This window comes from Chelmon rostratus, chromosome 10, assembly GCF_017976325.1.
Source record: "Chelmon rostratus isolate fCheRos1 chromosome 10, fCheRos1.pri, whole genome shotgun sequence".
NCBI classification, from domain to species: domain Eukaryota; kingdom Metazoa; phylum Chordata; class Actinopteri; order Chaetodontiformes; family Chaetodontidae; genus Chelmon; species Chelmon rostratus.
In genome coordinates, this window is record NC_055667.1 from 13536614 (window position 1) to 13608702 (window position 72089).

The 72089-nt window shown below is 43.3% G+C and overlaps 1 protein-coding gene across 4 annotated transcripts; it reads left to right on the forward strand.

Annotated features, from left to right (window-relative positions):
• Positions 1 to 205: 205 nt before the first annotated feature.
• On the forward strand, positions 206 to 35818 carry scn8aa (sodium channel, voltage gated, type VIII, alpha subunit a). 4 transcript variants are annotated; one of them, XM_041945049.1, is made up of 26 exons: positions 206 to 481; positions 5456 to 5574; positions 7414 to 7503; positions 8030 to 8158; positions 8745 to 8836; positions 11899 to 12120; positions 12396 to 12459; positions 12629 to 12770; positions 14240 to 14446; positions 14537 to 14818; positions 16157 to 16438; positions 18037 to 18172; positions 18410 to 18648; positions 19889 to 20062; positions 20311 to 20667; positions 20820 to 21293; positions 22040 to 22157; positions 22753 to 22907; positions 23508 to 23681; positions 28122 to 28244; positions 32721 to 33005; positions 33361 to 33414; positions 33823 to 33960; positions 34062 to 34166; positions 34285 to 34555; positions 34659 to 35818. In XM_041945049.1, exons 1-26 carry the CDS (start codon positions 206 to 208, stop codon positions 35816 to 35818), a joined length of 5868 nt encoding a protein of 1955 aa, XP_041800983.1. The 4 variants fall into 4 exon arrangements, with proteins under 4 accessions (XP_041800983.1, XP_041800982.1, XP_041800985.1 ...); XM_041945048.1 differs by lacking the exon at positions 8745 to 8836 and adding an exon at positions 9041 to 9132; XM_041945051.1 differs by lacking the exon at positions 28122 to 28244.
• The last annotated feature ends 36271 nt before the right edge of the window (positions 35819 to 72089 follow it).

Genomic DNA, 72089 nt, shown 5'->3' on the forward strand with positions numbered 1-72089 from the left:
GAAAAGTTACATTTTACAGCAGAAAATGATATTTTTTTTAACAAAGAACAGATGGCGTTCACTTGCTCAACATGCCAGATGGAAGGTCTTTAGAAAAAAAGTACTGTTGAAGTTTTGTTGACCATTCTTCCTTGCTTGCTCCTCCTGCAGAGCTACTACTGTGGATGGTACAAACCTAAAGACCAAGTAGCTGCAGGATGAAAACATGGCTGCACCCCTTCTACCGCCAGGACCTGATAGCTTCAAGAAGTTTACTTTGGAATCTTTGGCGACCCTTGAGCAGCGCATCAATGAGGAGAAGAACAAGAAGCCACCCAAGCAGGACAGCAGCTACCGCGACGATGATGACGAGAACAAGCCCAAGCCCAACAGCGACCTGGAGGCTGGGAAGAGTCTGCCCTACATCTACGGGGACATCCCTAAGGGAATGGTGGCGGTACCACTGGAGGACCTGGACCCATACTACCTGAATTCTCAGAAAGTGAGTACAAAGATGCCCGCGCACACACACATACATAATAATGTTATCATCTCTAATTTAATAGAGTTGTTTGAGCCAAAGGATGTTTCTGACTAGAGCTGGGTATCAAACCTCAGTACCTTTTGGTACCATCCAAAATGTGTCTAGTATCAGCAGCTGGCATCAAGTCTCTGGTCAGATTCAAAGTCTTGTTTGCTTATTCTTTAATCAGACAGCGCCTGATTTCATTAAAAAATGTTGCCAGTTCTTGTACGGCAGCTTGTGTTTGGACAACATTAAATTTTGGCTTTTTTTGTTCTCTGAAAAAATGTGTTTATACCAATGTAAGCATTGGGTATATGTCACGAAACGTACTTTACTGGCACTGGTGGGACTAAACTTCAAACGATACCCAGTCCTATTTATGAATGGTATTTGTCCCTCTACCTCAGGTGTCCTAAGTCTCAGATAATGACTGTACTCTGAAGCAGTCACAATATGATTACCTTGCATCACATCACAACTCAGCTGCCTGTTCTGCGATTGTAACCTGTTTCAAACCCTTTGATTTTGATTGCCATGTTAGTTGTGGTGCATTTTTTGAGATTCGGATTTCTGTAGCATTACTGGTACTTATTTGTTTCAAGCAGAAAGATTCTATGGCATCTTCATGAGTAACGAGCACATTATGTAGAACATTTTAAGCTCAAGGTGATTGTGATTTAAATATGACTGCAACAGCCCTGACAAGTGGGTTTGGTGATTTTTCCCCCCTGAATTGATCATCATATACACCACCTTTACTGCCTAGACAGACAGGTGTTCCGGTATGTCAGCCAAACCCAAACATGCATATTAATATTGCACATAATGTTCAGTGGATGAGTTGCCTCATGATGTCAAGATGAGTCACACATTACGGCTGGAATGTGCGCAGACAAAGCAGAGACGCTGTGTGGTTCGTGATGGTTGGCTTCCAGGTGTGCCGTGTTTACAGTTATTTTAATTCCATGATTAGGTTGCAGAATGTAATTATGTTTTCCTCCTCGAAGACCTTTGGGGAGTGTGAGAGTTGAGCTCTCGAGCTGTTGAGTGGGCCGTTGCCATATCTCCGATGTGCTCGCAGGGCTTTGGGGAAAAGGTCAGAAGCAGTAACTGTTGAAAGACTGTTGTTCCACATGACAGACTTTTCTAATTGTTCAAAAATTAATCTGTGGCAGGAGAGAAAGGCAGCAGCAGCAGGCTGGAGAGGACTCTGGATGTCTTAGAAGAGACACGTGTCTCTCTGGGGTTTCTGTCATGTCTGATGCTCAGCGTGAGGACGGCAGGGTGACCTTGAGAGTCTTTAAATGTCCCCATCATGTGTACCTGTCAACCAAAACTCTTAAAGCAGACTATCTATTTCAGATGACTGTGTCCTGCTCTTGTTGGACTAGTTAGCCTCTGAATAAAAGTAATAAAAGACATAAAAGCTGTTAGTCCCAGATATTGAGAGAGAGTGAAATGAAGACTCAGGAAAGTTAAAAACTTCTTTGAAATTTGATGCCATTTTGGAAAACCCTGAGCCATCTGTGCGCTGTGGAGCTCCTGTGGTCTGAGACAAGTGTTTTATTGTGTCAACCTGTTTGTTACTTTAAAAAGAAGCAGGAATAGTTTATCATAAAATGGCCGTCTTTACTTAAGCATTGATAGAGATGCAGAGTGTACTGAGGTCAGCTGAATGCTGCTGTGTTTATTAACAGGACTGAGCAGCACTGAGGCTAAAATCTTCTACCATGGTAACGCCGTTTGTTGTCTATTTTTAACAAAGAATTATGTAACAAAATTGGCATTTTTATTCAAAATGGTCTCCTCCAATCACAAATTCTTTTAAACGCTTCTGCACTTTTATACCTTCAAATATAGCAAGTCCTACCTGAAAAAGACAAGCTGATGACAACCTGTGTAGTCATCATCATTATCTGAACAGATTTTCTAGGATATTATGTGTGCGTTTAGGTGCACAGTATCTCTCTCCACGTTCCTGTCTCTCCGTCTGTCTCGTACCTCGCTGTCTTTACACAGTGCACGCTGACTGTTATGTAACACACCAGTCCGGTGCACAAGGAGGAGACACGATTCGGATGACACGTGGCAAACATGTCCAACGATACGTGGGACTGTTGATGGATTCACTCACTTTGTGTCCACACACAGTCCATGCATTACTGTCACAAACGTTTACAAGTTGGGCAAGGTTCTTTGTGCTTCTTGTGTTCTGCTTCCCGTCTCTGTGCCTGCCTCTACCGGCACCCCTGTCAGCTCTCAGCTTCAGGCAAATCTAATTATGGCCCTCGATCTAGTCTCCTTCTAATGCCAAAGGGAGCCGATGCTGCTTTGGATCCGGCAGCTCTAGCAGGAGTGACGTCAGATCAGGTGGTGACCTTGATGAGAGAACGTTGCTCTGTACGTCTTTGTCACTGCGTGGCAGCAGGCCGGTTCTGGATACATTCCTCACAGGGAGGAGGTGAGGAGGGGGAGGGTTGTGGAGAAATAACCGTAAAGGACAGCAGGTCATCTTCTTAATCACAAATTTTGAGTTGTGGCTCTTTTAGATAGTGTCATAGCTGAGACAGAGTGCTGGCAGGCTGGCTGGGCGATGACGCAGCATCCAGCCCTCCCTGCTTAGCTGACGGCTGGAGCAGGGCTGTGACACGCTGAGCCGAGCCAGGCCACGTCAAGCTCGGTGTCAATGTACAAGGCCAGTGAAACAGATCATTTTCAAGGAGAGGGGAAAGAGAGGTAGAGGGGAGGGAGGGAGAGAGGAAGTGAGGACAGGGACGAAATGGACGACATGTGCAAGGATGCATGAGCATACTTGCTCTCCTTCTGGCTGCAACCGGGCTCACTGAAATGTGCTCTACTGGGGAAGACCTGAAGGTGCAAAAAATGAGCTATTTTTCACAGAAAGGACAGAGCTTCTCACGATGTTCTAATATGTTAGTATATGTAATAAAATCTGCCCTATTAGGAACATAAATGCTTTCCGCCACCACACCTGTGTACGTGTATCAGAGAATAGGCAACATCTGCTCATCTGTCCTCCTTTGTGTGGATTAAAACTTAATATTTGCAGTGATCTCATCTCAAAAATCACAGACGTGACAGAAATTGATGTAATGAAGCATGTCAGCATGTCTCCAGACCATTTGCACATTCATAGAAAATCATCTTCTCTCGCACAAAGGTGACAGATTTTCCTTTTGCAAGTAAAATGGCAGTAACTGGGAAAAGGCATGACGGTTAGCATCTAGCGTGGCAGCTGGGCCCTACACCATCGCTGTATCAATGCGTGCGTGTGATTGTGAGGCTCTCTGGCTAAAGGACCCATAAATCGCAGTCCATTTACCATTTACCACAAGGGTTGACAGAAGGGGGCTCTTTGAATGGCTGCTGCTGCCCCCACGGATGCAGATGCTGCAGCCCTGCCTGATGGCTCGAGCTTCTGTGTTGAAGCCGCTCTCTCTCTCTCTCTCTCCCTCTGTCTCCCGCCCATCCCCCCTCCCCTGCTCCTCTCCTCCGTCTTCTGCCCAGCTCCCTCGCTCTGGCTCCCTCCGCCCTGCTTCTCCTCAGCCTGCTGCTGCCACAGTTGCTGCCTGCCTGCCTGCTTCTCTCGCTCTCCATCTCCCCTGTTCTCTGCCTTTCCTCTCCCCTGCTCTCCTCTTTGCTCAGCTCTGGATTATGAAATTTTCAGTAGCTTTGCAGAAGTTTAGTCATGCGTTACAAAAAAAAGACTCTCTACATATATAGCAGTCATACGTGTGTGTGTGTGTACGCCTGTGGATGACAGCCTTGGTTGTTCATTTTTGAGCTTTGCACATGCTGGATTGTGTGCACATTCAGTTCATGTGTGTGCTTGTGCATTAGTTTATGTGTGTCAGTCATGCATATGCACACAATGTATGTGTGCGATGGTTGCATTTAACAGAAATATCATGCTACCAGCAGCTGGGCTGTTTCCATGTGTGTCATTATGGCTGACCATAGTGCTGACCGGGAATGTTTACAGTATATGTATGAGAGTATTAACACTCAGGAGAGAGGCTGCTGCTCTGACCTATAATAGTAAGTAGAGAGTAAGATTATCTAATCATATTTAACTGTGCTGGCCTCAGTTGTCTGCAGATCTCAGTCAAATTAATATCAGGGAAGTCATGTGACAGAACTGTGTCTCGTCCTCCCGGCAGAAACGCTCCTCGTTTCGGTTCCATGTTCCTCCTCGAGATGTTTATGTTTCGTGTTAACAACATTTTACACATGCATCTCATTTCGGTTGCAAGTGCACACATTACATGCAGTCATGTGACACCATGAGCTCCCTTACTGAACGTCTCCCCTACCATTCTTCCTCCTCCTCGTCTTCCTCCCCTCTGACTCCACTGTCTCCAGGCTTCAGCACTGAGCCAGTGGCTCTGCAGGGCTTAATGTAGTGAGGGGTGCCTTGTTAAAAGCACAAGGGCCCATATCACTTGTGCAAATGCACAGTGTCTCATTAAAGTTTCATGCAAATCGCCATATTTTATTTAAACAATTATGAGGTTATCCACAGGAAGAGGATTGCCCACCCCTCTCAGTTTTTCTCGTTTCCTTCCCTTGAAACGATGTGCAGGACGGCACTCAGTGAGTGGGACAACATGCCAACATCAGAAACATCCTGGCAGCCATTTCCACCGTGTTCCAAATGTGTTGCCATTCACCTTATATGACAGAAAACGCACAACTCACTCCTTTCTGACCAAATGCACATATTATCTTTTATATTTTATCTAAATATATATGATTTATGTATAATGAGATGTACTGTATGTATGCAGTGAATGACAGTTCATTTGCTTTTGGTAAATGCTTTCAATGATCTATAGTGCATGTGCTGAAATAATACGTGTGTTTTAATCTGATTGTAAACTGATTAATTCTCTCTTTCTGTCTGTCTCTCTCTGTTTCTTCTCTCCACAGACATTTATAGTGCTAAATAAAGGGAAGACAATCTTCCGTTTTAGTGCCACACCTGCCTTGTACTTCATAAGTCCTCTTAATCCGGTTAGGCGAGTAGCTATTAAAATTTTGATACATTCATATCCTTTGAAATGGTGTCTTCACAGCAGAGACAAAAGGGTTTCCTGTCCATGTGTATTATTCATGATGATATGTTCTGTCTTTCTGCTCATACTGCTATTGATGTTTCCTGTCACTTTAACCACAGGAGAGGATACAGACAATTGGTATGTTACAGTGGCAACTAATAGCATGTCAGATTTCAGAAAATGATGATTTTTTATAAATGGAATCGCTTGCAGTAGCCATTTTGTCATTGTCAGGGAAGGCTAGCACAAATGATGAGTCATCCTTAACAGTAAGCCAGGCTGGACCTCTTAAATAAGCCTCATATGGTTTAATGCTGCATCATCCATCTCAGCACCCAGACTGAAGGTTGTACCTCTGTTTGTGTAGAGAGACGTCAAATAAAACTCAAGACATCGGATTTAGACAACAAGCTGTGGCAGACCAAAGCAGTATTTCCATAAAGTAGTTCAAATCTCCTTAATGAGTTACCACATGGGGAAAATGACATTGAAACTGATCCCTTTCTGATACTCGAACCCATCCAGCAACTGTCCACTGGCTACAGCTTTATTATATTTTACCAACAACCAGCAAACCCAAGAGAGGCTACAATACACAGACCCGAGTCTAAATGAGTACTTCACTGAGTTTCCTATAGTATTCCTATTATGTCAGACTCAACAATTTCAGCAATTGAAACAACTTCTTCTAAAATTCAACTTTTCCTTGTTGCATGAATGCTGACAGATGAATTGGAGATTTGGATGTGTTATGCTAGTAGCAGCTAATTTAGCCTCAAGCCTCCTCCTGTGATTTTGTTCTGCTGGCAATATGACCTACAAGCTAATGGTCAAGTACGGTTTTATGTGATGTGCAGCTATTTGTCCCAAATGATGCTTGACTGGATAGAGAGACTGGCAGAGGGAAAAGAGAGGGATTTTAATAAAAGGATACTCCAATGATATATTCTTTTAACATTCTGTATATTGGACATAGATCAAGAGATAACAAAACAAGTAAAACAGGGACACAGGAGTAGAACTGGAAAAATATAATATCTTTGAATACGGGTACTTACTTGATAATCATACTTAATTAAATCTGACATCATGGTAATTGATTAAATACTGAAATTATATAAAAATATTTAAAAAAATGTAATCATGCCTTAATTATGAAAAAAAACTCCTTAAAGCAGCCATTTTTGCAGCCAAAGATGTAATAATGTGGTGACAAGTTTGTCAAAAAAAAGTTATATTAACAGCATATTTGCTTTCTCCACCTTCCACCATGATAAATGTATACTTGTTTGCAGTGTGCAGCGTAGGCCTTTTCCCCTTTGTCATACAGCAATACTGGTAACAGCAACTAAAACTACTCTGAACAATGAACACATCAATATTGATTATTGCTCTGTCCCTACATTTACCCAATTTCCTCCCATTCTTAGCCAGAAGCCACAGCTATTACTGAACTCTGGCTGCCTTTAAAGCTAATTCTGTGGTTTTCCTCGCTTCCTTTGTGCAGACCTCGCTGACCTAAAACCTATGCAGCTTTGAAACGCACCATTGTTTTGGCCATGCCATTGTATTTCCACTAAATATATACCATTTAAATATTTCATGGGTAAAATAATGGCCTTTGTGGTAGGGAGCACACATAGCCACCTCCTGTTAAGTGCTATGAGTAGATTTTATGACATGTTGACCAGACCACAGAAATCACATTAGATGCATACTATGGGAACTGTGCATTTTTAACTGCTATGTTGAATATTTTCAATGAGGCTGATGAGGTTTGTGATGTTTGTGAGTGTCTCTGATCCATATTTTCCTTAACCCACTCCTCACTCTTTTCAGCATGATCATTATGTGTACTATTTTGACCAACTGTATATTCATGACCTTTAGTGATCCTCCCGAGTGGTCAAAACAAGTAGAGTAAGTACACATTTAATATATTCACTCAATAGCGTAAATGCATGCTAACTGCTAGCCAAGGGTTGTGCCTTTGTATTGCCATCACAGTAAATAAGTTGTGACAGCAAAACGAAGGACATTTCTATTAGCCTCAACTGCTCAAGTGCTAATAAGCAAATGTTGCTTGCACGCTGAACTAAATGCGAATACGCTAAACTACTTGGTGTTAACATTGTCACTGTGAGAATGTTAGCATTCTGATGTTAGCATTTAGCCCAAAGCAACGCTGTGACTAAATACATCTGGCAGAGTTGCTAGCATGGCTGGAGACTCTAAGGCACAAGCTGGGGCTAGCAAACAGCTGCTAACTCCTAAAACACTTCACAATATATATAACAATTTATCTGACTTTATCATTCCTGTGCCCTACACTCCACTTTGTCACTTCCTGGGTGTTTCAGCGGCTAACAAGGGTGCAGAAATGTAGATATGAGTGAGCTTTGATCCAGCCTTCTGAACTGATTCTGTCAACACATTTTTCTTTCAGGTACACCTTCACGGGAATTTATACATTTGAGTCTCTTGTAAAAATCACAGCGCGAGGATTCTGTATAGACGGGTTTACATTCCTTAGAGATCCATGGAACTGGCTGGATTTCATGGTCATTTCGATGGCGTAAGTATTGTTCTCCTAACTCAGACTGTCAGTGAATGATGAAATGAAATCATGTGCACAAATATTGCCACGTTGGTTTGTTAAAGAGGGTGGTTTTAGAGAGTGAGCTGTTGCTGCTATAGATGATTGTTCATCTTTTTTTCTTAAGTTTTTCTTTCTTTCTGTCTGATAACCCATCTTCTGTGTTTCCTCCATTGAGCTGAGACTTCTCTGCTCTGTCTCTTTGGGAAGTGAAGGTTTCCATCCGACACTCTGCGGCCTCCCTGACAACACCCACACCTCAGTCCCTTTCATCCGATTTATCTTCCTCCTGTCATCTAACTCACCCCCTCATTCACCTTTTCTCTCTCAATCTGCCGGAGTCTTCAGTTTAAGGCCCAGTATTCCTCCATTGACAACGTGCCACCCAGTGCTTTATACTGCCTTTACATGAGCAAATACATACCCAGAAATGACCAGCACCATGCAAAATACATCTTCATTGTTTGTAGAGCTGTCACGTAGCTCGTCTGTGTGTGAATTTAACTTTTCATCTCATATCTCCATGTAAATAACAAGCTGTTGTAACTGTGGTTTGATCCTGCAGGTATATAACAGAGTTTGTAAACCTAGGCAATGTCTCAGCTCTGCGCACGTTCAGGGTGTTGAGGGCATTGAAAACTATTTCTGTAATTCCAGGTAAGACAGGATGGGGCGGGGGACGGTGGGGCGGGGTCGGTGTTAGGTGTGTGTGTCTTTCTTTCCTTTTACCTTCCACCCTTCTCCTCAGTGGACAGGCTCTGTGAGTGGCGTCGTTTCCTCCTGGTTCGGTGGTGTTGTGCTCTTGGCGTGTGTGGTTTTGTCATCGTGTTTGTTCTGTGTGTGATCCTTCCCCTATTTCAGATATATAACAGAGTTTGTGGACCTGGGCAATGTATCTGCGCTGAGAACATTCAGAGTTCTCCGAGCATTGAAAACTATCTCTGTCATTCCAGGTGAGACTCAGTTTAAACACTAAGGCTGATCCTCTCACCCTTTCTTTTCTACTCACTATTATTATGATTACAATTATGATTTAAGCAACAACAAAAGAATTGGAGACAACCATTTTTTGATTTATTTTTCCTCCAAAATTATCAAAAATGGTACTAATACATTTTTGATAGGCTTTGCAGTCTCCTCTAGGGCCCTCTAAAGTGTCTGCACTCTCTTCTGCCCCAGTAGCACTCTCATTATGAGGCTCGTTTCCAAGGCAGCTGTGTTTCTCTTCAGAAATAGCTTTAACCCACTCCTCTCTCACCAGCTTTTGGCATATGTAAATACCCTGTTCTGTAGCAAAGGAAATTGTTGATAGAATATTCTCATTATAGAAAAAAAATCAGATCATTATGCATTGTATTTATCAGTTAAGTACAGATCATAGCTTCTCAAAATTTACCAGAAGTCAATTTATTACTAAAATTAAAGTGCAAGTGAAATTCAAAGATCACTAATTTTGTAGCACTAGTTAGTAACTGAATTGGACAGAGAGAATTCCATATCTTTGGAATCAGAAACAAACCTTTTTCATGTTGAAGTTCATACCAGAAAAGGCATAGCTCTTAGAGAGATCCCACAGAATACACCAATTATTTATGCATGAAGACTGCCAAGCCTAGTTTGTGAACATATCTCTTATGCTGCATGATGCTTTTCAGTCACTTGCTTTTACAATATTAGCCTACCAAGAGCTTGGCTGACAAATGGCATTGAAAGTTTGATTTGCCCTCTTTTGTTTTTTAGTTTGATTGATTTTTTTTCTCTCTCTCTCTTTTTTTTTTACGATCTACTTGAATGATATACCACACAGAAAAAGAAACGGTGTGCTTACATTGTAGAGGCTGGGGATGCAGATGGGATGGTTGAATGACCTCTTGACCTTTTTTGAGTGACACTGACCTCACATCTATCTATCTATTGATAGAGGATGTACAACAGATGTCGTGCTTACTCAAAAGAACCACTGTGGATGGCTTTTTTAAACAACCCATTCGTTTGGAAATATGATCAAGGAAATCCCTTAAGTGCAAATGAAAAGGAATCATGTTTTGATTTAAAAGAACAGTTTGGCATTTTGGGAAATATGCCTGTTTGCTTTCTGGCAGCTGACAGACGGCTCTGTCCTAAGCTAACAAAACCCACCTCCCCACCCAAAATTCTCTAATCAATTTTGTATCTTTGGACAAAGCTAGGCTAGCTGATTCCCCCTGTTTCTAGTCTTTGTGCTAAGCTAACTGGCTGCTTAGTGTAGTTTTATATTTAAGACATGACAGTGGTATCGACCTTCTCATCTTACTCTCTGATAGAAAAAGTGATTTAGCATATTTCCCAAAATATCAAAATGTTCCTTTAATGATAATTCATCAAGGCCGGTAGCACTGGAGTGAAGACAATTTTGCCAGCGTAGTTTTAGCCCAGCTAACAGTATTTCATGTGCATTGGAGGGCATGATTTCAAAAGATTTAAACAGGTTATGATAGTATTCTAATATAATATCCTACTAAAATTGATAAGTTAAAATACTTTGTTAATGTAATTGGCTCCATGAGATCTTGTTGGGTACTTCTTGATAAAAAAAGTTGTTATGATAATATCTGAAGAATGGCTCTTTGTTTTTCTTAATTGACTCTGCCAAGCTAATGGAGCTTTTATTGAGACTGTCTAAATGTGTGAGCCTAAATTTAAAAATGATTTTACCAGAGGATCCAGTGTGTAGAGCTGGTATAGCCCACTGTACTTCTGTGTAGAGAACAAGCAGAAAGGGGGGTGTGGGTCATCCTGCTTCCATTTGAATTCCTCGTGGACCCACGTGAAAGCTGCCGGTGGATGTCCTGAAGGTAAACCGATTGTGTCTTTAGTGAAGGTGTGGATGAGACAGACTGCAGGGTCACGGTGTGGGGAGTCAGTGCTTTCCGAATGATACCTTATACAAGACAGTTCAAGAAAGTGCCCACACTGGCACTGGCATTGAATTGCTCCGTTCAGCCTTGGAGTTTAAATGACCTGCATGCGGTTTCCAGCCCCTTGCCTGTGCCTCTGTCCTTCTCATGGCCCCTCGTTGTGCTGCTGTGCTCTATTCCTTATGGATTTCCTCTCACTTTTCTACAGTCTTCCCCCTCTTTTTCACTTTATCAATAATTGGCAATTAAAAAGAATATTTCTCTGTTAAAAAGCCAGCCATTTTTATTTTTGATTTGATTTGGGTCACAATGTTTTCTGTCTGGATAAATCTGAAGAGTGGGAAGGCTCCTAAATATTTCCTGTTTGTTTTGTTTCTAGAGATGTTATGTATGTAATCTGTCAGTTTTGTCCAAAATGTATTACTACCTATATCTAAAAAATTTTTTTTAATTCAAAAGCTTTAATTCATTCAAATTAAATAAATTCCCCCCTCTGTTGGGATGTTCCGTACAGGAAGTCATCGCAATATCACATATTAGCATTTTGGTGTATTATTACATTCGTATTTCACTGATTTAATGAAAGCATATTTCCTTAAATAACTTAATTAAAGTTAATATGATAGCAGTACACTATAGCCACTAGAACCAGTCAAAGCTGGATTTTTTCCTTTGATAGATCCCTAAAAAGGATTAGCATATTAGCAGTAGTCGTAGTTATAAAGGATAATTTTAATCAGAAATAGACACTTCAAAAATTTGTGCCTGGGGCATCAACATCTCCTGTATCACCTGCGTGGTTTGTGCGTGGCTACCCCCCAGGTCTGAAGACCATTGTGGGCGCCCTGATCCAGTCTGTGAAGAAGCTTTCAGATGTGATGATCCTGACCGTCTTCTGCCTGAGCGTCTTTGCCCTCATCGGCCTCCAGCTCTTCATGGGCAACCTGCGCCACAAGTGCGTGATTTGGCCAATCAACATCACAGAGAGCCACCTGGCCAACGGCAGCAAGGGCTTTGACTGGGATGAGTACATCATGAACGACAGTAAGTAAAGACACGGCGTCACCAACGGTGAGCTGGCAGCGATCTAGGAGTATGAGTCAGCCCATATGCTGGAACGACAAAACAACATGTCACTTTGGCACTGGATAGACAAAAAGAACTGGTTTGAAATTAACTGCGCTAAATTGAAAATGCATGCGCAAACTGAAGTCAGAAATTGGTCTGAACGGATTTACAGACCGTTGCAGAATAAACAACTGTATCTGCGACAGAATGTGAGTGAAATGACTCATTATAGCTGTTTGTTTTATCTTCAGCCAATTTCTACTTCCTGCCTGGCCAGCTGGATGCTCTTCTCTGTGGGAACAGCTCCGACTCTGGGTGAGTTGCCTTCTCTGCCCTCCTCCGAAAGCTGCTGATCCTACCAAGACCTGCTGTAGCTCGTCTATCTGCCTGAAGTCAGATTACATTAAAAGTAAATAGTGCTGAGTCATTTTCGGGCCGGGTGCCCTGCTCTCTCTCTCTGTCTTTCTCTTTCTCCACCCCTCAGCCGCTGCCCGGAGGGCTACACATGCATGAAAGCTGGGAGGAATCCAAACTACGGCTACACCAGCTTTGACAGCTTCGGCTGGGCCTTCCTGGCTCTCTTCCGACTCATGACACAGGACTTCTGGGAGAACCTTTACATGCTGGTAAAGCTGATGTGTCAATGAGTTGAGCTTGTTTCACTGGAGGCATATAACAAATACAACACATACAATTTGTCAAATACCTGCCTATAAACTGTGAAACTGCAGAGTGGCACTGAAATGAATTGATTAGTAGAAAATAAATTAGAATAAGTTATAGTTTTAGCAAAGATGCAAAATATTTGCTAGTTCCACCTCCTCAAATATTAAAATGAGCAGTTTTTCTCTGTTTTGTATCAATGTAAATTCAAAATATTTGAGATTTAGAGTTTGGGTCCATTCAACCTTAATCACACAGCCTAAAAAACACCCACTATTCTTAGACATTCCATTCAAGCTATTTGAAGCTATTTGAAGAAGTAATATTGGGTGCTCAGTAGTTGTGTTGGGTATTTTTCACTATTGACATTTTAGAGACTAAATTTTTAATTGATAAGTCAAAAACATACAGATTAATCAATAATGAAAAATCTGATTGTTGCCTAGTCATCAGCATCGTAGCATAGAGCAACATGTTGAAAAATTATAGATAGGTCATCTGTGTTGATCTGTCATCGTTTAATGCACGCTGTACGTTAAACCCCAAACCAAAAAGGACATTAAAGAGAGTAGCGGCTATCCTGTGAGACTTGGGTTCCCCTGCAGAACAGACTGCTCTGATACAAGCTGAGCTGTTCTCATCTGCTTACTGTAGCCAGGCCGCGTCTGTCTTGTCTGTCAGCCTGTTCCAGCCTGTGGAGACACTCCTGCCTCCACATGAGGAGGCCGAGTGGAAGGAAGGAAGTATGAAATATTAACAGCTCAGGATTACGGTATGGCCAATGAGGGAGATGAGACCTGATGGGAGCATTCCAGCTCATACCTCTATTTTTGTTCCCATCTTTCAAATACACCTCCCAACTGCAGGCGCTCACAGCCATTGTGTGCTGTATCTTTAGAATAAAGATTAGGCCGCCATGCCACTGCAGCTCACCTTACTTCCCATCTCCACTGGAGATAGCGTCCCAATCTGTAGAAATAGTTTGACTGCACACTGGCTGGTATCGTGTGCAAGGTAAAGTAGGTCAAAATGCACATCAATGCCTCTCCGCAATGAATAACACCACCTTGGTCTTAATGAGAACCTTAATGAGCACAGGATGTGAGATTATTCCTGTGCAGACCAAGAAGAGTTGTATATCAGTTCATCATAGTATGAGATGATAGTAGAGCTAATATCTGCATGTTAGTACTCATACCAGAAACAGACATTTTAAATGTAGTTCTGAAAGCTGTCTTTGAATCTGCTGTCCAGAGGAAGTTGAGTTGATTTTTGCACCCAGAAATACACAATCAGGCCAATTTGTGATGAGTCATTGCAGTGAGGTCGACACTTAGCTTGACTCGGGGCTTGAGATTATGTATCAGATGTCTTGAGAGGCTGTTCCCTCACCCCATCCTCTCTTCCCCCCACCTCTGCTGCCTCCCAACAGACTTTGAGGGCTGCAGGGAAGACCTACATGATCTTCTTTGTGTTGGTGATCTTTGTGGGTTCGTTCTACTTGGTGAATCTGATCTTGGCTGTGGTGGCCATGGCCTACGAGGAGCAGAATCAGGCCACCATGGAAGAGGCCCAGCAGAAGGAGGAGGAATTCAAGGCCATGCTGGAGCAGCTCAAGAAACAGCAGGAAGATGCCCAGGTCAGCCCTCTGGAGGACGGAGCAAGAAATTATCCCCGAGTCATGTCACATTATGGTTCTCACTTTATTCATGTGTTTACTTCTGTACAGGCTGCTGCCATGGCAACCTCTGCAGGCACAGTTTCAGAGGACGCAGTGGAGGACGATGGAGGAGGGCGTTTGTCTTGCAGTTCCTCTGAGATGTCAAAGCTCAGCTCCAAGAGCGCCAAAGAGCGGCGTAATCGTAAAAAGAAGTGGCGGCAGAAAGAGCAGGAGAAGGAGAAAGGCGACAGTGAGAAGTTTGTCAAGTCAGAGTCGGACGACGGCAGCAAGAGGAGCCGCTTCCGTTTCCCTGATAATCGCCTGGGTCGAAAGTCTTCCATTATGAACCAGGTGAGGAAATCTGTCTGTATAAACAGCGAGGTTTATGGAGCATCCTGAGTCACCAGAACATTGGAAATACATACATTACTTTGTCATCGTGTGTGTTGAATGCTTTGAGCACCGCATATGAAATTTTGTTTGGCAGAAATCTCACAGAACAAACCTCTGCATATAAAAGTGAAACTATCTGCATGTCCAGATACCACTAGAGGGTATTTTTTTCAATAATTTGAATAAACTGTCCCTTTAAGCTTTTTGAGACTCAGTGATAATTTTTAGTGTCAAACAACAAAGAGTCCAAACAAGACCATAACATCAGAACCACAGAGTGTAGAGAAGGTTTTTATCTCTATTGATAGAGGGGCAGCTGTGGCTTAGTGGTAGAGCAGCCGTCCACTTATCATTGGTGGTTCGATCCCTGGGCCTTGGGCAAGATATTAAACCCCAAACTGTTCCCAATGCTGTGCCATCTGCACTGCATGACTGCGTGTGAGTGTGTTAATGCTCATGATGAGCAGGTGGCATCTTGCCACCAGTGTGCTAATGGGTGAATGCTGGCTCGTGCTGTAAAAGCGCTTTGAGTGGTCAGTAAGACTAGAAAAGCACTATATAAATACAGTCCATTTACAAGTCCAGTATAGATGTCATTGAATAATGTGGCTGTCAGGTGAGTGATATTTCAGATTGAGAGTGCTGCTGTACTGTGTGGTGTTGCATGAGCTCTACAGTGAAGCATATAGTGGGCAAAGATATAGAAACACACATCCAGGTCCTGAATTATTTACAGCGATTACATGAATGTTTCAAAGGGAGCAATCCTGCAGCTTTGTTTAGGCCTCACTTGGGCACCACTGGCTCTCACTGGCAGAGGCTTTTCACTTTACATTCACCATCTGCACAGGCAGATATTTGTTGTCAAAAAGGTGATTTCAGTAGAGCTAGCATACTATGGCTGCAGCTATAATAATATTCGGATCAATACTTGCAGCAGATGGATGTTGTCATGACTCATGTACCTCTCCATGTTGTTTCAGCTGCCTGTGTTGCTGTCCTGTAAGTGTGTGTGTGACCTTGACAGTACTGAATATCACTGACCTAATTATGTATTTCCATCTTGTTTATTAAGTCACATGACTGCTCCAGCAGGATATGCCTCCTCAGGGAAAAGCATCCTGGTTGCATTAAATTTCCCACACCCCACAGATGTTGCCTTTCATCATGACCTCTGGAACTGATGACAAACAGCATATAAGTGATGGTGCAATCAATTGTAATTCGGAAAAACCTTGGACTACATCAGTCACACAAATGTCACCTCTCCTCTCCTCATGCTTCCTCTACCTCCAGTCCCTCCTCAGTATACCCGGCTCGCCTTTCCTGTCCCGGCACAACAGCAAGAGCAGCATCTTCAGTTTCAAGGGCCGTAGCAAGGACGTGGGCTCGGAGAACGAATTTGCAGATGACGAACACAGCACTGTGGAGGAGTGCGAGGAGCGTCGGGGCTCCCTGTTCAGCCCTTATCGGCGGAGCAGCTACAGTGGCTTCCACGGGAAGAGGAACAGCACGGTGGATTGCAATGGCGTGGTGTCGCTCATCGGCCCTGGGCCCGGCGGACGCCTTCTGCCTGAGGTGAAAATAGATAAGGCAGCTACTGACGACAGTGTAAGGAAGTCAATGAGTAGACCTATCTAGGCATGGCCCCCCTATCGTCCGTTCCTTTTCTTTCTCGCTCTCTATCCTCTACTCTGTCATCTTTGCAAGTCCGTATGTATCTCTTGGCTAAGCGCTCGCGCCTCCCCTCCCCCAGCCCCTGCAGTGTATGCTGCCCTCCGACAGTAGGCAAAGGATGGAGAAATAAAAACATTTTATAATGAATATACTATAGCCAAGATAGGTTAGTGGAACTGGGTCTATCAGTGACTTCCAGGCAATTTTGTTGTTTGATTTGAACGATGAATGTCAATGTTTGAATGTTCATATCAAATTTTTTATTCATACTTGCATCATACTCACACTATCATACAGGCACTAATCAAACAGACCTTTCTCTATTATCCCTCTGCATCCCCACTGGCCCATAAAATTATGGCCTATTTATCGAATCCTGATTAATATTTAATACACAACTTCATGTGTGGGATGTCATCAAGTTCCTGTTTAACACACACTAGTAATAAAACACAGTTTCTGTTAACAAACGGCATATAATGATGAGTTAATGTGCTCCAGTGTGTTGATGTGTTCCTCCTCCAGGCATCCAGGTCCTCTGCTAGCCTGTGTGGGTAGATCTACAGTAGGAGGCGGAGGACACAGAGGGGACCAGCACTATAGAGCCACAGACACTTCTATCTGCTTCCCTAATACACTGTTAATATCCCAAAGCAGATATACAAGTAACACACACCATCCTGTCAGGCCTTAATGATATCATTTAAGAATAAAAGGAGGGCTGCTGTCCTTGTCTGTCTTTACCTTTCTCTGTTTTCCAAACTCTCCCTGGTCAACATTAGTGAATTAGTTGTGTCTCATTCTAGTTAGCATGGTAGATTTAAACCCTAGACTAAAACAAGCATGACATAGACAAGTAGAACAATGGCTATGGTGTCTGTAATTTCCTCTCCTTCTCTTTGACTTTGAGCATGCTCATGCATGACAACTGGATGGATCTGAACTACCTGCCTCCATATGATCTCTTTACAATGCTCTTGACTTGGTGGTTGCAATATAAGTTGTATGGTTTCAAAGTAGGAAGATACAATAGCATCAATTTGGAAGTAACATTAAAATGGCCAGATTTGGGAGACATTTTGTAAAGTAACCTAATGATTATATTGCAATGGCAGCAAAGCCTCCATTATTGCATGACAGGACTGAAAATGCATTCATGCAGAAGCAGTTCTCCTTGCACTATATCTCACAATCCATTTATTATTTAATCGGGATGAGCTAATTACATTCAAACACAATTAGGTCAAGTAGCTTTAGACCACTGCTCCCACTTTGGCTGAGACCTGCATGCATTTACAGCATACACACATCTTCCTTGAAACCAGCATTGAGATAGAAAAGAATGAAAGATGCCCTGCCCCCACCCCAAAAATCTGACCCTCAACTACTTTTTCCTACCAATGCTGTTGTGCACTTCCCTCCGCCGGCCACCGGTGGTGATGTGGGATGGTGTTCATGTCCTCTCCATGGGTGCTTGATTCTTCCTCTCCTCCTGACAGCCAACTACTGAGGTTGAGGTGAAGAAGAAGCTGTCGGGCTCCCTGATGGTGTCTGTGGACCAGCTCAATACCTCCTTTGGGCGGAAAGAGCGGGCCAACAGTGTCATGAGCGTCATTACCAACACACTAGTGGAGGGTACTGCCACTTTAACCCAGCTATTTAACCTGCTCTCTCATTATTCTTTAACTAGGGCTGCTCTCATTGGTTGATTAGTTTGACATGAATTTCCTGCTTATCTGCTTTGCATATCCAACAGTACCAGATACATACAATGCATACAATTTTTGTCTATCATTTGATACCATTGCATGCGGTATGCTCAAGCATGCAAGTATGTTTGATTTTGATGTGTGATCCGCGCTATGTCTTCAGAACTGGAGGAGTCTCAGCGCAAGTGTCCACCATGCTGGTATAAGTTTTCTAACACATTCCTGATCTGGGAGTGCTCCCCCATGTGGATTAAGATCAAGGAGATTGTAAACCTGATTGTCATGGATCCCTTCGTGGATTTAGCCATCACCATCTGTATCGTCCTCAACACCCTCTTCATGGCCATGGAGCACTACCCAATGACTCCCGACTTTGAAGACATGCTGTCTGTAGGCAATCTGGTGAGTGGCAACCTTTTTGTTCTTTTATTTTTGTCTGATTAAAAGTCTCCTCTGCCTCTTCTTTGCAGCTCATAGAGAGGTGTTATTTTTGGGACTGTAATTGGCAGCCCTTTCATTACAGATCCAGAGTTGAAAGGGAAAAAAAACAACATTCTCAACCACCCCTCCCCTGCTGCTTTCTTGTATCCATGCTATTCTCATTTGTTCGCACACACACACACACACATGCTCGCTGTCTTCCCCTTCCATCTCTCTGTCTCTCCTCTGGTTAAGTGAAGCTGCTGTTTGCTTCAGTGGGACCAGCGTGCCTCTCTGCTGGTTGGCTGACTGGTGGGAGGCCTGCATTAATATTTCATGGAGCCTGATCGATGAGCTGCTCTAAAATGGTGCCTGAATCATGGCTTGGATAATTCAACCTGGCCAATCTCACTATTAGCATTTTTAAGGAAACCGAGTAAATCCTGCACTCTGATTGTTGTTTTACTTTTCTGCGTTACATCTAGTTTATCTATTGCAATGAAGAACCGCTCACTGTGTGTGTGTGTGTGTGTGTGTGTGTGTGTGTGTTTGTTTGTGTACATGAAAATGGACAGGTACTAATTTACAATTGAAAGAGCACAGAGATGTGTTATTTACCACTGCTGCTCCAGAATAATTTACCAGAAAAGATCAAGGGGTGGTACAGGTGGATATTTCTAGGTCACCTTGATTCAATATGAGTCACTGTCTTACACGCAGATACACACACACAGACACAAACACAGACTCGCAAACCTTACATGTGCTGTATGTTGTGCAATTATTCATTACATGAGTTCTTTGATTGAGGAGAACCCTCAGTAATTTATTAGAGCTGTTACGAGGCCACAGAGTGCCATTTTACCCTTACTGACTACAGAGTAGCTGGTGCGCACACACACACACACACACACACACACACACACAAACACACACGTACACTAACTTACTAGCTAGATGTGCTTAGATGTGATGTGTAGATGTAACTAGATGTGCTGCCTCTTTAAATAATTGGATTCATCCTACCAGTAATTCATTAACATGCATGTATCATAAGGGTAATATAATGTTATGCATCTTTCTTTAATGCACAAGTCAGATGGGTCAGAACAAATATCACAAATTTTCTCACTCATCATGCTTCACGTTCTCATGTGTTCTGTGAAACATGGTGTTGAGCCAAATCCATTTGTTCAAATCTGTTCTCTTTCCTATCTGCCAGGTGTTCACGGGGATCTTTGCAGGGGAGATGCTCTTCAAGCTGGTGGCTATGGATCCATATTACTACTTCCAGGAGGCCTGGAACTGTTTTGATGGTTTCATTGTGACGCTGAGTTTAGTGGAGCTGGCTCTGGCTGATGTCGAAGGCCTGTCTGTCCTACGGTCATTCCGATTGGTAAATTCTCATTTTAGCTCCTCTCTAACAGAAATGAAAATAGAGATAGCACGTGGAGTTTAGCATCCTACCATTTAGAAAATGTGCATTTTGTAGCTCAAAGTTTAGTCATTGTATGTGCTTGTGCTACAACATGCCTGTATGTTTATACAGTTTTTACTTCACTGAAGCAAAGCAGCAAGTTAGCACAGCTAAAATGTTATGACTGAATCATATCCATCCTACTCTTTCCACCCACCTCACTTCAGCTGCGAGTGTTTAAGCTGGCCAAGTCATGGCCAACCCTCAACATGCTGATCAAGATCATCGGTAACTCTGTGGGAGCCTTGGGGAATCTGACTCTGGTGCTGGCCATCATCGTCTTCATCTTTGCTGTGGTGGGCATGCAGCTGTTTGGCAAGAGCTACAAAGACTGTGTGTGTAAAATCGCTGCTGACTGTGAGCTTCCCCGCTGGCACATGAATGACTTCTTCCACTCCTTCCTGATCGTCTTCCGGGTGCTGTGCGGCGAGTGGATCGAGACCATGTGGGACTGCATGGAGGTGGCAGGCCAGGCCATGTGCCTCATTGTCTTCATGATGGTCATGGTCATCGGTAACCTGGTGGTGAGTGTCCAGACTGGGAGGGTGTGCAGGGTTTTCCAGAGAAACAGCAGACTTGTTGGCTTTTTAAGGTTTCTTTACAGAATTATTATGTGGTCAGAGAAAAAAATAGCACTTGACATCCAGTTACTGATTTCTTATTATCTGTCTAAAAGGTGTTGAACCTGTTCCTTGCCTTGCTGCTGAGCTCATTCAGTGCTGACAACTTGGCTGCAACAGATGACGACGGCGAGCCCAACAACCTGCAGATTTCCGTCATGCGCATCAAGAAAGGCATTGCATGGACGAAATCGAAGGTAAGGATACTGATGGCCAGTCTGCTGAAGAAACCGCCAATGGAGGATGAGCAGAAGCCTTTGGACGACATGTATGAGAAGAAGCTAAACTGCATCGCTAACCACACCGGGGTGGACATCAACCGCGACCTGGACTATGCCAAGAATGGTAACGGCACCACCAGCGGTATTGGCAGCAGCGTGGGCAAGTACATGATTGATGAAGACCACATGTCGTTCATCCACAACCCGAACCTGACCGTCTGCGTGCCCATAGCTGTGGGAGAGTCTGACTTTGAGAACCTCAACACGGAGGACTTCAGCAGCGAGTCAGACAATGAGAACAGCAAAGAGGTCAGTGAGAGGAGTGCATGTATACTGTATATTATCCACTTCTAATGGTTTATCAGGCAAGTATTTAGGAAGGAAACAGACTGAATCTGCAATATACATAAAATATTATTATAATAATTATTTTCCAGGCACTTACAAAATAATTGTCTTTTATTTTACTAAGTATATACATGCAAATGTTGTAGTGATCAGTGTGTCTTGTTGTTTTTGTTGTTTATAATCCTCAGCTGCTCTACATGCAATTTCCTCTCTCAGGATAGTAAAGCCATCGGTGTGGCTGGCTACTCTACACTGTTCAGACGCTAATATAACTCCATTACTCAATAGAATCATCTGGAGTTGCTGGAGCAGGCAGGCAATGTGGATGAAATGGATATCTGCTGATGTATTTCTTGGGACTAAATGCATTTAGAAGACTTTCAGAGCAGATGATCTGCCATCTGATATTCCATTTCAGTGTTCATGTGGATGATATGTGACATTCAGGATTGTTATGGTGTCCATCTCTATCCGTAAAAAGGCCTCTGTGATCAAATAGTACTCAAGGGTTTTTCCTTTTTAAAGATTGAGTGCAATTTGAAAATAACATGAAATATACATTTCCTGACAGGTTCCAGGCTGTCTGAGTTCGGCTTTCTCCATAATAAGTGATTCCTCAGCTATGCAATACAAAACTGACATGTCTCTGAACCACTTAAACTTCGTCCCTGTGTAGCGTGTGTGCTCATACATCTATGTCTCAACAGCTGGATGACACCAGTTCATCAGAGGGCAGCACTATTGACATCAAGCCAGATGTGGAGGAGGTGGTGGTGGTGGAGACGGTGGAGGAATACATGGAACCGGAGCCGTGTTGGACAGATGGTGAGACCCCTGCTCCCACTGCACCCATTACCTCCACTCCACAGCACAGAGACTCCCCCAGGGCTGAGTGGAAATGATAGGGCGGCGGGGTGAAGGACAGTTTTATTATGAAGGATCACTCAACCGTGGAGACTCCCACCAATTTATTAGTCTATCTGTCAGTTAGTCCGTCTATGTATGATGCGTACAATAACACGCTAATACATAACCACATAAAACACAGATATTTATTCTGTTTTTTTTATTCTGTAAGAGATATCAAGAAAACTGGCACAATAGCACTTAAAGGGAGCGTTGTTTTCCTACTTTCCTGATGATAAACCATCTCACAATGTAAACTGAATATGTTAATTTATTAATTTTGAGGATTTTGTGGGCAAAGTCTTGTCAAGCAAGAAAATGAACTGAGGCTAACACCATGTACTGAACCCTCAGCATTGGAGAAGGTGTTCTTCACTATAGAGATCTTGCTACTTGATCCCAGAAACCCACAGATTCATTTGAAGATTCAACATTTAAAACACTGAACTGTAACCTAGCATTAGTATCGTATCCAGCTACATCACATGTCATCTCTCTTCCTGTGTGTCCTCAGCTTGTGTGGCCAAGTATAAGTGCTGTGACGTTGACATCACTATTGGCTGGGGGAAGAGCTGGTGGTTCCTGAGAAAGACCTGCTACCTGATAGTGGAGCACAACTGGTTTGAGACCCTGATCATCTTCATGATCCTGCTCAGCAGCGGTGCCCTGGTAAGAAGGCCTGAGCATCTGTATCCTCTGCACACACAGAAACAGACTGGACAGTTACATAAAACCTTTACAACAGAAAGCAATGACTGGAAAACTAAGGACCACAATTTACATTATTCTTTAAATGAAACACACATTTCACTGATCCAAACTGAATAAAGGTAAAATAAAGGTACTAAACAGGGACCCATGTGTATCTACATTATGACAGTGAGGAGGAAAACAAGTCAGTCAGTTTGGTTCCTCAGTCTCTGAGCTGCTGGGCTGGGGAAGGGGCCAGGGGTGCCTGAGATTAATGGACTGTACCATTTATCAAACACTGGATCTATTTCTGGGGATGGAGATGGGCCTTGCTCTCAAGCATGTCAGATGCTACAAAAATAAGAGCAAAGACTGCTGCAAATCTATAGGCGCTTGAAATATTTCACACAAAACAGATTTTTTTTTTTTGATATAATAAATCACTGTTAGTGATCAGCAATGAGCCGGCTGTACTGTAGTGCTGTGTACAATTCCATTAGTGGAATCATAAATCATAACGTGTAATATTGCCCTCACCACCTTCGCCGTGGCTGACGTATGTTTCCTGTCTCTCCGCAGGCCTTCGAGGACGTGTACATCGAGCAGAGGAAGACCATTCGGATCATTTTGGAGTATGCTGACAGGGTGTTCACCTACATCTTCATCCTGGAAATGTTGCTGAAGTGGGTCGCCTACGGTTTTGTCAAGTATTTCACCAATGCCTGGTGTTGGCTGGACTTCTTCATTGTGGATGTAAGTCCAGCTCTTGTTTCTTCTCGTATGCAGTAGACTAGAAGAGCAATTACTTGGTCCTCAACCACACCCTGGTCCAACAGCAACACACTGCCACAAAGATGCATACAGCCTTAAACAGCAGAGCTAAGGCTAATTTCTGTTCTGTTCGGTCTGTTTTGACCGTAAAAGTAAAGTAATAATCTGTCTTTTGCTTTATTAGATTGTTATGAACCCCATCAAATGCACTTCATATGCCATATAGCTACAGGATATAATTCTGTTTAAGTGTTGCCCCTCTTGTTGTCTGTTGGGTGTGGTTAGGTTTGAAATGTCAGGTTATTAATTGAATACCTGCTTCATGGCATGCATTAGGTGAGAGGGCATGTTGCTTACAATAAAGAAGAGTCTTTATTTTGTTTATCCACTCCATAAGGACAGTATTTTACAGGACTGTATGGCAGTCTGTCCATTTCAAGTGCACACATGCCAGATTCACCTTTTACAGCTCCATCAAGCAACAGTCCCTGTTTTTTATTTGGTCGATCACTCTGAGATGCTTGAATATGCACAACCTTTATCTGCTTGTGAAGTAAAACTCTTTTTCTGGGGTGCCGCATGCAAGGAACTATTTTGTCTGTTTCCCCCACTACCACAACTATTTGCCAATTCTAATGTGAACACACAGGTACTTCAACACAAATTAGAATCTGGCAATCAATAGCCCAGCTAATTGATTAGCAGCCATATTCAAGTCATGCTCAGAGCAATGGGATGTGTCAAAGATATGTCTCTGTAAAGCTGTCTTTTGCCTGTGTCTCTGACCTGTAAGATGTTTGATATGTGCCTTTGTCCTCTCTCTCTGTGTACTTCTCTGCTCCTTGTGTCAGTCAAGGTTGAAAGACCAGAACAGGGAAAATTCTTTAGTCTAGTCTCACACATTATTGCCACGATTTAATCTTATTTTTTCTGTTTTTAAGACCCCGTAACCTGAGATTGTGAGATTGCTCAGATGCTTGTGAGGGATTTCAATTAGTAATTCCAGTAAGGGGACCATTTTAATGGCTAGGACCTTAAAGCATTTTAATTTGACATAAATTTGGAATTGAGCAGAATAAGAATTTCCCTGGCTTCTGACTTTCTGCTTGAACTAACTACCTCTCCACAGTGTCCAACACCTCAGCCAATACCCGTGAATGGACTCCTATCAATGGCCAGAGGTTGCCATGTTGATTTATTATAAACTCCTGTACCCCTGACCCCATGCAGCACACATACATTTATTATATACCACAGAGAATGTACCAGTTATTTTTTTGTAATCCTGCCTTTATACATTTTAGTTTGTACGGCTTAAAATGACACGTAAGTTTATAAAGACTTCTTAAAGCTTACAGCACACATAGAGCTTGAAGGAGTTAAAATCATGCCACACTGTACTGATTCTGGTTATTGTTATTGTAGACTCCCTCCCTGTAGGTGTGTTGTCAAGCCCAACACTTGGGACGGTGCAGGGCGCCAAGTTTCCCAAGTTGTTACAACATGTTACAAATAGTGACGTCCCTCCCTCCCTCTTCCCCCGTCCTCCTTTCATTCCCTCTTGAAAGTGTAACCTCAGGAATGTGGTGATATTGTGCTGAGATGTAATGATGGTGGGTGACAGGCGGCCGGCGGTAAGTTTGGTCTTCACTAGCGCTCCCCCTCAAAAAAACAAGAGAAGGACTTGTGCTTGATGAGTCTGGGTTGTGTTGTGGCCCCTGCCGTCCTGTGTCGTGGGGTGAAACCATTGCTATGGACTCAGAAAGGGGGGGGCACCATCATTAGACCGGCCTGTTTTATGTGACCGTGTTCCTCCTCATTTCCCTTGTGTTACTGTATCTTTCTGTTTCCCATTTGATTTGTGTCTTCCTGATTTTCATTACGAGAACGTTTTTGTATTTTATTATGCATTGGTTTAGAAATGGGACAAGAAATGTAATGTTAGAGAGCGTTTTGTTAAATCAGAAACAAACCTAGCAAGATATTAGCACAGTAAAGTGTATTTTTAACATTTTGCTTACATTGTAGGACTAGCAATCCACATGTATCTTATATTAGCAGTTTTGGAATGACAAAATAGCTTGCGTAGACAATTCTTGTATAATAGTGACACTGAGGTGTGTGAGGTTGATAGGTGTCATACTCCATTCATCTTTCTTTTTCACTCAGATTATTATCATTGTTTTGTTGTGTTTTTCCCTTTGTTTTTTAGTTTGGTTTATTTCTGTTTGGTTTGTGCTATCGTCATCATGGGATCACAGCCCCAGATGTCATTGGCCTTGCCTTGCAGAGCTCTGAGAAGGACGCTGAGGCGCTGAGGTCTCTACCACACAGCTGGCCCAGCAGGGGGCCAGAGGTCAGGCACCCCAAAGGGGGGCTCTCCAAGGGGTCAGGCTGAAGGTGACAATTACCCCAAACACTGTAGTGTAGATCAAGGCAAAATCTTTATTTTACTGTCTCCCCACCAGACCAGCCGCTAACTTATTCAAGAAGCAGGGTTATTGACTTAAATAGGGGCTTTGTGCCAAAGAGTAAGTATAGAACCTAAATGGAGGCCCCGTCCAGGATATCCTGGACCCGATGTTTGAACATGGTCCAACATTCACACGTACAATAAGAAGTCTGAATCCGTGCTGACGCCTTCTCTGCTGTTCTTTCCATAGTTTTGATGCATTCTGCCTACAATGGTTGAAAACTTGGTCTTTTTGTTGATAATGGCATCAGTCAAAATGAAGATTTTGCCTGTTATAAACCTCCCTCCGTGACTTTGGTAAGCTTTGAATGTTGTGTACTTCTTGCGGTGAGTTTGACCGGTTGGTGTCGGTGGCTGGTTGGAGGTGCTTTCACATGTGTTCACTGTTGATATTTTTCCTTATTTGTAAGGAACTGGTACTTCTCCTGTTTCGGTCCTTCCAGCATCCAGACCGGGAAAATTGCAGTTTGAAAAACATGAAAAGGCTTCATGTGATCATGTACTAATTCTTGAGCAAACAAATTTCTCTCTCACTGAATTTGTAAGAGTTGAGCATACATAATACAACTGCCCACTCCTGCACTTTCCATCTGGAATAATCTGCCTTCAGCCAAAGAATCCTTCTTCACAAAGCTCGCCTGTGCAGCAGACAGCCTGTAATGGCCGTCTTGAAGTGATTTCATCAAGGCTAAATAATTCCTGCACTTCTCACCACCCCTCAAAGAACATTAGCACAGCTTACTGACCACACTCCCCATCATCCATTTCCTCCTGTGTTAGCAATACAACACTGTATGTGTGCTCATCTTAGATTAGCTTTATGGCCCTGAGCTACAGGGGATTCACAATTACCAAACCATAGTGCAGGACACTTCCTGAATGTATATTGATTTATTCTGGCTATAAGAGTCCTGTACACTTATGATGTTGTTGTGAATGGCTGCATATACAGTTTTGTGAAATAATGACATAATTTAAGTATTTAATTAGTGTTTCTAACTATTGATAACACACTTTGAAGCGTTCTTTGGCTGCAGCAGTACCCTGGTGGCTGCTGTCAGACACTGAGAGGGGCTGCACCAGTTTCTTTGAGGTTGTGTGCTGTTATTGTTAACTGTTGTTAACCGTGTGTAACTCGACTGTACTCTGTGTATTTTTGTCCTTTCAGTGCCATCCAGTGCTAATAACTATATCCGATCTGCCCTTAACCTCCATCCCTGTTTCTTGTGTGTGGTTCTTGTGACTGTGGCTCTCCTATTTGACTCTAAATGCTGTGTGGCAATTTGATTTGATGTCTGAGAAAGAAAAATGGCAAAATGACACACTTGTACATGTTTACTTGTATTCTTTCTCTTAGGTTCCGTTAGTTTGTCTGTCTTAAATTATATGGGATTTTATGCCTCAGCCCAAGAGCGACATGGAGAGACAATGTTAGAGGGGCAAGGGTAAGGCTCTCAGTCTGTTGGGTTTTTATCAGCTTCTACAGGGTAACCTCTCTCCTTCCCTCCCTCCCCAACTCCTCTTCCTCTGCTCTGCCCAGTCCCTTCGCTTGTATCTTAACAAAATCATGTAGCACTCTTTTCTGCCTAATTTACCCTCTATATGAGTCTTATGTCTCTATCTCCTCTCTTTCTCTCTCAACCACAAATTTCTTTGCAGGTACAAAGGACTTTTCACATCTCGTCAACTGCCCCAAAATAACAGACAAACAATCCCTATGGCCTTCTGCTACTAAAAATACTACGCACATAAAACCTATACTAAACATTGACCTTCTCTCTCAGTGTATATACATGTATAAATGCAATATTATACATGCATATACATGCATAGATTTATGTGTGTATGTCAAGCAACTCTCCGCCTATGCCAGGGCCGTCTCTCTTCCCTAGTGAATATTCTCACTTCTAACAGTTTGGAACCTCTTTTGCTTCTCTGTTTTTGTGTAGGTGTCTATAGTCAGCCTTGTAGCTAATGCGCTGGGCTACTCCGATCTAGGGCCCATTAAATCACTCAGGACACTAAGGGCCTTGAGACCCCTCAGAGCCTTGTCACGTTTTGAAGGGATGAGGGTAAGATCCAAAGCTAAGCAGCTGATCCTTCCGCATGCCCATTCAACAGTTTAAAGCATGCTAGAACTGATCTAAAAACAAAGAGGACAAAAAAAAACCTCCAAAATATTGGGGGATTGTTTTTAAAACCAGGAAATGAAAGCCAAGAAGTCACCTTTCCATGCGCAATCCTGTACCATGCCTTTGTTAGAGCGAAAGAAGTCATGATGCAGCTGGGAGACTGAGTAAAGCAACAGTAAAGTTGTATTGCCAGCAGGACAACATTTCAATTGAATTTCCTAAACAAACAAACAAAATCTACTTACAAATTGGATTGTTCCATAATACAAATTACCCAAAGAGCAACAGAAATATTTTTTCACAAAGCTGCCTCATCACATAAGTGACAACCTAGAAATTCTGATTACTTCATCTTACTTTGTCTCTTCTTGATTGGCCAAAGTGAATGTGAAAGTGGTCAAAGCTAACCAGACTTACATGCCATCTCATAGAGCATTCAAATCAACAAGTAGCTCCTCATTTGGCCTGATTCTACACCACTGCTTTTAATTGAGAACACCCCTCCCCTCCACATGCCCCCCCCTACCCAACCCCCGCCCCCCCGCTCCCACCCCCCCCCCCCCCCCCCCCCCCCAGCTCACACCATCCCTCAGTGCATCTGGCATTGAGAACAACCAGCAGGAACCAGGGAGCTGCAGGACACCAGAACCGCTGCCCAACCAGTCACACCAAAACTTGTGCCCGCAGGGCGGCTGCCACACAGCCACTCAGGGGAATGTGTCCCATTTGTAATAGAAGATTTCATGGTTTGCAGAGCAGAAATCACTTGCTGTGGTAGTACCTCTGGCAGCTGTCTCTTCGTAAAACGCACAGATCTGATTGGTCGTCTCTGTGACTGGTGGTAGCAATAGGTTGCACCTGGTTGTTGTCACCCGTAGTCCCTCCTGTCTCTTTCTCTTTCTTTCTCTCTAACTCCCTTGATCTCATTCTCTTTTACTACTCACTACTCTTGGACTGGTTGCATTGTCTTCTAGTTTGAGCTTCTCCTCCTCACCTCAGCCCCTCCCCACCACCTCCTCCTCAGCCCCACATGTGCAGCACTGTGCAGCACCCACCCCACCCTTACCCCTCCTCCTCTTCTTCCGCAACCCCTGATCCCTCCACTACTCACTCCACCTCGGCCCGGTTCGGCTGGGCCGGACCGCTGGAGGGTCACCACACTCTCTCCTGCTTGTCCAGGATCTTTCTGCATCAGGGACTGAGACAGAAACCACACACTCACAGTGTTGTGGCTTTGGGAGGAAAATATTTGTTAAGCTTCTGCCAGCGTCAGCACTTTGGGTCGTTACCATCCGACCGACTGATCTGCTAACAGTCCATTCAGGTCGGCAGGTCATTGCTGTAAATTTTGCAACACATTGTCCATATGGAATGTTTTAAATCATTTTTAGTGCCTTCCTTTGGGAATGCAGGCAGAAGCTTAGCAAATATGCTAGGCTGCCATTTCACACAAGGCATTACTGCTGTCATGTCATGACACCACATACTGTAGTGCATACAGCAGGCCCTGGCTTCCTGTTGCCTTCCACTCCCACAGGAAGTGAAACTGGCAGGCAACAACGGGCCCAGTTAAACTCTGACTTTTGAGTTCTGGGTCTGGGTCTGGGTGGGTGGTGGCCCATAGGTTGACTAGCACTACAGCGTTCGGACAACACTCTCAACCCTAGACAGACAATGTGTCGCCCCTCTTTAGCATGTCCCAAAAATGACAGACCAGCAGGAGAAGAAGGCCTGTGCAATTATCTAATGGGTGGACTGATTGTAAATTTTTTTTGAAGTCTCATTCATACTAGATATCCAGCGACTAAAATGTGATGCCGTTGCACATGAGCAGACATCAATGCTTTTAGGCCCTGGATAGGCTTAATGGATGTTGTCAAGGATGTTTCACTGAAATTTTTATAGCTTCAATTGTTAAATTTGGGATGGGAAACCGGCTTGTTAATAAGATTGTCATTTTTGGGGCTGGAAATCATGGCACATTTGCTTGAATAGAGTGTATTAATGCCAGTACCAATGCCCCTAAGAATGACCTCATTCAGTGGGGGTATGTGGTAAGAGAGGTGAGGGTGGCCCAGTCATGCAAAGGGAAACAAACAGAGGAATTTGATCCTGCTGTATCAATTTTTTATAATAATGTCTATGCTCATCAATTGAGTTACCATTTTGTTTGAACTGAAAATGGAAAATTTGAGGTCAAAGCAATGCATAAATGAATAGGGAAGTACATGAATGGAGAGATGACACCGTATGAAAGAGATTCTGGAAAGTTAGAATGATGAGAACTTTTATATTCCTGCTGGTTGACTGTTACAGCACGATGCATCGCAGAGGCCAACGCAAATCCACAGCGCCGAGCAAGCAGCGCAGCTTCAACTGGACACATTGCACTGCTTAACATGCAATGATTACGGGCTGCTCTGACTATGTACTTTGCTCTCTCTTTCTCTTAATGCTGCTTTGTAATCTCGGTCCTACTTTTTTGAGCAATGCATTGTACAGGAATGACAACGCCTTTACCCCAGTTTCAGTCAATCCCCTCTTCTCACCCTTCTACCTGACGAACCTGCTGAAGTTTAAGTTACACCAAAGATTTTGAAATGACACAGACTTTGATAGTTTTATTTATGCCTCTTATTAAAAGTAATGATTATCATGGGGTCTTTGGATATAACCTCTGAGCCCCAGTCACTTTAATCGCCTGTCAGCAGGCCAACACGTATTCCAGACCAATGTTGGTGTCTAAGCTCAGCCACACTGTGCTGCAGATATTTGTCAGACACCCATACAAACCATGTAAATATCAGAATGGCTCGTCAGACGCACAAGCAAGCAAAGCTTCAACCATTATGTCTTTAGCCGCTATCTCTCTATCCACACATTTCTCTATTTATTTATTTATTGATTTGAGCGGTTATGAGATTGCACAATGCCATGTAACACGCATGTACTATAACTGCCGATGCACATTATGCATTTTTGAAAGCCATTTTCCCTCTTTCTGAGAATGCTTTCCACACAGCATGGCCTAATTCTTTTTTTGAACACTGAATTTTTGAAAGCGGTTCAATTGTGCCTCAGATCGAGCAAAGAGTCATTCTCTCAGCGAGTGCAATGGCAGCACTGTGGGGGGAAGACTTTAAACTATGATTTGTGTGTGTCTTAGCCCTATAATTGCATTTGAAAAATATCACCCTAAAGCCATTTTCTTTTAGCTTTCCTCATTTGATGACACAATATTCTGTGTGTGCGCCTCATGTGAAATCTATGATCGTACATTGAACACGAGTCAGCCTGTGAAGGCCGTGTGCACGCTGAGAGAATCCTGCTCTAGAGCTCCTCCCTGTCTGTTTGTCATGAGGAGGGAATATGGCTCCACAAAACGAGTCTGCCAAAGACATGCATGCTCAGCTGTCTGCCTGAGAGCTGCTGGTCGGCCTGCCTAACACTGGTAGTGAGCGGTTCACTATGTGCTGAGCTTTTACTGGCTATGATAAATATATGAAAATAAGATTGGATTGATAGACAGGCTTAGATTTTGGGGTGGTGGTGGGAATTAGTGTACTTTAATTGATTTTTTTTTTTCTTCATTAGTGTTATATTTGACTTAGTTATGGAAAGGCCAGTGAGATTAAGAATATTGACTGTCTAAGGTTGGGGTGGTAAGAGTGGACACTTCATAGTGGTATGGCAAACACTTGATTCATTTTTTATTTACATTGTATATATGTTGAAACATACGCACATCTATTTTGTCCAAATATTATAAACTGTATTTCTCACATTGTCAAATGGTACACAATGTTTGTTCTTATATGATATAAAGCAATTGTCTTGCATATTCTCAACAACACTGCATTAGTTTAGTGCCACACATGTCAGCGACATTCATGTGTAAAATAATGACACATTAATTTCTTATTATTACAAAATGTCGCCAAGTTACTAGGATTAATACAAAAACTTACATATATAAATTTATAAATTGCACATTTTCCATCATAAACATGTGATTCTTATAGATTTCTTAGATTGGTACTTTTCTTGGCACGTATGTGTGTGTACGCGTCTGTGTGTGCGTGTGCTTGAGTATGCCTTAAGCAGTTGTAGCCGCACGTTTCAACAGATCAAAGAGCGTCTCGGAGTCACATCAGTGCCGCTCTAATTAGAACGATCCCCACACATCAGCATGTATATCACAGTGGAGCGCAGTGCTTACTTTTGGCTACTTTAAATCATCATAGGATTGAACTGCTGCTTCTAAAGCCAGCTGGACCAAAGTGCTGAATAGCTTTTTTTTAAGTACTTAGTGTGACGCCATAGCAGTATGTAGTGTCTTGTCAGAGGGGTTGAATGAGCTGCGTTTGTTTCCTGGTTCTCACTCTGTCATATCCTGTCTTCCCTGGTCTGGTCTAGGTGGTAGTCAACGCCTTGGTGGGTGCCATCCCTTCCATTATGAATGTGTTGCTGGTTTGCCTCATCTTTTGGCTGATTTTCAGTATCATGGGGGTCAACTTGTTTGCGGGCAAGTACTACTACTGTTTCAATGAGACATCAGAGGAATACTTTCCCGTCGACGTGGTCAACAACAAGACGCAGTGCGAGGCCCTCATGCATCAAAACTTTACCGAGGTCAGGTGGAAGAACGTCAAGATCAACTTTGACAATGTGGGCGCCGGCTACTTGGCCCTGCTGCAAGTGGTGAGAGTGTCGCTCCTCCTCTCCTCTCGTTGTGGCTCCATTTCTTGTTTCATGCTAACTTGTGTTCTTGTCTCATTTTCCTATCCACGTTGCTTTTTTTGTCTTTCTGTGTGGGTCTGACGTTGCTTCGAGCTCAGTTTGCTTTATGAGGTTGTCTATTGTTCATATTCATCATGTATATTGTGCATTTCTCCAAGTCCTTTTCTTCGTCTGCTTGTTTTCTTTCCATAAACAAGCTGTACCAAAGGACATGCACAGTTTCGGTTTGAGTTTCTAGATTTGAATCTAGAATGGTCTTGGTATATTATTTGTTTTCAGTTTCTGCAAAAATGTAATCATGTGTCTCTTTTGAAAGGCCACATTCAAAGGCTGGATGGACATTATGTACGCAGCTGTGGATTCAAGAGAGGTATATTTATTGCTTCTTCAGTAAATTGTAATGCTCATTCGTCTCTCTTCTGCCAGACTGTGAACAAGCAGAGCTTAAAGAAAAAGTTTGACATTTTAAGACGTAGGTTTATCCGCTTTCTTTGCTGAGAATTAGATGAGAACATTTTACACTAAGTATGAAGCTACCGTTAGCAATTTGACTTAGCTTTAGACAGAGCCAGGCTAGCTGTTTCCCCTGTTTACAGTCTTTGTGCTAACCTAAGTAAGCCAACAGCTGGCGGTAGCTTCATACGTACCACACAGATGTCGACCTTTTCATCTAACTCTTGACAAACAAGTAAATAAATATTTCCTGAAATATCACATAATTTCTTTAAATGTGTTGCTATAACATAAAGCTACCTTCAATGTTGTGCCTCCCTCCAAGGTGGAAGACCAGCCGGACTATGAAGTCAACATCTACATGTACATCTACTTTGTCGTTTTCATCATATTTGGCTCCTTCTTCACCCTCAACCTCTTCATTGGTGTGATCATTGACAACTTCAACCAGCAGAAGAAAAAGATAAGACCTGTTCTTTCTCCTTATCCCCCGTTTTGCTTTAGGAATTTCCATTTTCAAGCGTTAGAATATGATTATAACCAAATCTTTATTTATCCCTTTACTTTGGAGGTCAGGATATCTTCATGACAGAGGAACAGAAAAAGTACTACAATGCCATGAAAAAACTGGGTTCCAAAAAACCACAAAAACCTATTCCTCGACCACAGGTGTGTATTTCCTCTGGATTACTTACCAAGTGTTCAAGTTATTCAACGCATTATGCCTTTAGTTGAATTCCCCAGTAACTATCTGCGTCATCCCTCTTTGTGCCCTCTCTCCTTATAGAACAAGATCCAAGGCATGGTGTTTGACTTTGTGACGCAGCAAGTCTTCGACATCTCCATCATGATACTTATCTGCCTCAACATGGTCACTATGATGGTGGAAACAGACGACCAGTCGGATGAAACGGAGCTCGTCCTTTACTGGGTCAACTTCATCTTCATTGTAGTCTTCACCACAGAGTTCTTGCTGAAGCTCTTCGCCCTTCGCCACTATTACTTCACCAATGGCTGGAATATCTTCGACGTGGTGGTGGTGATCCTGTCTATTGTCGGTGAGTGAGGGAGGTGAAAGTGGAGCAGTGAGGGAGTGACCTCAGAAGGTCAGAAGTGTGTTGTATTCTCATCCTCTCTTCTTTCCCTTTTCCCTCCTCTCAGGCATGTTCCTGGCTGACATCATTGAGAAGTACTTTGTGTCGCCAACCCTGTTCAGGGTGATCAGGTTGGCTCGCATTGGCCGTATCCTCCGTCTGATCAAAGGGGCTAAGGGCATCCGGACTTTACTCTTCGCTCTGATGATGTCACTGCCAGCCCTGTTCAACATTGGTCTCCTGCTCTTCCTGGTCATGTTCATCTTCTCCATCTTCGGTATGTCTAACTTTGGCTACGTAAAACACGGAGCAGGCATTGACGACTTGTACAACTTTGAGACCTTTGGCAACAGCATGATCATTCTGTTCATGATCACCACGTCGGCCGGGTGGGATGGCTTACTGCTGCCCATCCTCAACTACCCACCGGACTGCGATCCCAATTTGGAAAACCCTGGTACATCTGTGAAGGGCGACTGTGGTAACCCCTCAGTGGGAATCTTCTTTTTTGTCATGTATATCATCATTTCTTTTCTGATTGTGGTCAACATGTACATTGCCATCATCCTGGAGAACTTCAGTGTGGCCACAGAGGAAAGCGCTGATCCACTCAGTGAGGACGACTTTGAGACCTTTTACGAGATCTGGGAGAAGTTTGACCCCACTGCCTCTCAGTTCATTACTTTTGCTAAGTTGTCTGACTTTGCTGACGCACTGGAGCACCCGCTTCGTGTGCCGAAGCCTAACACTATAGAACTAATTGCCATGGACATGCCCATGGTGAGCGGCGATCGCATTCACTGCCTCGACATCCTGTTTGCTTTCACAAAGCGAGTTCTGGGTGACAGTGGTGAGTTGGACATGCTCAGGCAACAGATGGAGGAGCGCTTCGTGGCAGCCAACCCCTCCAAGGTGTCGTATGAACCCATCACCACCACTCTTCGCCGCAAACAGGAGGATGTCTCTGCCAGAATTATCCAGAATGCCTACCGCGCCCACCTCATCAGGCGTGGCATCATCTTCAAGCGCCACACTTTTACTAACAATAAGCTTGAGAACGGCGGGACCAACCAAGAGAAGAAGGAGAGCACACCATCCACTGCCTCTCTCCCCTCTTACGACAGCGTGACCAAACCCGACAAGGAGAAGCAGGACGAGAACAAGGAGGAGTGGGCCAGGAAAGAGAAGGACAAAAACCAAAAAGATGAGTGGGAATCCAAGTGTTAGGGTTCAGTGACTCTCAATATCCAATAAAACACAGTGAGATGAGACTTTGAGCCCGAACCCAACAAATGTAGAAAAAGTGATCATTTGCAAGTAAGAAAAAAAACAAAACAACAAAAACATACAAAAAAATGTTTACAGACTCAAATACAACTGAGGCAATGTGGTTTCTTATGTCGTCAAAGACAGCTGAACCAAACACAATCAGTTTACCACGGAACTTTGCTGCATAGTGACCAAGTTCATTAAAATGAGGAACAAATGCAAAATGAAAAACAGTGACTCACGGTGTGCTGGCCAGTGGCACACTTTTCTTTGGGGATCAACTGCCAAGGCACAGAAATCTCTGCTAGATGGCGATCGGAGAATTGCAAAATCCCTGCCACCACCGAGTGTGGACCCCCGCAGCAAAGCTCCAATGCTACGGGACTGGGTCATACAGATCCCACTAGAACTGTGTCAGCAGTCTAAAGGAGGGTCTGTAACACCGCGTTTACCATCTTTATCAAGAAGAAAACAATAATCAACCAAGCAAGTTTAGCTAGGAAGGAAACACTAGCGAGGGAGGGGGAAACCCAGAACCATAGACAAAGATTTTTTTTGTTTGTTTGTGCTGAGTATACTTGCATCTTTACATTATTTGAGCAGCAAAAAAAGATAACATTTAGCCCATGTCACTAGTCTTTTCATCTCCTCTTTGTTATACTGACACTGAAAAAGACATTTTTCTACATGGGCTTTCACACTGACCGGTAGGGGTCATTAGTCATTGTTTTGACTTGGGCTGAAGGAAACTTGCTCAGACCGAGTTCCAGATAAATAATAATTATTGTGCTCGTTCAATGCATAGAAATGACTTGCATGAAGGCATGTTTTGATCAGGAATCATGCATGAGTAATCATAGTCCACAAGACACTAATTCTCAGACGACTGCAGTGGCTTGACTATAGTTTGAGGCTGTCCACTGGGGAAATTACGAGAACTGGAAAATGAAGATCGTGGATAGTGATATATGGAATATCGGGGGAACGATAATCATATGATCCTGCCCTTCACCAGTTTTGCTTTTTGACTGACAGATCTTTTAATTGAGCCCTTCATTAAACTTTCAGGTGAATGAAGGATGTAAGCACTCAGAGGCAAAGTCTCAGTCGGATCAGCCAACAACACAAACCACAAAATGTTTTTTTGCTGCTCTGAATGTTAGTAGTATAGAAAGAGTGTGGAGCGTATGAGTATTCGGAAGCAGACTATCCTCAAGTTGAGGATGCACAGATTTGGAGGGCCATGCCAGTCGTCCTGGACCAAATCTGGGGCTTACATCTCTTTGTTTACTTACATCCATCGTACAGTCACATTCCTTACTTAACTGTGGTCCCTGTTACGGCAAAGAGCTGGCGGTGTTTCATCCAAGGAATTCATATCTGGCATCAGTAAGGGTCAGGTGTGCTCAAGTATTAATAGGTATCCCCTCTACTGCTGTAGTTCCCGAGAAGGAACCGGAATATGGTTTTATTGTGTTTTGATACTATTTTTGTTGTTTGTTTTGGGATAGTGGAAGTACTGAAAACCATTAGACAGCACTCTTAAGGATTAATTCATTTCAAGTTCCCCTTTTGTACTCTGTCAGGCCCACATCAGAACTCCCCCCCGTGAGTGATGTCTTAGGTAGAGCTTTTCGGACAATTTGAGTTGCCAGCTTTAGAAATAAAAAGCCTTGAAGTCCTTCTCTGATGTCCTTGCAATGCAATCATTCTCAGAAAAGGCTTTGATCAGTGCGAGCGTCACTGACCATCTGAAACAGCGGAGTTAGCAGAGAATCTTCACAAGGACATGCCTTGTCGTGCCTAGCATGTATGGAAGGTGGATGGCCAGGAAGAGCTTGTGCTGTGGACTGTAGAATTAAATGGATTTTGTCTGGTGTTTCAGGGAGGTGGATGGATGACAAATAACTCATAAACATGGACCAATAAATATGTAGAGCCTCTCCCTTCAGGGTTTTAGACTGACTGCCATGAGAACAAGAGAGAAACAGAAGAGCAGAAGAAGAGAATTGTGCTTTGGTCTGAGTCGGAGTGCTGAAAGTCCCATGTTTGTCAGTGTATCATTGTGCTTTTGTGGGACCTCTTAAACACTGTGTGGTGTTGGACCCAGGCTCGCACCATCTTTTCACATACTTGCAGGCTTTCGAATACTGTCACCCGCTTCAAAAATAATTAGCCAGAGATGGGGGTAGAATCACGAACACTTGACAAGATAAAACATCAGCAGGCCTCACATTGACGCAGCTATGTTGTATAATAAGCTTTGTGAGTGTTTTTCATATAAAAAAAAACCCCCTGAGGCTTTGCCAAGTGGTAGACAAAACACAGCTGCCTCCTTAGGTGTTCCTGCCATTTTTTTTTACACAGGAGTGATGGTCCTATTTATAAGCGGATGACTGGACATACAGTAAATCTGGTATCCATTGCCACACCACTAATGCCATTTGGTGTGTTTAACACTGCCTGTACCAGAACCCCCTGTCTGTAACAATAACTGAGGTCTGTTTACAATATGAGGTCTCCAAATCAGTTTGGCTGCTGCACACTGAAACCAAATACATTCCCAATGAGAACCACAGGAGGAGTGAGTAATGTCATCCAATTTACCCATGTTCATCTTGGATGTAATGTTTTAGAATGATACATTCACACTTGAAAAAAGAAAAAAAGACCAAAAAAAGACAAAAAAGAAAACACAAAAACATATATATGTACAGTGCAGGCTATGATGTAAATGGCACAATCGCTGAAAAAGAACGAACTTTTTGAGAGAAACTATAAATATTGTATTATATTCTTTTATTTTATCGGCATGCTTTGTTGTGTTTTTTTGTAAATACGGAATTTTAAAAATGTTACTACTAATAATCAAAAAATGAATAATAACAATAATATAGAATGGCTTCCAGCTATGCCCTTTGTCACATTTGTTACCTTTTGGATTTTTTGAGACACTTTTCACTTTGTTGACGGAAATTGAATGAAATATAGATATTATATAATACAAAAGATAAATACATGTATACATATATGTCTATATGTATATACATAAACAGAAGAACACTGTTTGTCACATTTGATTTATGTGCAACACGTTCAGTGGATGTCTAAAACTGGTTGTTTCCAGCACCCTTCTATGTTGGGGAATAGCTCATGTGCGATGTTACTGGAGCTGCTTGCCATGGATTGTAGCCTGATCATGATGAAAGGATAATGTTACCAGCACATTTTTCACTTACTGTCATATCTCTCACCTTCACTGAGTATACAGGACACACCCACAGTCACGGACACAAACACACACAGGTGACTCTCTTCACTGCCCGCCAAACCTTACCAGTGATCTCTTCCCTGAGGACGTCAGCTGGTGTGACTGACTGCCTCTTGCGCCCTGAGACGGTCTCTACCCCAGGGCCTTTTTCCCATACCCACACATCAGTGCCATTACAGCTCAACATGCATACAACCATGTACTTGCTTCTCATCCTCACAATTCTTTTGTTGAATGGTTTGTTTCTAGTGTTCCACTCAATGGCATGTGCCTTTTTTCTGCTTTTTCTGCGAATTTGGATGTCGATACCACACTGAAAAAGAAAAAAAAAAAAAAAAAAAGTTTCCAAACTGTGCAGGGTGGGGGTTTGGGGGGTGAGCACAACATTAATCAGGGATGTCGAGTCAGAAATACTGCCAGAGGATCATCCAGACACCCCACTTCATCTTAATATTCAACAGTGTGTGATGTTAACAGAAAAACAGCTAACTCAAAAATGTCCTGTTCTTAGTGCTATGTGTGTCACCCACTTGGCTTGTGAAAAAGCAGCTTGCCTTCTATATTTCTGTTTAATTTCTTCAATATTTCCGTTTCCATCTGAAATTTATTTTTGTATCAATATTTGATTATAGGACTCATTCTTTTTTAGCATGGTTTATTATGGGCGTTTTTTCTTTTTCGCTGAAAAATTAAAAAGTGCTTTTCAAACTGTTGTTATCATTTGACACCGTGATAAAAGAGGATATACAGTACATTATGATGGTGTGTTGCACAACCACTTGGACTCTTGGTAAGAATATATGAAAGATTGTCTTCATTTGAGCACGAACCTTTTTATTACCAATAAAGCAGCCTTCCAGTTACACTCTGTGTGTTGTTATTTTTAATGAAATGTCGATTTTTGCTTAGTAAAGGCAGATTTAGATCCATGGCAGAGCCTCTAGATTCGCTTCTCTTCTTTCCTCCAGGAGTATTTCACATTCATTGTGTCCACTTTAAGTTGTGGTCACCATTTTGTGCGGATCATTTTTCTTTTGTGGTGCTGTATGGGGATGCAAGTGGATTACAAAACATTCTGTGAAATGGAGCTGAGTGGTGCTGTGGTAACAGGGTCGTGAAAGGCAGCCTTTCAAATGTAATGTACTTATTGAATTTGTTAAGAGCCCCGTGTTAACATCCCCCTCACAGGCAGAAGATGGACTATAGCCCCATTATTATGCAGTCCGTCTGTACCGTGATGCTCTTGTTTGTGGTCCACCATAAAGTAAATAGCCCAGAGGTATGATATTAGAGTCATCAGCTCCATAACCTCACATCCTCATGAGAACAGGGCTGAAAAAGCCATGTTGGGTGATATTGATCTGTTTGTGCTTCTCTCATTGGTTTGCAGACGGTGGAGGGGGGTGAGAAACCCTTTTTGGTGAGTAGATGGAGGTGTATGTAAAAGATGCATGGAGTTGTCCTCAGACAGTGTAGACACTGGATAAATGGCAAATTCTCCATGGAGCACCCTCCTTTCTTCCCTTCCTTTCTCTCCTCCCTTCCCTTTTTTTTTTGTCAGATTACAAAATTCGCTCTCTGGCTCCTTCCCCTCCCTCCAGTCACATGGACTGTTCTCTGTCTCTCAGCATCTCCCTCCTCCTCCGCCCTTCCTCCATCTCCCTGGATTTTTCTATGATATTTTCAAATCTATGTGTCTCGCTGCTATCTATCATCTACACATGGAGGCAATGGGAACCTGCTAATTATTGACTATCGACCCCCCCCCCCCCGCCCCTCCCTCAACTCGTTTCAGTGCCGTGCTGGGAGTGCAGGGAGGTGGAGAGGAGAGAGAGAGAGACAGGAAGGGAGGGGGGAGGTAAGGAAAAAGAAGGGGAAGGGAGGTGGTGGAGCACTGCAGTGCAGATAAATTAATGCAGCAGTCGAGGCTGAGTCAGCAGCACACTCCCAGTTTGGCCCAGTGCCTCCATCATCTTGTGTCCATGCACGACTGCCCAGGAGACCGGCCCCCACGCTTTTGAAAAAAAACAAACAAAAAAACAAAAAAACAATCACACCCAAAAATACGGACATTTAACCCTAAAATCAGGCTCTTTGGCGACATCTGAGCGCGGCAAACGCACCGACGGCAGCGCGCTGGCGGAGCTGTCCTTGGTGCTGGACGTGGTACCGCGAGGACGAGCATCTTCTGCCCGGCTCCGAGGCTCCTGGGCTGGCGCTGGACGGAGAGGCTCCCGCTGGTTGGCGCGGGGCTAAGGCGAGCCATAAAAAATTGCGTTTAGTGCGCGGGGGGAGCTCGACCTAATTCGCGGACAGCCACACCTACACCCTCCCTCTCCTCCTCCTCCTCCTCCACCTCCATCCTGTGCTCTCTTCCCTCTCATCCCACCTCCCTTCCTCTGAACTGTGTTGCCACATAGCATGTGGTTTCTCTGTGGGTGGACCTGAACGTGGCTAAATATAACGATTAAACGTGTCACAGTATTTCCTTTGCCATGGTTCGCTTTTAAGGACGGCTTTTCATGCACGTGACACTGAAGATTGTCTCTCAATCCCTAATGAGAGCTATCCATCATTTACAAGGACTCTTCATCCATTGCAATGCAATGCTTGGATTTTATTCCTCATTGCTGCTCTGCTCCTGTTCCCTCCCTCGGTCCCATTTTGCTGCAGCGCTGCTGGTAAATGTCAGACAGGCATGAAGTGGGAACAGCCAGCAGTGAAATGGGGGTTTCCTACTATCTGATCCCTTTCAACCCTCCGCTGAGATCAGGGGGTTGTGTTTGTGCTCTGCTGGTGTTCCCTCTCTTTTTTCCCCCTTCCTCCCTCCCTCCTGCCCCGGCCTCCCTTTCTCCCCGGAGAGTCAGGCTGAGGAGGGAGCCCAGAGAGGGAGCTCTCCATCGTGGCAATGGCCAGAAGCCAAGAGCCCCCACCGCAGCTGCATCCTCACACGGCTCACACGTCCCATTGAGAAATGAGGCACACTCTACCCCCTCCGAATCCACTGCCAACACCTATACATAAAAACCTACACAACCGGCACCAGTTATAGCCTCAAGTTTCTCTCCACCTACCTAAAATCCACCGGCCCCTCCTCTGCACTAAACGTTAGCTCCATTACTTACTGCAATTTCTGCCTGCCTCATTGCATAACCTTATTGTGCAACAATGTAAATTTGTGTGAACTAAGTGCATGCTATATACAGTCTGCACTGCAAAAGGAAACAAAACAGATGCCTTTACACCCACACACTGCCCTTTTTTTTTTAAGATTTTCCAAATCAGCCTGTGCTGAGCCTGAGCTGTTTGACTGCCTGATTTGTTGAACAACAGCGCCCACCACTGGTCAGCCCTTTGTATGAATGGAATGTGTCCTTCATGCACAGATCACTAAATCTTGCCCCATTTTTTCCTTTTCTGTGGATAGCAGCAACATGACCCAGCATCTCCAACATAAGTACAAAAACACTGCCCCTTCATGAGATTTTATTCTGAATTGAATCTGAATTGTATGCATCACACCCTCAGAGACATACAGGTCAGTTCACAATGCAATTTGATTCACCAATTGATCTTGCATCGTAGTTTATTCATGCTGCAGAGAAAAGCAAAATAAAGGTGCAAAAAAGAAAGAAAAGCATGCATTCTCCATCAGGAGTGTGTATCTGAACACACCCTCATTTTCTTTTGAACTGAAAAACATAACAGTGAGCCTGTAGAGGGACTTTAGAGTTGAAGGAAACAATTATGACATTTTCACATAACTAGTACAATGACATAAGAAGTTGGACATCTTGGTTATTCTTCTCCACTTTGTTGGTTGCTGTGAAAAACTGACACTTTTATCTGAGAATGCCTCTGCATAAATAAAGTGCCCGATGTCTTTCGTTGCAGAGAATTTATCATCTTTTATGATGCTGGATGACATAAAGCAGTACAGTACACGTAATCTAGGATGTTTTAAACTTCTGTTGCAATCTGGAGCAGGTCTCCATGACACCTGCAAGTAAAATAATATGATATACATAATAAGTGTGAAGTCAAAGAAAGGCAACATTCGTGCAATCTAAATGAGTGATGACACGTGGACTGTTTTAACTTTGATTCAAAATGACACTAATGTGTTAAGTAACCCAGCAGTGCCGGGAAAAGTGGAAATATTTGATGACAGTCATATCACGTCACCACCAGTGAAGCAGCTTTGGCAGAAATGCGGCTTTTCAGCTCACCCTTCTTGCTTGGTGCTGGCCAGCCACTCCACAAAATCTTTAGCCTTGATCTTGTCAAGGTAGTGGGTGAAGTCGCTGGTGAACGTCCCATCTGAATGCCTTTTGAGGCTTCGGACGATGTTTTGTCCCTTTTCCATCCGATATGAATGCCATCTAAGAAAAGCATGCTGATGAGTGAAAGTTCTTTCATTTACAGTCAGTTGCAGCCTTAAACATCACATTGTATATTTGATAGATTTGACAAATTTATGGAAGCTAACTGAAGCATTGATCTCACAGAATGTCTCTATTTCCCACAATCACACAAACTTTAAAGTGCTGGTAAAAGTCCAAACTTCTCAGCATTCGATTATATGCAGAAAGAGAGCTCATACATACCTTGCTGGTCTGGTTCTATCCACAACCATCTCTTTACTGCATGAACAGAGACACAGGAACAACACACACCACATGTGTGGGCTCATCCTCAGGTCGCCTAGTCAACACATAACCAGGATTACAAACACGGCGTTCATCCTGCTGAATGATGAGAAAACGTCACATTTCCCAAGACAGGTTTAGATTGGAATGAACAAACTCACCTTGGGGAAGTTCGACACGTGTCCAACGAAGTGCTGTTCTTCCTTGACGGGAACACATGCAGTGTAATATTGATGAAGCCACAACACCTTGAAGGTAGACAGGGAGGGGACTAAACTGCAAGGACTGATCGTCTCTGTCACTTTATAGAGACAGCAGGTGTTCCAGCATGACATGTTGGTCACCTCCCCCGTCTGATGACCCCCCTTCCTCATTACGGTGGTCTGGATCATATCTTATCTGAACTAGACTGGCGTGTGCTCTCCAAACAGGTCAAAGGTCAGAGCCCGTTCTCACTTACTCAGACAGTAGCAGGTGTGGAGGAGAGTTGTTCTGGCGTCTGATGTCAAGAAAGCAACTCCTAAACTGCACTGTTCACTTCTTCAGTATTTCAAATCAAGGCCATTGAGTGTATTCAGCTGCAGAGTGGCGGTCCTCCCACACGCCACAGAGATATTTGGATGAAAATCTGAACACGCTAGGGTACTTTTTGTTCCTCTTTGAAACATCAGCAGCAAGAACTTTTCATTTTTAACAGTATAAAAACAGACACAGGACACACAGCCATGGAAGGATCTGATCTAGGAAACTCGCCTCAGCCTCACTTTGGACGCTGTAACTGAAACCAACAGGGATGGCAGACACACTTCTCCATCTTATCCCATCTCCTCTCATGTAGTTCCCCTGAGCCTCTTCTCCACCAGCTCCACCTCTCATGTACATGTATTCACCCATTAGGTAGTTTTTTATGCAGATGTCAAGTCATTTGAGACATATCTGGGATAATCCAGATATTACTCAAGTGGTTTTGCAATATTTGACCCAATGAGGAACACCAAGATCAGATTAAGTGCACAATTTAGACTGAATATAAACCAAGGCTGTACAGTAAGTTGTAGATAGCGTAGTCACTCAGAAGTTGTCCCCAGTGGCACATATTCACATGCATGCAAGCAAATTCTTACATGCACAAAGGGTCATTATTTGCTCTTCTAGCTTGTAAGTTATCACACAAGTGTCTTGTGTTCGAAGCAGTTTTGGTGTCTGTGGTGAGAGTCAGGAGGAACTTGTGCTGACAAGACCGCCAACCCCCATCACCATCGCGGTAACATGAAGCTAATTCACATCCTGAGCCTTGTTTTAAGGTAGGTATGCTTAATATTGCGTCTGTGTCTGAATGCAAAACAATTTCACTAACAAGCAAATAATGCTACAGGTAGCCAGCTAGCACAATTAACCCCACTGAACTTGGGACAGCTAGCTAACGTTAGCATGTACTGTGGTAGCTAGCGTTAATCGCTTTAGCTAGATAAGCTAACGTTAGCAGTTCGTTAAGTGAACGCTACTTGCGTCGTCTTCTTTGTGAGCGTGTAGAATAGACGCTGAGAGTGAGGACATTATGTCTGGATCCCCGGCGATTAACATACTGCAACATTTCAACTAACTATAGCATGTAATTAACTGTAGCAAAAAAGTGTAAAGTTAGCTAGCAAATGTTTAGCTAACTACAACGTTAATGCTAAGTCAGTCATTTAGCTAACGAAGTGATCAAGCTAGTTACGATAACTTAGCTAGTTGTCTTAAAGGGACCATTTTTGATAGCAGTTGTAAATGATCTATGAAAAAAGATGAACAAACCAGCAGATTAATAACAAAGTAATTAGATGTGAAAAGATCGATCCAGTCATTGATAAGTCGATAATTCCCTTTAAAATTAATTTTAAATTCACTAGGACTTTTGGACAGTTGTTAGAACGAAACATCTGAAGATGCCACCTTGGGCTCTGAGAAACTGTGAGGGATCATTTTAATCAAGCGATTAATTGAGAAAAGAATTGGCAGATCGATATTGAAAATAATCGTTACTTGCAGCCCTTTAGTGCTCCTGACAGGCGCCTGTTCTTCAGCTGTGCTACTTAACAAGTTCAAAGAAGCTGATGTGACACAGTAACCTAAATTTAATTGGACTTGATGGCCATGCAAGTTATTCATTTACTGAGTTGGTAAGTGTAACTGTACAAATACATACACAATTTGGACAATTTAACATGCTTGTATTGTATTGTGATACATTGCACAGAGTACAAAACCAAAGTGGACAAACAGTCAGACGCTGTGGATATGAATGGATGAAAATTCCCCATTGTGTCATGCATGCAACTATGTCTAACAAGCATTGGTGTACAAGACACCATGAAGTCGTACAAGCCAGGAGGGGCTGTGTATCCTTCTCCAAACAACAGAGGAAGTTGCTAATCTGAACAGAATATGTCAGGGTTTTATCAAGCCATTTCATGGAAAATTAACTCATTAGAATTTGTAATGTACGGAAGAAAACCAAGCAACCGGATTTTCTCCTAAATATTATTTGATTGATCATCCTCAAATATCCAGACGAAGACCAGCAGCTCTCAACTGTGCATTTTAAGAGATTTGTCTTTCATTTTGGCTTTGACACAGTATTTTCCAGCCGTTTTTACTTCTGAGAATTTTGCATTGGTGATTATTTCAGTGTCAAAGCTAAGTACTTCTTAAAGATACATCCTGGCATTTACAAAATATTTTACGCAAAGATTTGGACTCCCCCTCAGATCTGCAGCCTGCCCCAGTGAATAGGCGCTTTCAAAGTGTCTTCAGGACAGGACTTTTATGGAGAGGTCAGGATGTTCAGCAGAGTACAGAACTGGGGTGACATCCCCTCACCAGCCTGCAAGAGCTTCACTCAACCCAGTCGAACCATGCAGCCATGTAAGTACAGACTATTTGCAGCCTAGTCCAATTTGCTTTTGTTTCAGTGCTTTACTTCTAACTTTAATGTCATCATGTCATGCTTTGTAAGGCTGGCTGTTCAGTTAAGATTGTAATACACTATATACTCTAATTTGAAGTTGCAGAGATAGTTGAAATGACCTGATTCCACTATTAGGCACGTGATTTGAGGTTTCTTGAGTGGGTAACTGAGTTTGTTGTTTTTTATTTTTAAAGTTATGCTAGTTTTGATGTTTGCAAATAATCTTTCTGGTTTGTGTGACTTTTCACACAGACTATAACCCAAAAAAAGCAAGGTATACTTGTATAGAAGTAATCCTTCTCAGTCATAACTTATGACCAAGATAGAAGTGTGTGACGGTGTATTTATCTACAGAGACCCTGCCTTCTGCCTGTATTTTCTTGTTTTTTGCCTTTTTTGCTGTGGCTGGAACGTTTCTGGGCTGCAAACTTTGGGCAGTGGGTGCGCAGCCCCCAGCCAATAACAGCATGCAGGCAGTGTTGGGCTGTACCGGTTACAAGTTGCAAGTTTAACTACATTTCTCTGCAGTGTGGTGGCAGTGTTGCCGTTTTCAGAATAAAAGAGCTTTTCAGTCGCTCAGCCCTTTTATTGAACAAGTAGTGTGGTAGCATCCACACATGCTACATTTTTCCAATCATCTCTGAAGCTCAAGTGCAGTGGAGCTTCTGCTACAGTGTGAAATAAAAGAGCTTAGGATCAGTAAGTGACGCCACCGCCATACATGGACGTGTATGTGTAGCCCACAGAAGGGCTTCATATGACGGTGACATCACATACCAATCCTTGGGCACATGCCTACAACATCACTGCTGCAGGGGAATGCAGACACACACGCTTGTGTTTACTTGACTGAAATACTGCAGTGGTTTGAGTTCAGTTATTCATTTTACATGCATCCAATAGGAAGCTACAAAAATGGAGGACACAGCTCTGAAAACTGTTACATATACCTTTAAGTAGTAGCCATGATGAAGTATCTAAGTATGAGATTATATCTTCTTTGATGTGCACAGTTAAACAGAGGTTAGCCTCTGTTAGCCACTCCTGACCATTCACCTTTAAGACTGAACCTTTTCCATCTTCAGGTAACATTTCTGGAGCCCACAACAACTTAAACTTTCAGCTTCATCGTTGCTGTCTGGTGAACACCTAAAAAACACCAGGAGATGCTAAAAATCGGCAGAAAGACGTAAAGAATGGTTTGGCTAAAATGACTCTTTATTTTTTTGATGGACATAACTTTATATTTTAAAGTCCAGTTTTTGTACATTGTGTACTTCTATGCCTTGGCCACTAGGTGTCAGGCTTGACCACAGCACTGCAGCGAGGTCTCCTGCGCGCTCATGTGAAGGAACGTCTCGCTGTAGCATCCAGTGCAAGAGTTTCCCAACCATTTCTCTTTTTAGGTCGCAAATTGTTATAATCGCATCAATTTTAACAACTTGAAGATCATAGATGAAGCTGCAGATGGATTATAAAAAAATGTTGATATATTTTCAACATTCAGTTTATTTTTATAAAAAAAAGAAAAACAAATATCCATTGAGGGAATTTCCTGCCATCTTCATCCACTTTTCAAGCAACCCTAAGTGGATCCTAGACCAGGAGCATGAGAAACTCTGCTCTTCTGTCCTCATCTTAAAAGGTTTAGATTCCTGGCATAATGAGATGACGGCTCTGGTGGAAAAGGGAAATATTGGATCCTTTTGGTCTGTTAAAGAAGCTGTGGTAGCATGTTTGGGATGGTGCAGTCATATAGTATTCATAAGGAAAGCGCTGGATCCTTGGAGAAATATACACATGCCCACACCAACTCACAACTCATACTCGCAATACTCTGCCTGCATTGCCCCCGGGGAGGGGTATAAATGTTTGAGTCTATATTCAATATATGTTATCACTAAGAGAAGATAGGGGGTTCAGTGCAGGGATCATGTAGCTGGGGGTCATGCTTACAGGAGCTGCGATGCCATTCCCTCTGCTGACGCTTGATAACTTGGTGCTGATTGATACATTAATATTGCATTGATCCTTTCCTTTTCTTACACACAGGGGCGCTCGTTTACATCACATCACTGAAAAGAGGGAGCTCTTTTGTGTACTTTCCCAGTGAGTTTAGTGTGATTTGACAGAAAGCAGATCTTTTTTTTTTATTATTGTATTTTTGTAACTCTAGGAAACAAGCTACATCTGACTGAATCTAAAAGAATATACCAATCATGAGGGTGTATTTTACTTAAGATGTAAGATTAGTTTACACTGAGGAAACTTACACACTTAAATGCCTCACTTGGGATTTGAGGGCAAGGTCTGTGAATCACAGTGAACACAACACATTAGATAATTTATCTGCAACAACAAACACCTTCTCTGGCGAGGTATAACAGGTCTTGGAAACGTCACAGGAGACATAACAATAAGGCTGTCACCTATAAACATCACGACTGAGGGCAGCGGTCGAGCCTGAGATTTTTCCTTCAATTTATTTGGGCTGGTAATGACAGGCTATCAGATTCCTATCTCCCTTTCCTGCTCTCTGCTCCCTGCTGTAGCCTGGAGGACTGTTTTGGCGAGCATCTGGAGGCAGGCTGTTGAATAGGCTCCATTCTTGCAGGGCTCCTGTGCTCCAGCGAGCGCACTCGGGGCACGGACGCTCGGCCACTGTCCAGAGAGGAGGCAGAGCCGGCGGTGGGGGTGGGGAGGAGGACGAGACGAAGCACGGACACAGCAGCTTGGGCTGGTTGTGAATTTTCTGTCAGTACATTATTTGCTTCCATGCACTGCATCCCCATGAAGTGTTGCCGGTGCTGCCTCCCATTCTCCTTTTCCTTTCCTCTATCGCTTCTCTCCTTCATTTCCCTACAAATGGAAATGGAGGAGAGGCCTGGTGGCACTGTGCCATCTTAGATTGGAATAGCCTGGCCTTTCTTTCTTATAACATGATCTTAAATAATGAATAATACACTGCAGCATGGACTCAGGCCTTTTTCTCCACCGTGGGAATGGGTGGAGAGGTTGCTTTAGTAGTCAGCCTAGGTGAATATGGTTGTGGAGCAGCTGAAGATGTCTGTTTTCAGCAGTTTGGAAGGATGCTTGCGGACAACTGTGTTCTCAAACCTCAGCCACATAGCCTTGTGTTCTTTCCTCAGGGTAAAGAGAGAGCGAAGGAGGGTATTTCGGAATAGTTTGAATGTTCACCTTTTCAATGCCCATTTAAAGGAGGATCCAGTTATTGATTCAGTCGCTATAATTTGAGCGTTTGAAAACATCTCCCTGTCAAGACAAGAGCAGGGAGAGCTTTCGTCAAAAAGGTTCATTCTGTGTCATTCATGTGCGTCAACACTCCAAAAATATTGCAGTATCTTTTCTGTCTGTTTAATCAGCACTCAGTGCTCAGTCATGACTAAAATCATCTTGTAATCTTTGATGACAGAATTTGACGGATACAGCTTGGAAGACTTTTGCACTTCCCTTCATATTGATTGTGTGACCGTGAGTCGCGCACCTCTCGTGTCCGCCCTCGCTGTTTGCTGGTTCAGATGCTGAATCAATGTGTTTGCGTCTGTCTAGGCAGGCTCTGGCCCGGGCTGGAGCTGATCTGTAGAAGCTAATGGGATTGTAAGTGTCTGGCGGAGAGGAGCAGCGGTAATGAAATGAGGGGCCAGCCGGGGCTGTCAGAGCGAGAGATTTTAACTGACAGCCACCCGCATCGGAGGATAAACACCGTCTCGCGTGCCGATTGTGTATGTCTTTTTCACACGTGTGGGAATGTGTGCATATGTTTAGGCCCATGCAGACACAGTGCTTGCTCAGGCTCCTGCCGACAGTCACGCAGGATCACACGAGTTAGTGTTTGCTAACTGTCACTGCCTCTGTGGGCTCGTAGCTCTGCCGCAGTGATGGACTTGAACCTCGGGATGACAATGTAACTGCAGCATGTTACTGCAGGGAAGGCGTGACCAGCTCGTGCATTTCCCACTCTGCTGATAGTTCTTATCTCAGAAAGCAGAGAGAAATAGGGTAATGCTGTCCCTGCAGCTGTCAAAACAGTCATTCTCTGTCTGTTTACTTGATGCATGTTCCTGGGAGATAGAGCTCAGCTAAGCTGTAAGAAAGAGGTTATGGATTGTCATAGTACAATTTGTACTGGGCTCTTGTAGGAGGTGGTTATCATTTGGGTTATCTACACTAAACCAAAAAAAGCCTTTCATCTTGTTGTTATATCATATTCCTGCCAAATCCTTGCAAATACTCCTCTGGCCATTCTGTGAATCGCCCTCCTGTCCATCCATTTGAAATCATCATATCAGTGCATAAGCCCTATATGTATCCCATTGTGATTTGATTTGGAGAGCAAAAATGGCAGATTAGTCGTAAATCCGCCAAAGTAGATTATCCACTCATCTCTAAAGCTCATGCACTGAGGGTTCCTCATAATTGCCGCATGCGTTTGAGGGGGCAGCAGTGCCCAGCTTACCCGCAGTCGGGCGAGCAGGACTGATCTGCTTCCACAATGCCATTCGCGTCCGCGTATTAAAAGTGCGGTTGACCCCGCTTTTTCCCCTGTGTGCCTCTTCCCATTGTGTTCTGTCTGATTGATGTTGACTGGGGTCACCTAAGCCCATGCAGGGGATCACAGCACTGTGCGCAGGGGACTAAATGTTTACATGCATTCATTTGACTTTACCCAGGGGTCTGCTGGCCCAATCCGGCGTCGGCCTGTGGACGGGCAGACAAGGCCATATGTCATGCTTTCCTCCACACTGGACTGAAGGTCAGGCCCACCAGGTTACGGAGGCTAGTTAGAAAGAATAAGTACTCTTTGTGGGAGGGTGCTTACCTTGTGTTTTGGCTCTGAGCTTTCAGCTGTGACACCAGACATGCCTCTTAACATGAGTGGGCTGAGGAACATGTATGACACTAATGTTGCTTCTCTGTTGACATTAACCTGACAGACATGAGAGGAAATAGGCCAGTTTCGTATGTACGGCTCTCTGGAGCCAAATGTGACAGTGAAAAACATGAGATGAACGAATGGTAAATAGTTGAGCTTGAAAAAGAGAATGCAAAGAGCTCCAGGGATAAAAATGTAGACGATGGCGCAACAGTGACTGACACACACGGATCAGTTTTCAGCAGTGAGGGCAGAGGTGAAAATTCAGTAGACAATGCCACTGAGAATCACTGTAGCTTGCATACAAAAATATGAAACACATGAATAGATGTGTTGAAGAATAATGATAGAGAGCAGTGAGAGAAGTTAAAACCCCGGCTCCTTTTTTCACCTCTACACAGCTGACCAATGACGGGGTGCGGTGGTAGCGAATGGCGGGTTCATCGAATCATCGGGTTTGGAAAGTTACATAAATTTTGTGAAACTGCGCTCCCTAATCCGATGTCAGAAATGTGGGCTGGGGGATTCAGCTTCTGTTTTTAAGAAAATGCATGCAGATGGATAAACCACGAAACAAGGACATTAATGTAACGTGTGTTTTGTCGAAGTGGTGACACTATTTTTCATCGTGTGCTCATGCTTTCTGAAGCTGCAGTGCATTAAGTTTTCTCGTTCATATGACAGTCCATTCATCCTTAATGAAGCAATGTTTTCCAAATTTGTGACTAATCTTTCACCGTTAAAAAACACATCAAAGTGAAAAGATGTTCAATAGCTAAGCACATTGCTCAAATGCTTGATTTTATGTATTAAAAAATGAACAATATACAAACCACTCAATTACCTTAACAATAACAATAAGTAACATGTACGTTTAATTAGTCACTTGCAATCCCTGAGAAGAGTCATACTTGGGTTTGACTAATGATGTAGTTATAGTTATAGGGTGCTGTACTTCTGCAGTTAAATTGAGATCGTGGAGCATTTTGGTGGCCTCGAGGTTCAAAGTGCTGTGAATGAATGACTTAATCAGTCGTTTTATTTTAATGTCAGGCCATTTACATCTTCCATCACTCATGGAATTATTATGTATACTCACAAGCGTCTAACAGCACAGTATATTGCATTTTCTCCTGTTCAAGCCTGGCTGGGGACCTTTACATACACGTCATCCCTCTCCACTCTGCCCCCCTCTCCTCTCTACTATTGGCAACAAATAATAGCAAAAATGCCCCAAAGGTTATGTCCAAATATTGAGATTGCATGTAGCTGTTAAAATAGCGTGCTCTACAGATTTTACATTGCACTCCTTTAACACTGACAATGGACAATAGACAATGGAAAAATGTTAAGATATTGTCTTTTGTATTCCCCACATTCTTCTTCGTTGTCAAAACCTGGCACCTACATTACCCACAATACAACTCAACGGTGTGGTTGGAGATTTGGCCATGTTATGCTAGTAGCGGCTAATGTAGCTGGGAGCCACTAGCCTCAAGCAGAGATGAGGAGCGAGCTACACAGGTCTGGTAAAGTTGCTTCTTTGTAACCCCACACCCCCGTCACAGACTCATTTGTCCTCCATTCTGGAGCCGCCAAAGACACTATACACCTTTTTCACATATGCAGCAGAACTTTACAAGACCTGTAAACAGACTTTGCCGAGCACTTGTATCAGAATGCAGCGCGTAGAATATTTTGCTCATGGGTGGATGTTGCGTGTGTGTTGTTTATAATGACCAGGGAGTGTTTCCCGTCTGTGGCAAAGTTGGTGGTTTTGTGCTGATGCGGTGTTTAGTTTGAGGTCAGGGCAGCAAGGCTTCAGACAGTATGGCAGAGAGCTCCCGGGTGCTACAGCAGCAGCAGATCAGCACTGTTGTAATTCACCAAATGATTTATTAGCTAGCCATTGATCCACCTGGTAAACATTCATTGCTTTCAAACAGATTTTCCACTCTGTTTAGTGATCTCTCTCTCTCTCTCTGTCACTCTCTCATGCTTATGCACTGGAATGCGAGTGTGTGTGTGGTGTGTGTTTTTTAAATGAATGTTAACAGGCGAGCGGGGGTGGGGTAGCTGATTGGAGACTGAGTGAGCGAGTGTTGGTCGAATGTGTTTAAGACTAGGAGAAGAATAGGACAGAGAACAGACAGTGTGGTAGCAAGGCATAGAAACGAAGGATTGTGTGCTCTTTCTCTCACCCATTAACCAGACCGGGGCCATTGTTGCTCTCACTTCCCACTGGCACACTGTTGCTGTGACTGACAGCCCGACAGGCCGCCTCTGTAGGTCTGCCACATGGTGGGCCGCTGAATGGGGAATGCAAAATGTCACCGCTTTGTAAAAACAGCTTACCTCAACTCTTTATGTTGCGAAAAGCTTTCACCTGCGCTTCACTAAACACTTTGGTAATTGCTTTCGCCTCACGGCCCTGAGGCTGAAATATAATGTGAGTGCTGTTTTTTGAGGCTATTCAGATGATTTCAAATGCAATTGATCTTATTTTTGATTGATTTCCAAGTTGGTGATTGTCAGATTTCATGTAGTGGTATTGGTAGTACCAGTGAAGTCCTTTTTTCGTACATACAGCTGCTCTGTATCTAATAATGACTGTGTGTTTATAGACTGATATGCACACAGCTTGGTAAATGACAGGCCAGTGGGAACAGTGTCAACTAAGGATAACTTCTGGCACCAATCTTGAGAAGCGTCGCCCAGTCCCACCTTGAGAGTCTGCGTATACACCCGCTGCGCACGGCCAGGGTGGCGGTGGTGAACGCGGGGCGAGAGACGAGGCGTGTTGAACGACTCTCACAGGCGGAGGCCGTCTCGTGGAATTCCAGAGCCGGAGCAGGAGGCAGAGAGGAGGCTGCTGGGGAAACAATGGCCAGGGACATCTGTCATGCGTGGCTGCACTCCCCTTCGCTTACAATGGGTCCGGGGGACCAGTCAGTGGTGGCTTTCTTTTCTCTCCCCTCCTTTCCGGGGACACTTCTGTCCCTTACAATGGGCCTTTTGTCCCCTCCCCGCTTTTTGCCAACGTTTAACCCTTCGAGTCTGCTCCTTTTTCTGCCTCTTCTTTCTGTCTCCACTAGAAAACAAAACATGGTTGAAACCGCGACTATTCATTCACCTCCCTCTGCTTCTGTTTTTCATTATGACTTCTGGCTCTGTCTCTGGCTGTGCGCTGCGCTCTTTGCATGAATGTGTTGAGACACTCTTTATGTGCTGCGAGCGTGCGTGTTAGAGCAAGTGAGACACAGACAGAGGATGGAAACGATTCCTGCACTCCTTACCCCGCTCTGCATACAGGAATAAGATAAAAGTCTCACGGTTCAGCGCTCTCTTGGTACCTCCGCAGATCTGATTTCGCCACACAAGTACATTGGCTTCAACACAACATGGCAGTAGCCTCTGGCACCCAAGACACCCTCCCAGCTCAATATGCTCCTTAACCTAAATGGTGTCCTCTTCCCACCATCGCCATTGTGTTGCATCCAGGTAGGCACGTTTCCAGGAAGCCAGGCCACTGAGAGGTTGTCATCACACACTTACTGCCCGTTGATGCGACACAAATCACTTCCCCTGTGTGGTACCCGGCAGTGTGGTGAGCAGTCTGTGCACATGAATGACAGGAGTTTAGGTACTGTTACTCCACTCAGTACCATTGATTATCAAACCCATGATGATGTTAGGGCCAAAGCTCTGCACTGGCTAGGATGTAATTATACTTGGGCCCTTGGAGCTGTCTCTTTCTCAGTGTTTTCAACACTCATCAGCCTGATGTAAATTGCAAATTGATTTTTCCCCCAGCCTCTCATTCTTAAGGACTTAAGGGTTTCAAGCTGGTCTACAATTGATTGGTCAGATTGCAATTTATTATTGCTGTCAGCAACAAGACTTTTCAAGGGGAAACTTGCAGTCCAATGGGAAAAGTGAACTCATCACCTCTGCCGTGCCATCTTGCCAATGCAAAAAACAGCTGTGTATGAAGACTAATATCTCAACTAACAAAATCCCCTCTAGCATAATTTGGGCTGACTAAACCTGTGTGTTGACCTGCTTTGGATACGACCAGGCTTGAAAAGTTTCCACGTTAGGGGTGGCATGATTTGAGTAAACAGATTCCGCAGCATCTATCACAGATCTAATTTACAGCCCCCGGCGCTTGTGATTCAACTCCCATGCTTCACCCGGCTTCAGCATAATGGACTGACTGGCAAGCTGGACTGCTGTGTCCTGTCCTGGCAGCTAATTGCTGCCAGCTGCCGGGGGTCGCGGAACAAAGGCCTGTTTGAAAAAGGTGATCTGTTGATTGGAGAAGCTGTCCACCCTCCTTTAATGGGATGTGCTTCACATGAGATGTGGCATCTGTGTACAGTGCTGCCTCATTCTCGAGCACATGTCCCCGGGGGGCCCCGCGCACTGTAACACCAGCCCATCTGTGTTGTGTAAGTCGAGAGCCAAACCAACTCAGAGAGTGAACAACAGGACAGAGTTCGCATGAATACAGAAGAGGTGGTGCAGGCCATTTCACAAGGTTGGAGAGAGGAGCTGTGTGTTTGAAAATTTTATTGGTGTCATGATTCCTGCCTTGACATTGTTGCAGTCATTTTATCGCATAGGCGGATTATATTGATATTCTCGTCGCCCGATGAAAGCAGCTGCACACAAGATGTGAGGCCATCTTATCTGGGCTCTCAATCTTTTTACTGGCACACATACCTTTTTTAACTAGTTGTAAGAAAACGTGGAGGGGTTTTGGGAAGCAAATGTTTCATGTGAGTGGCTGAGTCGGAGCGTGTGTTGATATGGAAGCATGTCTTGTTGGAGATAACATTCTTGTCTTTTCCCTCTCAGCATAAATATTTAAGTAAACCTGTCAGTGGTGGTCCCTCCCTCCCGGTGCGCTCTGCGAGGTTGGAGAAAATGTGAGCAAAAGAGGGGCAAAAAGGCGCAGAGAGAGAGAGAGAGTGAAAGATAAAGGCCTCTGACTGATGTCTGTCTGTCAGCAGGGCTGTACTCCGTGGCTACAACCAGGACCACTCACATGCAGACAGGTCCTGTGTGTGTGTCTAACACCTCTCAGAGCTGTCTGTCTGATCGAACGGCCCTGCAGGCTTCCTGTTATGACAGCTCTGTCCACGCCTTGAGAGACATCATCTGGGGCGTGTTCTGACAGGGCGGCCGCTTGGAATAGCTCTGATGAGAGGCAAGCGCAGACCTCTATCATCCTGCTGCTGCTCCCTGTCACTCTTGCTTTCTGTCTTTGTTTCTGTGTGTGGCTGCATGTCTGCTGTTGGGTTGTTCTTGTGTAAGGGTTAGAGCATCTGGAAATTTTGCTGTCGTGTAGCTACAACAATAAAAACACTTTCATACAGTAATAATGTTTACATGCACACACTGCAGATATTATAATGCAGTAATTGGAATATAAATCATATAAAACAGCTAAAGCAAATCGTGTTAGATGAACTGCAGTTAATTCGTGTTGTACTTTTACACTTATATCATTATTATAAATATCAGAGTGTAGGATTAGGGTGATTTGCCAAAAATTAGAAAAGCCATTATATGTAGACTTATGTCTATAACTTTTATTGCATTTAAGCAGTGCCAAAGCAGTAGAATGCAAAAGGGCTGTATAAAAACGTACATCTTTTCAATATATGTATCCAGGACTCCATAGAAAGCAGTATTGATACTAAGTGAATGATCCTGGTGAAATAAACTGAAAGCTATTTTTACACACACCTTCTTATGGTATGCAGTGTGATATATACGTCACTGAAAAAGGTTTCTCTATTTCTATATCTCTTGCCTCTACATTCTCACTATCTGCTTTGTTGAGGCAACAGTTAATAGGTTTGTACAATATAATAATAATGTTTAATTCCACCTCCTGTTTTGACTGAGGCCTGTGGGCATTTTGGACCTCGTAGAAATAATGAGTGAATAAAATCACTGTGGTACAAATGTGGTAAACTGTGGTAAAAGTTAATTGAAGTGTTGGAGATACGAGTCAGAGTAGGAGCAGTCAGATTGTTGTGCACGCATATGTTGTAGTGTGGCTGTTCAGTAAGAATTGTTGTCGAATAAGATGCTGTTTTCCACTGGATTTGATAATCAGTCATTTTATAATACACATGATGTTGCCATAAGACTACAACTGCTCTGCAAAGAAAATAATCCAGAGAGTGGAATGAACTACACCTGAAGTCATACATCTGCGGGAATAGTTTTGATTGACATTGTGAGGGTGAGATAAGGAGATCAGAGCGGTAAAAATGTCCTTGACAGAGCTCTGCCCCGGCCATAGTTAACAGATCAACCAGCACCATCTGTGACAACCCCATAAGCAATTATCCCCTATCGCGTCCTCGCTGGCCATCTATATTAAAACCTGCTCGCAACACCTGAGATTAACCCACACTCGCACTTCTCCAGCCATAATCTTGCCTGTCCACCAGCACTCGTTCTTCTGGCGTGGCTGAGCCAATAGTGCGGGGGCTGGTTCAGGGTCAGCCTGCACCTTGTTCTATGTATTCAGCCATGCTGCTGCTGCCACTGGCCTGGTCTGCAATCATAGCAATGGCTGTCATAAAATGTCCTATAGCTGAAAATGACAATAAGCCGTGCTATTACAGGCAGAGGTAGAGAGAGGAGGGGGGGGGGGGGGGGTTTGGCTGTAAAAGTAGCATCATGGACTTGTCCCTCAAATGGCACCTGAAGGTCAGCAGCCAGTGATCCAGCTTTGCTTTAACCCTCTCTCAGACCACCAGTGGTCTTTGCTTTGTTCTCCACTGTATATTTGATAAATACCCTTGTTTACATGATAGGCAATTTCAAACAATTGAGTACAGCTCAGTGCAACACTTCATAGAACCTGTTTCTCTATTGCTCTCCATCTGCTTCAAGGTTTTCGGAGCTATTTAAATCTATTTTATTTGTTTTAGTTTGTGTAGTGGTTGGACTTTAATTTTCATTGACTCCAATGCCAGTTGTGATATTGTGTACAGTCTTACACTAAAACTGTAGTATGTAAATAACTGGACTATGAAGTCCAGGGCCAGAGGTAGGTGTTGATTAGGAGTTGAAGAACCTGGGAGCAGGTTCTGATTGTCCCTGATGACCCAATTATATTTATTAGTCTTACTGAATCACCATTTGTCAAGCCCCTCGAAGTTGGCTGAAGTGGTTCTGGCAGATGTATCCCATTGGAGGTGTTCAAGGCATGATTGTCTAGCAGGATGCCCAGGACATGCTGGAGGGACTACTTCTCCCAGTTGTACTGCAGGACACTGCAAAAGGAAATGACGGTTGAGCTGCTCTGCACGCCCAGAACATTGGTCAAAGCATTCACTCAGACCACCAAATGTAAATTATTCCCTGATTAGATGGTAAGAAAGAAAACCAGCAGAACTATGGTATTTGGGGTCAAGGATTGAGAGCCATCAGTCTAGAAATAATATTTAATAATAATTGGATGGGTGGGTGGACAAATGTCAAGAGCAATACATTTGAGATGTTTTGCTGTATGAGAGTTGTACAATGCAGGAACATGAGAAATACATCAGTGGAACCTCTCTGATACATGTTATCATGTCTTACAGCTGGAGAGATTTTCATTCCTTTCCGAGCACAGCAAAATATTTCCTGTCAGATGGAACGATCAGTGTGTGCACAGCCCTCACTGTGTGTTGTGCTTTCAGCCCAGAAAATGACCAGACCTTCAAAGTGCAGAGGGCCACAAAGACGATACACACACTTGTGAGAAGTAGTGAAATGGCACTGACAAAGAGCAGCGCTGCCGTGGCTCAATGAGAATCAGGCGTGAATAGGGAGATGGAATTGAGTCGAGGCTCATACGCTCGGCTTTATTGTATGAAATGTTTTTTGCTCGCTGCTGGATAATGCTCAGGGCTGCTTTCCCCTTGTGTGCTGTCCTTGTACTCCTGGCTGCAGCCTGTGAGAGGTGCATCTAGTCATACCTGCTTAATACAGACTTTTATGGAAAGGAAGTCAACATACTCCTTCTACAAACAAAGCATGCTATTCCACATTATGTCATTGTGTCAAGAAAGCCCACACAATACCTTGAAGCTTGGCCTGAATGACTTGAATGTAGGGGAAGCGTCCTGTCTCTCAGTGCATGTTCTCCTTTTTGCGGGGGCCATTAAGCTATCAAAGATGTGGCCTGCGAAGAAATGAAACATTGTCCAGAGCTGGAGAATTCCTCTGAGCTGGGGGAGGATAGGGAGAGAGTGGTGGTGTGTGTGTGTGTGTGTGTGTGTGTGTCAGGGGGTGGGGGGGTTAGAGGAGGTTTGGTGTTGGAGGAGAGGGGAGACGATGATGATGGACAGACATGTGGGAGCCCCCCCAGTATCAAAGCAGCAGGAATGTAGAGCGGGCTGGTAGGACCTGGAACGCTCTTCTAACCCTCTGATCTGATGGGATGTGTGAAGTGGAGGGGTGATACAGAGTTTAACACTGCACACAGCATCCCAGATACAGACCAGGGTCACAGACATACAGCTGCTTAAACGACTTGAACCAGCAGTACACAAGAAGAAGAAGAAGGAGAAAACCACGGTCAGACAGAACAGACAAGTGGATCGATAATGAAGCATGGTTTCCACTGGCCCTGGTTAAAATTTCACACATTGTGGAATGTAACTAAGTACATTTACTCAAGAACTGTGCTTAAGCACAAATTGGAGGTACTTTTTGAATTTTATGTTACTTTATACTTCTACTCCTCTACATTTGTCTGACAGCTATAGCTAGTAATTACTTTTCAGATCACAATTTTCTGTACCCTTCCTGTCCAGTGAAAAAACTATAAACTGAAGGATTAAGTGTTGCTATGGGTTTAGAAAATTCTCCCACTTCTTGAACTAAATGAACTGAATCAGGTCTGTTTTTCTGAGCTCGTGAAAAGTTGACTGGTTCTCACAGGACAGAGAGGTCAGGGCGAAAAGTCCTTGGTGCTTAGACTCTACAGAGAGATTTTGTAATCAACAGGCGTCTGCCCTGAGCAGCAGCAAGATAAATTCCCCCAAATGAGTCCACTGATGACTCTGCTGAGATGGGTAGACTGATGAATCTGATGAATCTGCGATGACGTGGGCGTTGATGGGGAGGTGAAGGGGTGCACATAACAGCAGCATGAACGTACTAAGGCAGAGAGATAATCATATTTAAATAGACGAGGTAACAGGCTAACAAAGAAGGTGCGTTGCTGTGCTGTTGGATAGATGTGACCAGCTGATGAGAACAGCTGATATCTCAATCGACGACTCCAGACAATGACAGCATGGAAATTCTGAGTGAGTATGTGTGAGAGGAGTGAATGTGGGATAGAATGAGAAATGAGCTACAGGTTAAGCATGCGAGCTTTAGCTGGGGTTTCATTCGTACTTTTAATTAAGTAAACAATCTCAATACTTCCTCCAACACTATATAAAACTATATATACATACGTACGCACTGTATAATATAATATAAATATTATCCCTTCAAAAACGGTCTTGATTTGTCAGACTGTTGGGTAGTTGACAAACCTGACAATGCATATGTATTGCGTCATTATTCTCAACCCACTCATATGTTTTTCTCAGTGATTCAACAACTGTTCTTTTGTGTTTCAACTCATATGTTTTAGGACTGACCACCATTTCAACTATGAAGTAAGAAAGAGCGCCTGTGTTTGTCTTTTCGGGGTGTGCTCTGCTCACATAGCCACAAGGACAGACACAGGCAGAACAAGTTTCAGACAGGAGAGCAGATGTAGTAATGGAAAGTTACTTAAATGCAAGGATTTTTTTTTTTATTTTTATTCTTTGCCTGATTGGGAAGTCGGCTGATTGTATATACTGACCTGATAAGATGTACCTTTTTACTGGTCCTGGCCAATCCTTTTCGTTGGGCCCTGAAAACAGTGGTCACTTTAATTGTGAGCAGTCGTTAATGTTTTGCTCTGTCGATGTGTTTTGTTATTTGAGCATTTGCTATGCTTTGATGAATGCCCCCTTTTTTGCGTTTTTGCAAAAAAAGCACAATACGCCTCAGAACATCAATAAATCTTTTAACCTTTTGATACCTCTCGTAAAATCCAACTCCCATATCAGTTTAGCCAGAAAGAAAACCCTGTATGTCAATGATATTTTCTATTTAACCTGGCGTGATGATCTATGGGCACTAGTCTGCCTTCTGTGTCTCACTGGCGTTTGGTGTTTAATATGTATGGAGGAATCAGAGCTCTGCTGCTTAATTGACCAGGGCAGCTCTCCATCGCTGCACAGGGTCATGAGCTGGCTGGAGACTCAGTGCCTCCACGCCGTTTTATTTCCCGCTAATAGACAAAGCTTCTTCCTCCAAGTGTTCAGAGACATTGAGAGGGATACACATGGAGTGCGTCTCTTTGACCTGACTCATATCCCTGTGAGCACATGGACAGAGACAGACAGAGAGGGGGAGTACAGTGCTGTCTGTGGTTAGCCATTACAGAGATGCCTAGAGCTTTTACAGTATCAGTCCAATTATGGCCATACATCCGCATCTGCTTAAGTCCATTTGCTTTTACTTAATGCCCCAACTATTCCCTGATGCTTTGTTCTTTTCTCTAAATACAAATCTCTCTATCTCTTTTTTTGCTCTCCCCTTTCGCCTCCAGGCTGAGTGGCTCCTTGCCCTCTCTCTCCACCTCCCCACTGAACATGTAAGCTTCTTTTCACCACTGGCTGTAGGGTCATTAGCCCACCGGAAATTTTGGCTGTGTTTCCCTTGCTTTTTTTTTTTTTTTTTGTTTACCCTCCCCTGGAACAAAGGGAGCAACATTCAATAGTTATTGATTTGGAGACATACAACTTTTACTGGAGATCCCATTTAATCACAAAAGCTGATTTATTGTAGGCCCTCTGACAATCCCATTAAACTGCTGTCTAGCTAATCAAGTCCATTCTTTCTCCTCGAGGACTAATCTTTTATAGGGCCAGCAGAACGAATCCCAGCAGTAACAGGATTGGTGAGGAAATGGAAGGTTCAGGGCTGCCTCACCTTACCATAAGTGAAAAAAATCACACACAATGATGAAAAATATTCACCCTGAGTTTGGTGCCAGTTTGGATTTGCTGGTAAAACAAACAGAAGATTAGTTTTAGTCCAAGATTCTTTTGAAGTGTTATTTTCTTTGTGTCCGGTTAGAGAAAAATATTAATTTTGGGGCAAAAAAAGTGTACTGCTTGTAAAGTTTGTCATGTCCTAAATGTAGGTCTATAATAAGATTTTTATTTTTTGACCCAATTGATTATCCAGTGTCCCACAGATAAATGTGAAGTGCTGCCAATTGGATCATACACGTGGCAGTTCGATAACTTTGTGCCTACATTGTTGATCTTTGCTTTCTTGATTTTAGCCTTTAAGGTAATGCCGCCGCTTCTTATTTTCTTTACAATCAGGCTGAGCTCGCCTGTAAGTTTTTGTCCTTTTTTTAAAATCTGGATCCACTGTATATTGGAAAATCGTGCATTTGTTCGCAGATGTTGTATTACACCTGCTTTTTATGTGTGTGTGTCTCATGTGGAGCTTCTGTTTGGATTTGAATGGGGTGATCCCAGACGCAGCAGGCCCTAAAGCCTCACATAATGAAATTGTTCTAGTAAACCTTTATGTTTGTTCCCCTGCATGTTGTCCGTGCACATCCTTACTTTATGAGTCACTCCCTCATTGGACTCCAGCCCATCCACTAAATGAAGTGGAAACCCAAAAGAAATGATGATGGAAACCTGGAGACACATGACTGAATTTTATGACGTGCTGATAAAATTTCACTAGCTCTTGTCTCATTGGATAACTCCAGGACAGATACAGCTGAAGGTGTTATTGCTTGATTTTCTTCCATTTCATTTTGAAACATCCAGCCCTTCTTTGTGGTTTTAAGTCAGTCTTTAGACTATGCATATTTCTCCTTTGCATTTATTTACCATGACTCTACACAGTACTTCCCTCTTTATGTGGCACACCAGATCACTGTGTCATTTTCTCAGTGAAGGAAATGTCAGTTGTAACATTTCCATTAGAGCAAAATGATGTTATTTCAAATTGTATGTGATAGAGAGCTGTAATTGCTTGCTGTTGTAGTACCTTTAGGAATTCAATACTGTCAATAGAGTGCAATTTTGTGTCATTCAGTATTAGTTCGCTGAGCATGTTCTTTTGATTGTCGGCTGCAGCGAAACGCTAACTGGGCTGCAGGGTATCCACCTGGTTTGTGTTTCCAGTTATGCTGCTGTCCCTTCAATATGATGAATTTCTGTGTAGCCCCATCCTTGTGTGTAAGAACAAGACAACAGAGACATTTACTCCAGTCTGCTTCCCTCAGCCACTCATCGATCCCAAGGTCAGAAGGACAATGTAGCTCTTTGCACATATAATGCTATAGCCACACTCCTATTTGAGCCCATAGATATAGTTTGTTTTACTATTAGTGTATGTTGCTTTGTGTCAGGTGTTTTCATATATGGCAGCTAATTGTTGGAGAAGACCCTTGGCCCTAATAATAAGATATCCAGTGTAGATCTAGGCTTGACACACCCAAGACTCACAGGACAGAGTGCTGCCTCTGCAGGCCGCTACAAAAGTCCAGCTCAGCACCTCTGGACCTCAGTGGAGCGACCATTGATTTGATCTCCTCACTTATTCCTCCATTGACATAGATACACTGTGTCAGAGCTCCTTGACAGAATGAATCTTAGTCAGTCTAAACAGGCCTATTGTCAGCAGACATTTTAAGGTTTTTTCCTTTGGTGTTTATGGAGATTTTCAGCTCCTAATTCAATAGGAGCACTGCTTAGCTTTAGATGGCGATTGCATTTCTCCCCTCTCATTTGCATACTAAGGGTGGGTTCCCACTGGAAAGATCAAGGCAATCTATGTGTGGCCAATGCTGGGCCGCTGCCAGGAAGACTCTGTCGATTCCATTAAAGGTGGGTCCAGATGTTTGTCATTACCTTTATTGATAACCACAGGGTCAATACTGTGATTTATTCTGCTGGGATACGACTAAGCTTTAGTCACAAGTTTCACCAGGGCTTAATCAATAGTACACAATGGACAAGTACAACATGACCACACATGAACTGAGAGCATCAGCAAAGCTGTTAATCTATCACAAAGTTTTGTTGTCAGGTGCACATGCTAACTGCAGGGGAACTATAAAAACTGTTGGGTGTGTTTCAGGTCTACTTCAAAGTCCACAGCCCTTGACTTGTAGCACAGTTACATTTCATTGTGAAATGATTATACACAGCATGCAGAGAGGACAGTTTACATGTGTTCGCCGTTTGTTCTGACATATGTGTCCTCCCCGTGTTTCATATCATCACCGGGTAGTCTTTCAGGGCTGGCGCCCTTCCAAAACAAGATCTTTAAAATAAATCGAAAGTAAATACTCTTGGATTACATTCAGCTTTCTCACCACGTCATCTCTCTGTGTCACGAGACAGATCTGTTGCACAGCTTGTGACTGTTGATTGCAGAGGAGTTGCCTTCAAGGCTCATATGTCCAGCCTGCTAGTTAGAAACTGATATAGCGCTAAAGCAACTTGACTGACTGCCTTCATTGAACACTTTTATGGAGAATAGTGTTGAATTTAAGTCTGGGCAATTGTTAATTTGTAGGTTGTCGGATACACTTTAGAGCTTTTTTCAATTTTTCTACTTGACAATTGCCTGAAGTAAAATGTAATGCCTCTGATATTCAGTTGGCGTGTTGAAAAAATTCTGATTAAGAGAAGTTTGCTCATAAATGTTTTTAGTTTCAACATGAAAGTCCACTTCTGTAGCCTGTGAAGTGCAGCAGTGCAGTCAGTGGGGCTGTTTTGTCCACAGCACTGTGTCCAGGGCTGGACATTCCTCTGGTGCCTGTGGTCTATAGGAGGAGGGCACTGACAGCACCTTCTGAATAGACGCTGAGTCGCCGGACTGGACCAAAATGTAATTACCTCTCCCTCACAATGTCACACTGCAGGCCTGAACCTGACAGCAGCCTCAGAATGGAACGCACTGGGATTGAATTAACCTCCAGCTGGGAACGGTGTTGTTGAGTGTGTTGGTGTGTGGTGTGAACCACACCTACGCCTTTTCCATGCCTGCAATTCACAGAATTTTCTTGAACCCACGCTGTCACACTCTTATGCAGCACAGAATCAGTTTTCTAAAATTGCTTGGGCAAGCAGTGCTGTTTTGTGGCATTTTGTGACTTTTGGCCCAGCCAGCCAACCACAGCGATCGGTTCAGACCACTGACTAGTGTAATACAGTCTCACACTGACATACTTGGCTTTCTAGTTGTGAAACCTGGTAGCAGCAACACAGCACCCTCCCTGCGCCTCATGGCCTCATTGCAATGATAAGACAATAGCTCCAGAGCTAATTTAGAGTCAGCCTATCCCTGTGAGTGACAGTAATTTGCTGCTGTGAGTATAAACCTTTGTCATTGTCTTTAACATCAAACAGATTATGTGCAGTCACTTATTGAGATTGATTCATATTTTCATGATGTGATTTATTTGCTGGGGAGTGTACAGTATTCACTGGCTGAATGGGCTAATGTAATGTAATGCGGACTTAAATGAGCCATTAATCTGGCAGACCCAAGGGTAGAGGGACAGCACAACAGGGATCCTGGGAGCATGATGTAACCAAGTGTGTGTGGGGAGCTGCAGATGATCACAAGTGATTTGCGATTTCATTATTCTTTAAAAAGAATAACTGCCATTTAAACTATATTAAGAAGTGGATGTTTTTTGTGACCCTAAATATTCCTTCAAAGTATTACAAGTCTAATACGCATATGCTGTACAACTATACAGAGATTTCCTTCTTATACTATTCCATCAGAAGCAGCATAGCAGAGGCAAACTGACATTTTTAAAGGGGGATACCAGGTGCTTCAAGATCGGAAATTGAAAATGGAGATAACACTGTGGAGGTGGCGATACACAATTATCTATGGGAGGCGTTAGGTATTATAAATGACCCTGTGAGACCAGCGAGGGAGGTGGGAGCCAACGAGCTGTCGGGGGCTTCCTGGCCGTATAATTGAAAATCATTCAGACAGCTGTACAGTTTAACCTTGGAGGACCGTGGTCTTAGTCACTAATTGATAGGTTGGCATGCACCGACACTTGAAAAGTGAGGAGTATGTGGGTAGACTTCGAACCTGTGTGTGTGTGTGTGTGTGTGTGTGTGTGTGTGTGTGTGTGTGGTACTTTATGGACATGATGGCTGTGTTTCAAGAAAGCTTTACAAAACACCATAACAGGGGGTTCACAAAAGTGCTTCAATATTTCTCTGATGTCCCTTTTTCCTTGAATCGTTTCTGTCATCCAACCACACAACACATTGCTGATGAATCATTGCATTTTGATGTTTGTAACAGCGAAACGTGGGCTGATTTCTGAACTTCTCTTTGTTTGCCTGGAACAACAGTGTTTTCAGCTCTGCAAGCCACCCACCATCATGATACCGTCTGATATAACATAATAATCCCAATTCTGAAGTAGCTTGTGTTTTGGAGTGATTCAAGCCAGAGAGTCTAGTGAATGATCTCCAGGAAGTAATAGATCTCTCTGTCCAGTCGGAGCAGAATCCTGTCTCCTTCCTCCATGCAGAGGGCCGGTGCAGTGTGGTCGTCTCTTCCCTCATGGAACCAGATGCATTATTGATGGATGGCTGATTGGGAACTCAATTACACAGAGATTACTGGGCTGGCAGACACTGGGACACCGCTACCCTGTCAGAACGATTGAATTAGAGCACAGGAGAGAAGGGAAAGTGTCCTTCAGAGACGCCTCTCCTATCTCTGCAGACCTCCTGGGGATGCCAAACGGCCGCAGCCTAGTTCACTCTCTGATAGATGACCTTCCCAACTACTGTAGCTGTAGCTGGACAGCCAGCTGGCTGGATAGTGCTGCACAGAGCAACGAGGAGAAGCTTATTACAAGCAAATCAGTGTCTGGACAGTGTGGTGTGGTTGTACATTTCATGGCTGTGGTTTGTGTAGTGCTTTTGCATGTACATGCACGCGCACACGTTTGTGTATTCCTCAGTATAATTTGATGTATCAAACGACAGCTGCTCTTCCTTTAGTGCCGAAGTGGATGCAATGATGAGAAAGGCTCAGAATGCGAATGTATGTGCATAAATATTGGCATTTCACCAAATCTCATTCATATAACATGGCCCACCTGAATGAGAATCGTGCCTTGCAGGGTCGTATGCTATTACAAGTTTAATGTGAAATCTGGATCGAAGAAGATGAGAGAAGGGGGCTTCAGCATCTGAAATGGAAGCATTCATCTTCCTTTTCTGTTGGTCAGCAAATGTGCTCAAAGGAGAGGAAAAAGCAAGGCGAGAAAAGCTGATCTGGAAGAAGAGAAATCATTTTATACCAGACCACACAGCGAAGCCTATTCCACCCTTTGGTCTGGTTCAAGTGGCTATCCTGGGCTTCTGTTTATTGCATTCATCAGTGAAGATGTGCCTGTGGCGTCACAGTTCTGTTCCCAGAGCTCTGTCTTAGAGGAAAACTCTATTTATTTTTGACAGTCATTTACAGATGCACTCTTCTTCCTGTATCATTTGTGAAGAAAGCACATGTGTGATCATGGACAAGGTTTTCCATTTCTTAAGTGTCTTCTTCTATTGTTGCTATGTCAGTGTGTCAGTGAAGAGAACGACTCTTGAAAGAGACTATTGTTCGGGTTCACGTTGTCAATGGAGACGGGGCCATAGCTAGGATTAGGTGGACAACAGGCAGCTTTCACCAGGCTCCTTGCTTTGTCCAGGTCTTCTCCAACAGGCTGGACACTTAAGAAAAGACACCCTGGTGAGCTGTGCCCCATTCTGTTGCCCCTGTTTCCCTGAACACTGGGCACGAGATAGACCCTGGAGAAAAGGTTTAATAAGGAGTGGAGAATAGCCATTAGCTCCTTACCAACCTCTGTTGATGGAGGAGAAAATAGAGGGACCAAGAGACCAACAAGAGCTATTGGAGTCTGTGACAATCACATAAGGGGAAACTAATTCCTTTTCCTGGGGTTGAGCCTGACTGGTCCACCGAGTTGGAGCTGAATGTGTTCCACAGCTTCAGTCATTACAAAATTTAAGAAACAAGAGTTGAAAGAAAAGTGGAGTGGTTGCACATTATGTAATTTATTCCATCTAAATCAGCACAGTTCCACACATATCTAAAGTGTTTGTGTTTGTGTTTGTGTGTGTGTGTGTGTGTGTGTGTGTGTGTGTGTGTGTGTGTGTGTGTGTATGTAAACTTCTGGATATGCGCAAAGGCTCGTGCCTTTCTCTGCCAGGCTCTGTGTGGACTGGGTTTAGCCCCTCTCCTCTCTTCATTTTACCGCATTTTATTACACTCAAACATGCATGCGCGTATGCGCACAAATGGCTGCACTCACACAAAAAAACACAATCTTATTTATTAAACTCATATTTCCATATTTCATCCCAGTGAAGCCGTAGTGTTACTGGATGCACTTGCTCTCACACTCTTCTATTTTGCATGTAGATGGCAAACATTGATTTCCCTCATTCCTGGCCTGCATATATGAATTGTCTTTTCAAAATTAAATCAATTTTCAATCAATTTTCTGGGAGTCTTTTCTGCCACAAGCACGTCTATCAGTACCGGCTGGTTTGAGTGAGATTTTATTCACACATACCTGTACCACTCCAGCGGACAGATAGAGATAACGTGATCAATATCCTTTAAATTATTTTATATAAAACAAGCAGAGGTTTATCTCAGTTGTCAGCGAGATATTCTTACTTGAGATAACATTTATAGGAACATCGGAGTGAAAAAATTGGCAGTATTTGCAGCTAGGTGCTTGTCTCTTTCCGGACTTTTCAGTATTAGTCTAGTCAGTTTTATTTATATGGCCCAGAATCACAAATTTGCCTCAATAGAGGCACCCTCTATCCTGAGACCCTCGATTTGGATAAGGAAAAACTCCCCCCAAAAAATCCTTTAATGCAGGCAAAAAAGGAAGAAATCTCAGGTAGAGTAACAGAGGAGGGATCTCTCTTCCAGGATGGACAGACATGCAGTAAATGTTATATATATACGTAATAGAAATCACAATATGTACAAATTTTGATGCTAAAAATACAAATTATTGAGGCGTTGAGCAGCTTTGGGTGTTGCCAGATAGGTAGGCCATGAGCCACACAACCTCCTCAGAGACCTGGAAGCAGGACCACACAAACACTGAAGAGGCAGCACAGCATTTACACAGACGGGAGAGACAGACAAACACACAGAGGAAGAGAGAGACATGATAACATGCAGACGAGGGAGAGAAGAGGGAAGAGGAGAGGCTGAATCTCCTGGGGGATGACGAGGCACCGACAGCCAGGAGAGAGAGGGGCTCTCAGGCCGGCAGTGGTCTAGTAGAGAGGAGCCTGAGTGAAAAGAGAGGAGATGGAGGAGAAAAGTAAAGAAAGAGAGAGTTTTTGTCATTTTATTGTGCCAATATAATGGTCTGCCTCCAAAGAATGAGTGAGAACCGCTGCTCAGCGTCAGGCTCTTGCGAGCTAACCCAGCAGCACAAAGAGACAGGCAGCGGCAGAGAGAGGCAGTGGGGAAACGGTTAAATATGCAGTATAACGAGAACAGGAGAGGGCCAATAACATAGCCCTGAGGTACTTTCACATCAGAAAATATTGATGCAATATCATTATGGTAGTATAGATATTTGGCATAGGTAAGACTTTAATGATGTGAGAGTGAGGCCAGAGAAAAGCAAACACTTTTAGTGGATGTACATTGACGGTGCACAAGCACCTGAAGGGATTAAGCAGATGAGATGGATGAGACAAGAAGATAAGAAGAAAGAATCGGGACAGACACCATTATCCTGCGGGAAAGAATGAAGCTGGGGTGTTGCCACTGCGTGATGAGTAGGTTCATGTACAAACTCAGTAAGACTATATGTATCAATGTGTGCCAAAGACGCTTTACCTAGGGGGTTGAAAGCCTTATTTAAGTGACTATTAAAATCAGCCAGAACTAGTTTTTTTTTATCAAAATGAGTGACAATGAGTGACATCTGAGATTAAGTCTCCAAATTCTTCTAAAAATTGGGAGTAAGGGCCAGGTGGTGTATAGAGTACGACAAGGTGGAATTAATTTCCCTGGACTTGCCAATTTATAGTTGATGGAGATAGTTGTCATACCAGAGCCCCAAATTAACTCAATTTGATATCCTGTTTGGAGGTTGGGTTGAAAATACATTAAGGCAACACTGCCACCCTGTTTAGTGACCCGTGTAAAATCTAACAGTATCAGCTTTCTATTGTAGGGCTGCTATTTGCAGCACTTGTGTGACTGTGAATAAACTCCAAGGATAAAGTTCCTTTCAACCCGCTGAATAGGCTGAAAGTGCACGGTATGCTCTGTGAGTCATTGTTCAGCCTTATGCCAACCGAGGGAGTCCATTGGAAGATATTAGAGATAATGAATACATTCATGCAATTTGCAGCTGACCTATTCACAGTGAATAAATGCATGCCATTATTTAAGGAAATCATCTTCATTAAGTAAGCATTTTTGCAAATTAATGTCAGTGACTTGTAGCATCAAGCTACAACTTGCCTCAGTAAGCAAGGTTCTGTTTTGCATCAGTTATCATTTTTGATCAACCTACCCTCATTTGTAGGACATGAAGAGGAGTGTGCCTCTGCAGTGGTATGTATGATTAGATGCATCGATTATTTTTTACTTAAAGAAAAGCATGCTTCTGTGGACTCAAGGGGAAAATGGCAGTTATGCATTACACGTGTGCTCAGCGGTTGGAGCTGGACAGAGGGAACTCTGGGTTAAATCATTTTTAGTGTCTTGATGACAGTAACTAGTGTTCATCCAGTGGATTAGCTCACTGTCTGTAATTACATCTTAAAGTTGGCAGACTGAAAGGATGCACTCACACAACACACACACTTTAATAGGCTGTAATCTATTAACATTAAGGAATAATCCCACAAGCAGCACTCCCTGTCTACACTCCAGAACTGCTTTTTCTTTGCCAGTGACAACTGTTTTCGTTGTAAATCAACACAAAGGGCATAAAGAGCTGTAGTCCCAAATGCCAGCAAACAGTATAACTGATCCACAGAGCAGATGTGAAGATTTTATCTCCCCTAGTTTGTCTGCCTGTTATGCCAATTATACTTCCCACCTTGGTGAGAGGCCGCGTGACATAAATTTAATCATCAGAGAGTGTACATGTAGGCTCTGTGCAGACATCCACGTACCTGCAATTTGCTGTGACTCCATGCAGCCACTATGCTACAATAAGCTACGGAATACGTCGGCACATGTGGGTAAAACGTCCTCAGCGCAGACTCCAGAAAGTAGTATAAACAGAAACGCTACGTGCCTGTGGTGTC

Excerpts from the sequence above, each read along its gene's own strand:
- scn8aa (XM_041945049.1), top strand. The coding sequence starts at position 206 with ATGGCTGCACCCCTTCTACCGCCAGGACCTGATAGCTTCAAGAAGTTT. Across the intron at positions 12,121-12,395 it reads TGAGTACATCATGAACGACA|CCAATTTCTACTTCCTGCCT; the intron begins GTAAGTAAAGAC and ends TTTTATCTTCAG. Across the intron at positions 22,908-23,507 it reads TGCTCAGCAGCGGTGCCCTG|GCCTTCGAGGACGTGTACAT; the intron begins GTAAGAAGGCCT and ends GTCTCTCCGCAG.